The following is a 72,089-nucleotide window of genomic DNA, read 5'->3' on the forward strand; positions in this document are numbered from 1 at the left end:
AGCAAGTTGAGTCCAGTTTGTGCGATTTAGTGACTTAGTCAGAAAATTAATAAGTAAGTAAATGAATGAATGAATGAATGAATGAAGATGGAACGCAGCTCAGTCGTCCAAAATCAACATCTGGCAATCAAAGATGACGTTCTTGCTACATTCTCACATGGCAGAAAATGGAAGGGCAAGACAGTAGGAACCTACTCCTGAAAGCCCTTTCTAGGGCAATTAATCCATTTATATAAGGACAGAGCCCTCACAATCTAAACACTTATCAGAAGGCCCTAACTCTCAAAACTATTGCATTGAAGATTAGGCTCCAAATATGAATTTTGTGGAATGCTTTTTCAGACTATAGCAGAAGCAAACTTGAATCCACAGTTTTCTTTTTTTTTCTTTTTATTGAGTTTATTGGTACAATCTAGGTATACAATACAGTTACATTCATTATTGGGATCCTGTACCCTTACATGATAGGTCTTGATTCTCATTTATACCCCTTGTCCCTGCCCTCCCTTCATTCCCCACTCCCCTCCCCATTTACAAACACTTTATTTCCATTTTTTCATTTTCTCATAGTTTTTCCTCTCCTTTATTATCTTTCCCCCACCCTTCCCCCTTCCCCTACACCTTTAGCCCTTTACTTTCTATTTCACATTATTAATTTTCTCATTAGGATCTTATGTACTATTATAGTTTTTCACACCAGATGAACTATTCAGTATTTCAGTTAAAGAAATCTCTGTATGAACATTAAAAATAGGGAATCCTAAAATAAAACTAAAAAGGAAAGTAAAAGAGAAAAGGCAGTGATGTAAAATTAAAATAATCCTTAATTCTGAAGATGAAAATGGTCCCTGAACATATTTAAATTGCTTCTTGCTCTTGTAGTCTTATTTAATTGTTTTTTTCATTATTTAGAGAATACTTTATTAGCTTCTGTAATCAAAACCCATGTAGATATGACCTTACATATTTAATACAGTGTGTTACCCCTGTACAAATGAAAAAAAATTAATATTTCTAGACCAATATGGCTGTTAATTTCTGTACAATGCCAACTCAACACAGTAAATTGGGATAACTTTTTCCAAAGTTGACAGCACACTTAAAGTTTCCAAAAATTCAAATTATATATATGTATATATATATATTTATATAAAAAGACCAATAATAGCAGTATGTTATGCATCAATAGCAGCAACAGCTTTTCCAGGTTCTGCAGTCATCTGAACAAAATTATAGACATTCAGCACACTCCATAAAAAAAAAAAACAAAAAAAAATGAAGAAAAGAATAATACCCAGAAAATAGCAAAGTTCTGTTGCTGTTGTGGTACCTGGCACCATTTTTTTTTATTAACATCTTAATCATTGTCTGGGAAGAGAACATTCTAGAGTAACATCATTAAAAATAGCTCTGATAAAGCACGGATACTACTATGCATCATAAAGCAAGTACAAGATATTTTACATTCACAGAGGTATGATACAGTACTGTCCTACATCTATAATACTAGAATCAGTTTTGGTTTGAAATTTACTTTGTCTGCAAATAAGATTGCTACCCCTGCTTTTTTCTGGGCTCCTGTCTCCTGGAGAATCGTTTTCCAACCTTTCACTTTCAGTCTATGGGCTTCTTTGTGTGTTTCTTGTATACAACATATTGTTGGATTTAGCTTCTTATTCCATTCTGCCAGTCTATTTCTCTTGATTGGTGAGTTGAGGCCATTGACATTGATGGTTATAACTGATATGTACTGACTTATTATTGTCATGTTATTGGCCTTTTGTTGACTCTTTTTACTTTTTCACCTTCTCCTTTTAGTTTCTTGCCTTGCCTATTTCATTTGCTCTGTTGGGCCTCATGGTGTTGTTACCTTCATTGTCTTTTTCTAGGAAATTCTTCAGAATTGCTTGTAGTTCTGTTTTGGTGTTCATGAAGTTTCTCAGGTGTTCTTTGTTGTGGAAATATCTTATTTCCCCATCCATTTTGAAAGGGAGTTTTGCTGGATACATCAGTCTAGGTTGGAGGTTGTTCTCTTTTAGTACTTGAAATATCTCACTCCAGGCTCTCCTTGCTCTAAGGGTTTTGTGTTGAAAAGTCTGCTGTGATTCTGATGGGCTTTCCTTTGCATGTGATTTGTTTCTTTTTTTCTAACTACTTGTAGTATTTTCTTCTGTTGGGTTTCTGGGATCATGATTATTATATGTCTAGATGTAGATTTTTTTTTTATTGTGGCTAGTTGGGATCCTATATGCCTCACTTACCTGAATGTCAAATTCTTCCCTTCTGTTAGGGAAGTTTTCTGTCATTAATTCTGTGAACAGCTTTTTAAAGTCATTTGTATTTTCTCCTGCTACTTCATGGATTCCTATCAGTCTTATGTTATTCTTCTTTGCATCATCTAGGAGTTGTTGGATTGATTTCTCATCATCCCCTACTGTTTTTAAGAGACCTTTCTTTTCATGGTCATTGACTGCAATCTTATTTTCAATATCTGAGATTCTACCTTTGCATTCTTTTATTCTGTTGCATACACTTTCAATGGAATGTTTAATCTCCTGGATATCTGTTTGAATCTGTTTTATGGATTCCATTTCTTTCCTACGTTGGGTGTTTATTGTTTCCATTTCTTTCTTATGCTGGGCCTTCATGGCTTCTATCGTGGTCCTGAGCTCATCTATTTTTTGTCAGTTTCTGTTCTCTAGTCTTGAATCACGACTTTCATTTTGCTCACCATCTCTAAGGTTATCTGGGAAATTAATTCTGTTTTGAATTTTTCTAGAGCCTGATTGATCTGTTTTGTTACTTCCTGTGCTTTGAGTTCAGGGTGTCCTGCTGGTTCACTGTTGGCCTTTTCATCCTCATTTTCCCTACTATTTGCCATTGGTGAACTGGAAGTCTCTCTTTGTGTCTTGCTTAAGTGTTTTCTCATTTTTATTTTTGTTGTTGGGTTGTCCTTGGTTTAATCTCTGGGTTATCACCCAAATCTTCCTGGTATAGTTGCCCCCTAGCTTCTGGGTCTCTAATGACCCACAGACATTCTTCATAACATCAGAGAAAACAGCTCATCAAATCAACCACAATCCTTTATCCCAACTGATACAATCAGCAACACAATATGATCAAGCACAACTTGGAAACTGACCACCTGTGGTAGTGACTAGTCTATCACCCTTAAACCATTTGAATTAAATTGAAATCAAGAAGCAGTCCAAAACATGTCTGCAGTGAACAAACTTTTCAATATAGTATATTTGCCATTTAGGATGGGGGCTCAGACACAGCTAGGATGCAAGACCCCTGATCTCAGTTAGCTGATGGCTGAACCCCATGAGGCAGACTGACCTCAGGCTGCAAGGCCCACATTGAGTTCCCCAGCCTTCTGAATGGTTGAACTCCACACCGTTCTACTACAGGTTTCCCACCGCCTTTCTTTAAAGATGTTCAAAGTTGGGAACTCAGAAAAATACCCTTTATGACCACCTCTGCCTCTGCAGAGTGGGTCCAAAGACTGGCACAATCAGGAGGTCTGAGAGTGTGTATGCAGGGGGGGGTAGGGGAGTTGTGGAGTTTCAGGGGCTCCCTTCCTGGCTGGAGTGATGGAGGCTCCTGGCAGGAGAGGGCGTGGCTATCCTTCCCTCGGTGGATGGGGCCCATGCCCACAGTTTTCTTTTTACTTAATGTAGCTCAGCAGACTTTTCTTACCAGTACAGAAAGAAGTTCCTCATTCCCTCTGATTGCTGCTTAGCGTCCCATTGCTTACAAATACCATAATTAATTTAGCTGTTTCTGAGTTGAAGTTCATTTGGGTGGTTTTCTATTACTTTTAATTACAAATGATGCTACCCTGATAATTTTGTAAATCTGTTTCTTGCACATCACAGAAAATGTCAAAGTGTTTTTCATGTAGGTTGATTCGGTGTATGACAGCTCTTATTTTATCACATTCTTGCATATTATCAAAATGATTTGAGTCTGTCTGCCAATTAGATAGTTTTGTAAAAATGTATTTGGATGTTTTAATGTGAATTTTGTGACTAACAATAGAGTATATTTTCAGATAGTTGTCAACCTTGGTGAGCTGTCTTTTTATGTCCTTTGTTCATTTTAAATTGGATTGTTAGTCTTTTTATTAAAGAAACTTTAAAAAATTCCTTTCCTTTGTGTCAGTTTATGAGTTCTCTTTATTTTTAAACTTAATTTTATTGGTACTTTTTATATACCTTTTTTGTTACATTCACCATAGCGAATTTGTACAGTGTAGGGAAATTGTACCTTCCTTCCCCCCCATTATTCTCCCCTCCTGCCAACCTTCTCCTCCTTATTTACAAAAGCTTTGTTTCCATTTTTTCTTCTATTCTCCTTTTTCCCTTCCTTCCTTTTCCCTCCCATCCCTTGCTCCCCTTTCCATTTGAACATTTTCTTCTACTTTCCAAAATATGTTAAGAAAACTAATCATTATATAACTGTTTAAAATATTATTTTCCTCATTTTTGTGTTTGCCTTTTCACTTTTTTAAATCACACTTTTAAAATATTTTCTATTTTTTTGTCAAAACAATGCATGAAGTTATTAGAAAAGTCAAAGAACTACAAGGCTAACTATAAAGTAGCGGTCTTTCATCTAACACTACTCTCCAAGTTCCTGCCTCCAAGAAGCATCTGTTTTTATCTCTTTTATCTATTTCTCTAGCACTTAGCCTCCACATCTATTTCTAAATAATACTATTTTTTTGTTTTATCAATTTTAGACATTTTCTTTTGATTTTTCCCATGGATATTGAAGATTTAGCATTAATGTTTTTTTCTTCCTCCCAACATGTATAGCTACACCTTCTATTGATTCTCTCTCTCCCCCGCTTCCCTCCCCACTCCCTCTCACTGCCAAAAAATGTATGCATACTTCAGGAAAAAAAAATAGCATGATGTTTTTGCATCATGGTGTTATTCTCATATTGGGGACTCTAGAGAATGTTGTATATCTCAGAAAACATGCTAGAGAAGATATCAAGAATACATGTGCAGCAATCTGAGTGGATCAAGGTTACCCAAGCAGCAGTTTGCTGTACTAGGTGTCTAGAAGCTGATGGCCACCACTTTGAGCATCTCTTGTAATTATAGAAGTTAAAGGTAAGATGTCTCAATAAATTTAGCATTAAAATATTTATACAAGTTTTTCTTTTCCTGGAGAATACGTTTTTTGTCAGATTCTATATATAGAGAGTAAAACCTTTGTTTCTTCCTAGTCCAAAGCACTTGTGTGTCAAAGCAGAGAGAAAGAGATGTGGAGAGAGAGAGACGGATTGAAATAATCAGTTAAGATCATGAGATGTTTGGCATGGCATACTATTCATATTATAAGACATGAATTGTTTATCAAATTAAAATTTCATAGAAATATTTGCTTGTCTTGTGAAACACTTGAAGATCAAGTTATCCCAATATTTGGTGTGGTTAATATGCAGTGTTTTTATTATTCTAATATTATTTGTAAGTAAGACAAATGATTGTCTGTGATTAGATTTCCATTTCTGTCAATTCTTTGTTTTCCCTGGAGTTAAGAATAGCCTCAGGCTTTTTTTTGGGGGGGTACTGGGAATTGAACTCAGGTCCTTGTGCTTGTGAGGCAGGCAATAGAACCACTGAGCTAAATCCCCGGCCCAGCCTCAGGTTTTTGTCTTGTGGTACTTGGGATTGAAGCCAAGGTCACTCTACCACGGAGCTACATTTCCACCCTTTAAAAAATTTTTTTTTGCCAGGGATTTAGCTCAGTAGTTCTGGTGCCTGCTTGGCAAGTGCAAGGACCAGAGTTTGATCCCTGGTACCAGAAAATAAAATTTTTTTTTCAAATTTTGAGATAGGGTTTCACTAAATTTCCAAGGCTGGCCTTGAGGCCTTAGGTTTTTGTAGTTATAAAGCAGTTGGATATTTTTAATTCAATATGTTTCAATCTAGTGTACATCTTTTACTGGTACTTTTCAAGGTCTCAAACAAATTACAGAATCACTTTCACTATAATCAAGCATATAGGATAAGTCATTTTTTTCTTTAAAACATTATTTGGGAGCCCTTTATGCTCTCATCATAGCATTCCTGTTTAAGTCCTACCTCAGCCCAAGGGGACTTTACTCTGTCTGGTGTTCTTGAACCAATAAGCCCACTGAGCATAATTCACAGTTTTTGGTGGTGTCAGATATGCACAATTAGTTTTCTGGATGATAGAGAGGTAAAAATCTGAGATTTTAGTTGTTCCTTCTATGGGCATTTAGTAGATCCTTCTATTTTTAGTCACCCCTCCCAACTTTTAGGGCATTTAGTGCTTTAAACTGCAGGTTTCTGAGGGTAAATTAGATTGCTTTTCATTATCATATCCCTGTGTGACATCTGAATTTCCATTTTCTTATTCTGTTCAGTTACCACTCATAAAACCACTTTTCATTTTTTCCATCATCATCTGCTATTGTATTCTCTCTCTCTCTCTCTCTCTCTCTCTCTGCTTTTGTGGACTTATGCTACCTTTATTCTTTTGTCAAAAATGTTGAAATATGTAACAAAATATTATTGGGTAGTCTTTTGGCTCCACCCATTCAGGTTATCTCTGCCTTTGTAAAGGACTGTTTTCCAACTCTGAGGAAACAAAAGTTTACTTGTAGAACTGGTAAGTTATGGCTTGTAGCTATGCAAATGATTACTGACCATGGCAATGTAAGCAGGCTTTTTTTTCAGTAATGAGTGTAAATCTTTGCAGCTCTTCATTTGAATCAATTGTTTCAATGTGCTGGTTTCCTCAATAATTAATGAGTTAATTAAAAACTTTGGAAAGTATTCACTCTATATTTATGTGAAATTACGATTTTTGCCTTTAAAAGTTATCTCTTAACCATTTTGAAGCTCCTATGACTTATACAATAGATTGACCTGATAGAGCCAGATAAACTCTATACCCAGGGTGCACATCATGAGCAGCTCAAGCAGATTCTTTCTCCTTGGATTCTAGAGTTGAATCTGGAATGGTGATGGAACTCACCAACTCATTTTCTCTGGGTTTTTACCCCTCCTAATTAACTCTATTTTGTTTTTGGTTTAGGTTCATTTTCAGCCAATACATTATTCCTCCTTGGAAATTGCAATGAGTGAGAATATGGCAATGTGATCTGATCATGTAGCTAAATGATGTATATCTACAGTATGCTCTGTTGAACTAGAGATCACAGAGACTGTGGTTTTAAATTTTTTTGTTTTGTTTATTTGCTTATGTGTTCATCTTTTAAACACAAGTTAGTTAAAATTTTCATGCCTACTAGGAAGAATATCTTTGAAATCTGAAATGGAAAAATTTTTTGTTTTGCTTATATTTTTTGGGGTCATTCAACTTGTGGTTGGAATTGTAGAGTTGAAGCTATGGGTTCTTTACCTACAATTGTAAAGACCATTATCTCGCAGGATATGAGTAGATATTTCTATTTCTGGAGGGCACAAGTGGATTAGATTACAATGTATTTTAAATGAAAAAGCTCTTTCTAATTGGTTTATACAATAAATAAATGCCTGTATTAAATTCCCAATATACAGATTAATTAAATTTCTGATTCTTTAATGTGCTGAAAATTATTCCTTGTAAGCTAATTCAAATCTTTTAAGTCTGAAGTCACACAACTGAAATAAATGTTTGGCAAACAAGACCAATTGACTAACTCAGGGTTAGCAAAAACAAATTTATCTTTTTTCTAACTTACCACTATTAAATATAATACAAGCAAACAGTTTATTTTACTCAGTATGTTTTTGTCAACTTTTTTTGCTAATCAGGCAATGCTTACAATTATGAAAAATGAAAATGAGTGGGAAAGAGGGCTGCAAACTCAAAAGTGCAAGCAGGTTTATTGCTAAACCTGAGAGGGAACTCTCTGTGCAAGCAGAATGGAGGTGTTGTCTCTTACAGGCACCTACATGTGATATACATGATATATCTTAGTTCTTATTTTTTCCCATTCCCCTTCCCTCCCATCAACCCTTCCACCTCTCCCTATTTACATAAGCTTTGTTTCTGTTTTTTTTCCATCTTTTTCATCGCCCCCCTTTCCCTTTGAACATTTTCTTTCTATTTCACAATATCTATTATACATTTTAGTCCTCATTTACACTTTCATTTTCTCACATCAGAGAAACAATGCAGTATTTCCATGTGTGTTCTATTTGTTTGACTGAGGATTATGGCCTCAAAGTGCAGCTATTTATTTATAAAAGATTCTAGTTTACTTTTCTTTATGGATGAGTAGTACTCCTTTTTTTTTCGGTACCAGAGATCGAACTTGGGCCTTTGTGCTTGCTAGGCAGGCGGCAGAACCACTGAGCCAAATTCCTGGCTCTAGTACTCCATTTTATAAAAACAAAACAACCCAAAACATCTTTATCCAATCACCAGTTGATGGGAATTTGGGCTGTTTTCAAGCTTAGCTATTAGAAACTCCACTGCTATAAACATGAGTGTGCATATATTGCTGTGGTATAGTGTTTTTAATTCTTTTGGGAACATACCCAAAAGGGGAATAGCTGGGTCAAATGGAACCCATAATCCTAGTTTTTTGAGGAATCTCCACACTGATTTCTATAGTGGTTGTACCAGTCTACACTCCCACCAACAGTGGAGAAGCATTCTTTTTTCCCCAAAGCCCGGCAAGCATTTGTTATTAGTTGATTCATGATAGCAGCCATTCTTTCTGGAGTGAGATGGAATCTCAGTGTTGTTTTCCTTTGCAACTCTGAGATAGTCAGTGGTGTTGGACATTGTTTCATATGTTTATTTGCTGTTTCTTCTTCTTTGTCTGAAAACATATCTGTTCATTTCAGAAGCCCATTTTTGACTGGGTCTTTAAATTTAGAAGGTCTGATCTTTTAGCATTCTTTATATATTTTAGATAGTAATCTTTTGTCTGAGGAACAGCTGGTAAAATTTGTTTTTCCACATTGTGGGTTGTCTCTTCATGCTATTGGTGGTTTCTCTTGCTGTGCAGAAGCTTTTTAGTAAGAAGATATCCCAGTTGTTGATTATTACTGCAACTCCCTGTGCAAGTGGGATTTTGTTCATAAAAATCTTTTCCTACACTGATATCTTCAAGAGTTCTAACTAACCTGTCTTCCAGCAGGTTTAGTGTTTCTGTTTTAATATTTAGATCGTTAATCCATTTTTTTTTTTTTTTTTTTTTTTTTTTTTTTTTTTTTTTTTTTTTTTTTTTTTTTTTTTTTTTTTGGTACCAGGGATCAAAGTTTGGTCCTTGTGCTTGCAAGGCGGGTGGCAAAACCACTGAACTAAATCCCTGGCCTGATCCATTTTGATTTTAGTTTAGTGCACAGTAAAAGATCTGGGCCTAGTTTTAATCTTTGGAAAGTTGAGACCTAGTTTCTCCAGCACCATTCATTAAAGAGGCTATCTTTACCCCAGAGAGGGTGTTTGGCTTGTTTGTCAAAGATGAGGTGGCTGAGTGTGTCTGGAGTTGTTTCTGCATCTTCTAATCTATTCCACTGATCCTCAGGCTTGTTTCTTTGCCAGTACCTTCTTTCGGTTCTTTTTTATTTTTCAGTTTTTTTATTTCTGTAGCTTTGTAATATAGTTTCAAGTTGGGGATTGTGATACCTCCTGTTTTACCTTTGTTGCCTAGAATTGCTTTTGCTATTTTAGGTTTCTTCTTGTTCCAAATGAATTTTTGAATTGTTTTCTCTAGTTCTGTGAAATATGCTGTTGGAATTTCAATTGTGTTGAATACAGTAGTTTTGGAGATATGGCCATTTTCACTATATTGGTTCTTCTTAACCAAGAACAAGAGAAATGTTTGCATTTTCTGATATCCTCTGATCTCATTTTTAAGAGTGCCATAGTTTTCAAAGTAGAGGTCTCTTCCTTTGTTAGACTAATTCCTCAGTATTTCATTTTTTGGGGTGCTATTGTTGTTTCCTCAATTCCTCTCTCAGTGAGTCTGTTACTCATATACAGGGAGGCTATTGATTTTAGAGTGTGGACCTTGTGTCCAGCTACTCCACTGAATTTGGTTATTAAGTCTAGAAGTCTTTTGGTGGCATTTTTGGGGTCTTCTATTTAGAGTATCATGTCATCCTTAAATAATGTAAATTTAACTTCTTCATTTCCTATCTTTATTCCTTTTGTTTAATTGCTGTGGCTAATGTTTTGAACAGGAGTGGAGATACTGGACATCCTTGTCTTGTTCCGAATTTTATTGTGAAATATCTCAGTTTTTGACCACTTAGTATGTTACTGGCTGTTGGTTTTTCATAGATGGCTTTTATCAGGTTGAGATAAAGACCATCTATTCCAAATTTCTGTAGGTTTATTTTTTTGAATCATGAATGGTCATTGGATCTTGTCAAATGCTTTTTCTGCATCTATTGAGATATTCACGTTTTTTTGTTCTCAATTCTGTTAAAATAGTGTACTACATTTATCAATTTGCATATGTTGAACTATTCTTGCATGCCTGGGATGAATCCCACTTGGTCAAGGTGTTTGATCTTTTTGAGATCTTCTGCATTCTGTTTGCCAGTATCTTATTGAGGATTTTTGGGAGGATTATTGAGGATTGAGGGAGATTAGCCTGTAGTTCTCTTTGTGGGTTGTGTCTTTCTCTGCTTTTGGAATCAAGGTAATGCTTGCTTCCAGGAGTGAATTGGGAAATATTTCTTCCCTTTCAATTTCATTAAAGAGTTTGATAAGTAGTGGCATTAGATTTTCTCTAAACTTCTTGTAGAATTCAGCAGTGAAGGCATCAGGACCTCAGCTGTTCATTGTTAGTAAGTTTTTAATTGCATTTTCAATTTCATTGATTGATATTAGGTTGTTTAAAATTTTTGTATCTTCTCAGTTCAACTTTGGTAATTGATATGTATTTAGGAATCTGTCCATTTCTTCTGTGTTTTCCATCATACCAAAGTATAGGTTTTCAAAGTAGGTATTGATGATCCTCTGGATTTCTGCTGGGTCTGTTGTAATTTCACTCTTTTCATTCCCAATTGCATGGATTTGAGCCTTTTCTTTCATTTTTTTCTTGACAAGGTTGGCTAAGGATTTGTCAATTTTACTTATTCTTTTGAAGAACCAACTCTGATTTGTTGATTTTTTTGTAGCATTCTCTCAAACTCCATTGCATTGATTTATGCTATGATCTTTATACTCTCCTCCCTTGTAGGAGCTTTAGGTTTGTTTTGCTCTTCTTTTTCTAGAAGTTTGAGGTTCAGTATTAGGTTGCTCACTTGAGCTTGCTCTGTTTTCCTAATGTGGGCTTTCACTGCTGTGAATTTCCCTCACAGGACTGCTTTCATTGTGACCCATAAATTCTGGTATGTTGACATAAACCAAGGATCTCCAGATTGAGCAGGGTCCAGCCCTTGACCTGTCCTTCAGCTGCCATGTCGGGAGACCTGGGGAAGCCTGAAGAGCCCGAAAAGGAACAAAATACTCCCCGACCATGTACTGTATTTAGTGAAAATCAACTGGCAGTATTGATGGATGCCTTTGAGAAGAACACTCATCCAGACACCGATGCTATATATGAATTGGTGTCAAAACTAAATCTTGAGGGAGTGGTGATACAGAAATGGTTTAAGAACCAGCAAATGAAACAGAATAAAATCAGGATAGAAGTGCAAAAGATGCATCACTTTGAACAGCCACACAGCATGTTTTGGAAAAGAAGGAGGTCCCACTACCAAATCCTGTGCCAAATGCCTCAACAGTTGCTGCAACATCATATGACAACAACCATGATCCCCAGGAGCCCTCTGAGAGCCACATCACCAGAAGACATGGAGCCCCGTGTGGAGGTCAGCAGTGGACAGTCAGTATGATGACATCTAGGGTATATGTCTGCCAGATTGGGATGTTCCTTAGGCTGGCACTCTGGTGACATAAGAACTGTATGCCTTGCCTGGGGAAGATGATTCCAGCAGCTTAAACATTTATACCCGCCCCTCTCAAAGTTCCTTCGGTGAGGTAGTGAGCTTGGCACTGATGTGCATGGTGACTTGACACCCACAGTTTTGGACACCAGTCCCCATTTTCAAGCACAGTTGCTGAAGCAGGACTTTAAAGACAAATAAGTGGTTCTCAGCCTTGGATGGTTTCCTCCTCCCAAGTGAACCCCTCTTCCCTGTGACTGTAATTTCTCATTCTCAAACAGATAAAATTGGCAACTATGTTCCCTAAACAAAGTTTATCAAACTCTATTTTATAAGACACTGTCATCTTTGAGACAAAATTACAAAACTATCTGCCCTTGTCCTGTTCTGGTAGATCACTTGCTATGTAACTAGAAAAAACATCCCCTTCTGCCTCGCAAGAGCAAGGTCCTGAGTTTAATCCTTGATAGGAAAAAAAAAAAACCACATAAACAAAAAACCCCCCAAAATCACTCCCTTCCTCAAAATGTATAAAGGCTGGAGCTTCTCTTTTTTCATCACTCTTCCTGTGGACAGGAGTCTGTTGAGCCCGTGTACACCTTCAACCTGAAATAAAGTCCTCCTGTCTGAAAAAAAATGTTCTGGTATGTTGTATTTGCATTATCATTTAATTGTAGAGACTGTCTAATATCTTTAATTTCCTCTATGATCCATTGGTTGTTTAGAAGTTTGTTATTCAATTTCCATGTGTTTATGAATTTTTTTGCTATTGATCTTCAATTTCATTGTGCTATGGTCTGTCAATAAGCAAGGGATAATTTCAGTTCCTTTGCATTTGTTTAAGCATGGTCTATGAGCTACTGTGTGGTCTATTTTGGAGAACCAACCCATGTGCAGCTGAGAAGAATGTGTGTTCTGATTTTGTGAGGTGACACACTCTGTCGACATCTGTTAAGCCCCTTTGTTCAGAAGTTTGGTTCTGTTCTAGTATTTTGTTGTTTATTTTTTGTCTTGTTGATCTGTCTGTTTGTAACAGTGGGATATTAAGGTACCCCACTACTATTTTATTAATGCTTATTTGATTATTCTTGTCCATTAATATTTATTTTATATAGTTGTGTGCACTAGTATTTGGTACATATATATTTATGATTGTCATTTCTTCCTCTTGGATTGTTCACTTTACAAGGATGTCATGACCTCCTTTGTCTATCTTAATTAGTTTTGGTTTGAATTCCACTTTGTCTGTACATAGGATAGCTACTCCTGCTTTTTTCCAGGTCCATGTCAAATGAAGTATTGTTTTCCATCCTTTGGCTTTCAGTCTATGAATTTTTCTTTCTGAATTGTGTTTCTTGTATGTAGCATATTGTTGGACCTTGCTTCTTGATCCATTCTGTCAGTCTAGTTCTTTTGATTGGTGAATTGACATCATTAACATTGAAACTATGCAAGGTTTCATAGCATAACCTGCTGAAGGTTAGAGCCACCTTTCCCCCATAGCAAGCCCAGATTCCAGTAGAAGGTGCTGATCTTAACCACTTACCAACCACTGTAGTACACTGTGTCTTTATTACAGTGACTCTGTGCTGTTCTGGTGGGCTTCAGTTTTCAAAAACAAACCTTGTAGCAGACCTCTTCCTGCTGCTCACTACTGCACCATCTTATCAAGCTCATAACATTGGCCTTTCTGGACCTGGGTGTCTCTGTGGATCCTGGCAAAGCCTTTGCAGACAGTTATGGCAGGCTGAAGTCTCACAGGGATCAGAGGCTATTTTAATAGTGGTTTTTGGTGGGCATTTGAGGAGGTGGGTGGGAGAAATGGCAAGCTTGTGGGCTGCTGATGTATCCTTTCTGACCTACCACATATCCTCAGGGGACCATTGGTGTGTCCTCTATGATCTAAATGAAATGAAGCCCATGCTTCCCTAAGGTGGTAGGTGGGCCCATTTAAACTGGCAGTATCCCTGTCAAGGCTCTGTCAGGAAATTTATGTTCAACTAATCTAAACAATTATTCTGATAACTTTTTATTCCAACAGTAATTATATTTTGTAGTATTTCAGCTTGAAGATTGTTTCCAAAATTTTTAGGTAACTAAAATCTTGACTTGATATTAAATTAAATTATTTAGGGGTGGCCAGTGGATATGTAGGTGCTTTACAAGTAGATTAGAATACAGACACACTGATCATTAAACATAAATTTACTTACTTTTAGATGCCACAGGAGAAGCTGTAGCAATGATTCAAGCTAATGAAAGTCCTCATTTTTACACACAGGGATACATGTGACATTAAGAAGCTGTATTACAGCTTTGTTTATCTACTAAAATGCTCCGTCCAACATAAAGTTTTAAATTATTCATTCAATTTTCTCTGTGAAATAAAACCTAGTTACTTCAGTTAAAAGCTATAAAGATCATGTGTGCTTGCAAGTGCCGTGGGAATAATTGTGACAGGGAAACACATATACTTTTCCACAAACAAGTTCTTGGGGCATTTTTGTTCTTCAGACACTTCACACTTACTAAGGACTTCAAAGAACTTTTGTTTATGTCTTTACAAATATTCATGTTTACTGCATTAAAATCCAAAACTCATAAATACTTAATATAATTGTTTACTCAAGGATCGCAATAATGAATGTACAACATACTATCTTAAATATTAATATATCATGAAATTCACTTTTAACTTGTGCTCCCCTCACCAAGATCTGTATTAGAATTAAAGTTCTACCAGATATAAAATAGCATCATAAGGGGCAACGTTTGAAAAGCGTATTTTACTTGCTCTGGTTTATAATATTAAGTTTGAAAAGCATAATATCACAAACTGCCAAAGTTGTTAACATTTTTGCAAAGTTTACTCAGTCCAGATGAGCTTGCTCCGTCTAAATGAGCTTCTCCCTTTCCTTGCTAATTAACATTTTCACCACAGTGTGGATGTTTAGTGCTCTCTGAGGTGACTAAGCTTCCTAACTTGCCTGTGGCTGAGGGATTTCTTGGATTGAAATTTTTGGGGCTAAAACCAGGATAGTCCTAGGGAAACTAGGATAGTTTGATACCCTCCTTACTTTCTGTGTAATCTGCCTAGGAGCTAAGACTCTGTGAATGACCTGAATAATTTTATATTTTGTATGCTAACTTAATGTCCTTAATTATGAAAAAGGAGAAAGAAAAGAAAGAAACAGAAAGGGAGAAAGAACAGAGAAGAGAAAGTAGGGAAGAAGAGGAGGAGGACGAACATTCCTCATTTATGAAAGTGTTAAGGTTCTTTTCAGTCTCCTTAGTCTGTATTTATTTTCAAGTGTTGTATTATTGCTTTGTTTCAATAATCAACTAAACACCATTTCTCAGGCACCCATTACCTATTGCAATCAAATGTCCAAATCTGCAGCAACACTTTTTATTTTTACCTTCCTGGAAAATCACAAAGATTTGTTCTTCAACCTATGAAAAGGATGCTGGAGGCAGGTGTCGTGGCATATGCCTGTAATTCTAGCACACTGGGAGTCTGAGGGAGGAGACTTAAAAGTCTGGAGAGAGAGACAGATGCTGGAAACAATGAAGTTTGGTGAGTTGCATGGGAAGAGCTGTGAAATCAGAAGAAATGTTGTTTTGCTAGGTTAGATTTGTACAGCTGAGATGCTATTAATATAAAATTTTCAGAAACTTTATACTATATAGGAAGTCCCTGCAGATTGGCCAGTGTTTCACTTTGTGCTTGTTTTAATTTTAAAGAAAACACTGATTGAAGTTCTTTGAAAATGATTCTTTTGAATTTTCTTGAGTCTTAGTTGCATTTTTGGCTGATTATATAGAATACAAATATTTTTTAGTTATTGTTTAAATCTTAATTGACCACGGACTCTTTTCTCTTTTTTTAAAAAAAGTTTGAGTCAACTAATATTCATGGGATCTCAATGCATATCAGACTTACTCATAAAATTTTATAAAAATAGTGATGTCTAAGCCTTATTCCAGATGTACTAAGTAGCTTTTTTTTATATTCTTGGTATATTGTGTACATGCTGTATGCAAGAATTATTATGTTATAACTCAAAAAATTTCCACTGTAAAATATATTCATTCAAATTCACTGACTTCATAGAAAGCAGACTTGCTCATCATGTAACATGCACTTTTGGGGGGGGCAAATTGTTTATAATCTTTGTTTTGGATATCACCAGGAAACCAACCTTGTCAGTGTCAGTTGCACTATTCTTATGTACTTGCATCAATTCTTTTACATTTGAGAATTTTTAATAATAAATTAACCATAGCCCTGAAATTTATGAATACGTTTTGTTTAACACCAAAGTTTGCTGAAGTCTCATCCATGAGCTACAGACCAGAGTTCATACCTTCCACAAAGGACAATCTTAGAGCCTTGTATAAACATTAACCTTTCAAATACTGGCCTTTTAGAACCTTTACTCTGGGGTAGTGGTATCTACTATACAAAAACATAAGCAACTTTCAGATCACAGTAGTGGACTGAATCAGAATTTCCAGAATTTTTGTGATTGAGAAACAATGGCTTCATGAGACAACTGTCCATGTGTACAATCATATCATGTACAAAGAATGAAAAATTTGCCCCCTTATTTCCAGTTGTTATACTCTTAATGTTTTTGATAATCCAACAGCAATGGCTATTCCTTCCAGAAAAGTATAAATAATAACAATAACAGTGGACCTTCTTGCTTTGCTGTGATTTCTCTAGAAATCCTTTTAATGTTTTGCCAGTAAGACTAGTCAGTTTTTAGTCTCATCATGTTAAGATATTTAGACATCCATATGAATTTTACTAAGCTTGTATTTTAAAATCACATATATTTTTAGCGAGATTAGAGGTTCAACATCATATGATTTTCTTCTTTGACTTAGTAATGCACATTGACACTTCCTTAGATTCCAGAAATTTACATCACTGTTCATGGTGCATTTAAAAAATATACTTCTGGATTATATTTGATTATTTTTGTTTGGAATATTTTAATGTATATTTATGAATAAGCCTTTACTATATTGGTTTATATTATGGCTTGTATTTAAATGTCCCCCAAAGCCTCATGGGAATTAAGTGGGGTTATTACAGAGGTGGCTGAATCTAGAATGTATGATTTATGGCACAATGTTAGGCCCAAGGGAACTAGGATTAAGAGTGCAAGTGTTTACCCTCCCTAAATAGACTGAATAAAATGAAAGGGACAGGAAGACACTGTTAAGGTCCCTTGTTGCCTTTGCTGTCTTCTGCCACCATGAACTGTTGCCCCTCTTCCATGTGCCACTCTGCCTTGGAGCCAACCAATTATGGACTGAAACTTCTACAAACTGTGAGCTAAATAAACACTTTTCCCTCTAACTCAGGGTGTTGAATATTTTGTCTCAGCAATGAGAGAAAAGTAACTAACACAGTTTGTAAAATGAAATTGGAAACCTTTCTTCTTTTTCTCTCTTTTACAGATTATTTTGCAGAAGAAGTATTTAACTTGAGGCTGTATAGTAATTATTTACCTAGGAAAAATCATAATCAACCCTAAATCTATTAGACTAAGACAATTCAGAAAGTTTGCCAGATATAAGAATGATCTATAAAAGTTAATAGCGTTACTTTATGCTATCCATACTTTTTGGAAAATATAATTTACAAAAAGAAGCGCTTATTCACAAAGGCAAAAAAAATCAACCTTGTTCTTTTTAGTTGCTGAGTGATAGTCCATTGTATGGATATATCATAGTGCATTCAACCTTTCACTTGTTGATGGACATTTAGATTGTTTTTAGTTTTGGGTTATTACAAATAAAATGGCTATGAACATTCATGCACAAGTTTATGCATAAATATAAGGTTTCACTTTTCAGAAAAATGTCTAGATTTCTGATTGCTGGGTTGTATGATATGTTTAATATTTTAAGAAATGTCCAGACTCAGTTCCAGAAAGGGCCTGTTATTTTATATTCCCACCTGCAATGTAGGAGTAATCTAAAATCTCCATTTTTTACAAGCATTTAGTATTATCAGTATTTTAAATTTCAGCCCTTCTAATAAGTATATAGTACTATGACAGTGTTTTTAATTTCATTTTTTCCAGTGGCTGATGATATTAAACATCTTTTAATGTTGTCATTTGCAATCCTACTTTCCCTGGGGAACTCTCCACTTGTCTTTTGACTATTTTCAACTTGGATTATTGTTTTCCTCCTTTTGACTTTAGTCATTTATTTTAGATATGAGTTCTTTTTTAGATATGTAAATACATACTTTTTCGTTTAGCAAATTTTAATCATTATGCTAGCTAAGATTTTTTTTTCCCAGTCCTGGGGATTGAACCCAGCGCCTCACACTTGCCAGGTAAGTGCTCTACCACTGGACTACATTCCTAATTTTCCATTTAAGTATTGATTTACTGCTTGATCTACACGTTTTTTAAAGATAGATGATGGACCACAAAAACAATGCTATTTTTTAATGATATAATATGAGGCAGGAAAAGTTACACAGGGCTGGTGGAAACTCATCTTACTTTGGGGGAACCTTAGCTGAGTCTTGAAAGATAGGTAGGGCTTGGGGGGAAAAGTTTGTGGTTGATTACAGGAAACTTGAAGGCTATTAATTGGGAGCTATAAAATAGAGGAAGTTCCAAAGTGCAAAATAGCAGAGACTTTTCTTAAGACGTCTTCAGATATATTCTTTGTTTGTTTGTTTTTTGTTTTTTTGAGACAGGGTCTCACTATGTAGTTGAGAGACTGACCTGGAACTCACTATGTAGCCCAGGCTGGTCTCTAACTCACAGCGATTCTCCTGCCTCAGCCTCCCGAGTGCTGGGATTACAGGCGTGCGCCACCACACCCGGCTAGATATATTCTTAATATCCAATTGTGTGATGAAGTCCCCACTTCATCTGAAGGACAGCACCCCATCACAGGTTGCCTCGTCTGTGGGCCAAAGGTCCCCACCTATTACTGCGTGGCACAAAGATTTCTTAACATGATCTGGAGTCTTCCTAGAATGATCATAAATGACAGCATGGACAAAGTTGAGCTGATAACCATGGTGTGTGATGTTCAGGCTATTAATTAACTTATGTGCACAGTGCAGTGGCCAGTAACTTAAAGCACCCAGGATGAAACAAGGAGGAAGAGAAGAACAGCGTGCAGCAAAGTCCTCCTCAATTGGGGGAAGTCTGGCAGGAGTCACATGGCTTCGAAAGGGGTCAGTGGTAAAGAAGCTCCTGGGAGGGTAACCTGACTCAACCCTGCCTGGCTAATATCCCGGCAGCACCAAGCCTATGTAAATAGAGTGGAACTAATCAAAAGGGAGTCTGTCAAGGAAGGCTTCCTGAAGAAGACACTTTTTGCACAAATTCAAAGAGTTTATTGGGAACAAAAGGACAGGTCATTTTTTCACAGGGCAACAGTAAGGAAATTAGCACAGTGCAGGAACTACCATAGCATCCTCACTTCAGCAGAGAAGCCTGGGTCAAACAGATGTATTCAGGAGCTTCAGGGAAGGACTGTGAGGGGGGAAAACATCAAACTGTGGAGGGTAGATGCTGTGTGGCAGGAGTTGAAGTGTCACAGTGGGCTCAGAAATTTTCTCAAACTCCTTCCCCAACCATTCATCCCAATGTCTGAGAGCTCAAGGAGGGTCTAAAGTCATCTGTGGAGCAAGGCATTGTTCTTCTTCCCCTTCAAAATGGTAAGCCCCACTCTCATCCTATAATGGACAAGCACCATGTGCTTTACCTGGGGTTGCATACTTGTGCTTGTTGGAAATTCCTCCCTTTCCTACCTCTGCAAAGCCTTCCTAGCTTGCAAGGGTCTTCCACATTCTTGCACCCACACTGTTCATGTACTCACTTAGTTCAGGAGGCCAAAAGTAAAAAATCCAGGTCTGGGCAGGGTTGACCCTTCTGGAAGTCAGAGGGAGACTCTTCTTAGTCATTGCTTCTCTCCTAGCTCCTTGTGGTTGGCAGCAGACTTGCAAATATGTCACTCCAATTTTTACCTCCGTTTCAAGCTACTTTCTTCTGTTTGTGTCCTTTTCCGTCTCCTCTAAGAACAGTCTTGTTACATCTAGGACTCACTCTTATCCAGTATGACCTCATCTCAATCCCACCTTAGTCACGCTTCCATTGGGTTTTAAATAATTCAACGAATAGGAAAACCATCTTTATTCTTCCCCTGATTCATGGCTTCTCTCTTATTTAAGAGAACAAAGTGAAGTTTGTTTGTTCTTTCTTCCACTTGTGCTAGAATAGCCCCTTTTTCCATCTCCTTGGCACCCAGACTGAAATGTAGCCTTGTTGAAAGGGCACACAGTTTCTGGAGTCACAGACATCCAGGTGCGAATCCCAGTGCTGCCTCTCCAATCGTCCATAAAGCCCTACAGAGTGGACCATAAATCTTGCCACTGATACGGCATATACATAAGGACCACAAGACTTGGTATAAAACTCCCTCGTGATTTCCGTGAAGATATTGTTTGCCCACACGCAGGCCACTCTGACTGTGTATCCAGGAGTTCTTGTATCAGTTATTGCTGTGTAACAAAGTTTCCTAAGACAGTACTTTGCAACGTGAATGATCTCATAGTTCTATTGGTGAGCAATTTGAAAGTAGCTCAGCTGAACTGGCAGATCTGCTTTTTAAAAACTAGTGCACATCAGTCATAGAGAATGATGAGATTCATTTTGGTATAGTGCTACATGCATATAACATATTTTGATCATTTTTATCACCATGACCTCCTCTTCCTCCTGGTCCTCTTTCTTATCTCCAAAAGTCTACCTTTGGCTTGCGGATCTGCTTTGAAGGTTACTCAGAGTCTGCTGGGGAGAGGCCTCAGTTGCTCTCACAGAGGACTTTTTGGGACTGCCAAGCGTCCTGAAGACCTGGCCCTGCTGATCAAGTGTTCAAAGGAGAGAGCAAGAAGGAAGCTGTGTCCTCTCATGACCTCACCTCAGAAGTCACACACATCGTATCTGCCACCAGTGCATATTCAAGGGGGTTTAGGTTTCACCTTTTGAAGGTGACTAATTTGCCAAAATATTTAAAAATCACCATAGCTTCCATCTCCACAGTATTCATCTACTTAGATCTTCTGCTATTCTACTGTCCCTTCAGCCCCTAACCTCCACCCCAGGGTCCATGCCACAGTGGTGTGTACATGCACATCAGTGGGAGTGGGTGCTGAATTAGCTCGTGGAGTCCGAGGCAGAGCTGGAGGGGGCCTTTAGGTCTTTCCACTTTTAAAACGTGTCTTTAAGAGAACTCTTTCTGGCTAACACTGTGACTACTTCTTATTGTAAAACCTCAGTGCTCACAAAAATTACTTTTTCTTAAACCATTCCCAATAGAAGATGAATGAGGAAAACTAAAAGCGGGGGAGGATGAAGGTATCAGGGGTAGAAGACACACAATTTTGACCTTTTTTGCATAATTTTAAGCAACTTGACTAACTCTTCAGACTTTCCTCATCATCGGGGTGGGGATAATAACATTTATCTTACATGATTGTTATAATAGGATGATTTTACTTGTAAGCAACAAAACCCCAACTCATATTTAGTTAAAGAAAAATAAGGGATCTTATTGGCTTAAAGTAAAAAGCTCAGGATTAGGAATGGCTCTGAGAAAGGTCAGATCCTGATGCCCAAGTGTTGAAGCACCTCTTCACCCTTTTGCTCTACTTTTCTCCATGTAGGCTTCTTTTAAGTAAGGCTCTCTGTACTGGTTCAGAACAACAAAGCTAACTCTACCCTTTTAGCATATTCAAGTGACAAAGGACATTTTGCCCAAGTATTTTAGACTAACAATTCAGATTACTTGTCCCAGGTCCAAGAAACTTGAGTTTGATTTGCCAGGTCTGTTTTATGTGCCCTACCCTGAAGCTGTTTAGGAGCAAAAGAGGTCAGTCCTGTCTGAATGGCATGGACTAAGTGTTATTAACAGAAGGAAGGAGAACAGATGTAGAACAAGCAAATTGTCAGTTGTCCACTTCCCAGCTGGTAAAGAATGAAGGAGAGAAAAGATATAAACTGCCTGGCACTGGATTCTTCTCCTTTCCTCTCCCTCTCTCTCTCTCTCTCCATATTTGATCATCCTTAAGTCCTTTGGATTTTCCTTTAGCATTGTTGCATGAAATTCCCCTTCCTCTCCCTCATACTGCCTTGCTGTGGTGACTCACAGCTCTACCTCATTCATACATTTTCCAGTATCCTTGTGGCTATGAAGGTCCACATGGATGATTTATGGCAGAAAAATCCAGCTCAGGTGGGAAGTAGAGCTAGCTCACTAGGCTGGAGTGGAGATGCATGACAGCCATAGTACTAGGACCCATGGTTTCTAGTGCAGCTCTGGAGACCAGAACATCTGTGATTTGAGGGTGACCAGATGGCTAGAGTGCACTATGGCCTCTCAGCCTCCACATCAAAGCTGCCCCCCGCCCATCTCTCCACAGGACGAGGAGAAACAATGGCTTTATATTCTTTCGTCTACAATAGAAAGTTCCTGGCTCACCCTGCAGACCAGGTCTACAAGGGTATTCACAGTGAAGCCAAGTGGAATTCGATTTTGTGAGCCTCACTTTTTAATTTTAAATCATATTTACTTTAACTTGTTTTTTTAAAAAGTTTTTATCATGGAACCTTTCAAACATTTACACATGCAGATGGGATGATTGAGTGGCTTCCATGGACCCATGACCCAGGGTCCGCATTCATCAGTTTCATGGCTGGTTTTGTTTTGCCCCCATTCCCACCATTCTTTTCCTTTTATCTTAAAACAAATCCCACGTGTTGTACCTTTTATCTATCATTATTTTAGTGTATGTCTCTAAAAAACGAGTCTTAAACTACTTGGTCATACTGTCATTATCACACCTAAATATTTAGCAGTATTTCCAGTAACAGCAAATACCCAGTTTACAAATTTCCCTAATTAGTTTTTATATTTTTGTTTGCTTTATTTTATTTTTATAGTTCATTTATTTGAATTAGGATTCAGTAAGGGCTATATAATACAATTAGTTGATATGTCTCCTGAGTCTCTTTTAGACTCCAATAGCATCATCTTTGTATGTGTTTTTGGTTCTGCAATTTATTTGTTGAAGAAACTCAGTTGTTTGTGCTGCAGGACTTCTCCTGTGATTTACCATAGGGATCTCCGTAATGTCCTTTTCCATGTCCCTGTGTCTCTGTATTTTCTGGAAATCTGTTGCTATATCCAAAATCTAGGTCAGGTTCAGAGTTGATTTCTTACAAGACTACCCATCAGTGATGTTGTGTGGGGGGCGAAAGCATCACTGGGTCCATGTCTATGTAGTGATGGTAACAGCCACAACCGTCATTGCCTCAAACCACTAATCATTAGGAGTTAGTAGATTTTTCTAACTATACAAAGAATATATTGTTGCCCTAAAATAACTTAAATCATACGACATAACATAAAGGGAAAAGGAAAGGTCAAGAATTATGCTTTTTTTTTCTTTATACTATTCACAGTTAACCACTTTTTACAATTTTTTCTGTATTTACAGTAGTTTTAAAATATAGTTACTTCTGGAAGGTGAGTGAAGTTGTACTCCAGATGTGGTGGCATAAACACACAACTTGCCTATTTATGCATAGAATGAATCTATTATATGTGTGAAACTCATAAAGTAAAAAGTAGAATTACATAAACATGTTGAATATAGTATTTTACTTATATGAACTCAGTAGAAAACAGTAGCAATATAAGACAACTAAGGAAACCTTGAGAAGTACATGATTAATTACCAAATGAATGATTATTTTTAGAAAAGATTATTTTAGCTAAGAGTGACAAAACCCCACTGGCTGAAAACCCAGAAGAGAACTGTGATAGAAGACTACAGGAATAACTCTTGTAGTCTTCAGGTCGGAAGTGTCACTTGTTATGACAAAAGACTGTCATGTTCAAAATCTAAAAAGCAACCAAGAACCCTGGCAGCTGCCTTCCCAGTATTCTCTCTTCCCACTTGTGTCATTTTTACCTCTGCAGAAATGTTTTCTGTGACTTTGTAAAATCTAAAAAGCAACCAAGAACCCTGGCAGCTGCCTTCCCAGTATTCTCTCTTCCCACTTGTTTCTGTGACTTTCCTTACGCAGGGCACAAAATGCACCCTTACCTCTCCCTTCCCCCACCCTCAGGCTCTGGGTCTCCAGAGACTGATCAGCATCTCTGAGTCCCAGTTCCAGGTTTCCAGGAGAGATCATCTGATTGGCCCTCTTGAGCCATTTCTACATCTCTCCTTGTCCAATTAGGATGGGTGATGGGCTAAGCTGGAAAGTGGCAGCAGCTTTCTTTCCCCCCTCACTACATGTATGAAGGGGTTATCGCAGATAAGAAAGGGAGGTTATGAGATGGGCAGATACTATGCATAAGGTGTGATATCCAGGGTTCTTAACTGTGAACAGAACCCACTGTAGCTTATGTGGAATAGAAATTCATTACAAAATATTGTAATTTCTGCAAATCTCTAGAGGCAAGCTTGAAAGGCAACACGAGAGAGTAATATACCATCTATGCAGAAGTACTACTCAGTGTCCCCTGTCAGTTTAGTGTTCATGACACCGAATACCAGAAACCAGAAGTTCTGCCATATTGCCCTACCAAAGCCGATTTTTCCGTGGCCACACAATCCACCTTCCTGGCATGGTTCTCTCCCCAAATCTCTTTACTGGGGTGCATTGGATTGAAGACATTTTGTGTTCATGCCTGGAGTATGATTGCAAGTTGGCTGGGGAAGGGAATTCTTCCTCCTATTAATACCTTGAAGAAATGGAATTCCTGAGGAAGGGAATTTCCTGGACACGAGGGAATTGTTTACAAGATCGTGGAGAGCCATAAATGTGATCAACATGCACTAGGCATGTCAAAGACAGTGGTAAGACTGAGAATTAAGGGGAAAGTGTTGGGGAGAGATCGGTTAATGTGCACAAAATTACAGTTGGAGAAGTAAGTTCTAGTGTTCTGTTTAATTTACCTGTTTAAGAACAGTGGCATTGAAGTTAATAGAGAGATAGCAGTAACAATAGATAGTAGTAGTAACAATAGTTTAGTACTTATTTCAAAATACCTAACAGAACTGACTTTGAATGTTCTTTTTTTTTCAGCTTTAATTGAGTTTATTGGTACATTTTAGAGATACAGTACAGTTACATTCATTGTTGGGATCTTGTACCTTTATATGACAAGTCTTGATTCTCATTTTTTCCCCCTACCTCTGCCCTCCCTTCACCTCCTCCTCCCCTCCCCATCTACAAACACTTTATTTTCATCTTTTCATTCTCTCACATTTTTTTCTTTTCCCTTTTTACTCTTCCCCTACCCATCCCACCTTCCTTACACCTTTAGCTCCTTTCTTCCCGTTTCTAAATGTTAGTAATCTTACTAGAATCTTATGCATTGTTGCAGATTATTCACACCAGGGAAATTATTCGGTATTTACACATGTGTGACATATTTGAAAAAATGTTCCACATCACTGGTCATTTGAGAGATGCAGATGAATGTTCTTAACAATAAGAAACAATAAAAATTTGAGGGTGATGGACATGATAACTACTTGATTTGATCATCACATATTATCATCATATGTTGAAATATCACACTAGCTCATAAATATGTATAATTGTTATATATCGGTTTTGAAGAAAGACTAAGAGCAGGTGGTAGGATTTCAAAAAGTATCCTCCAATAAGTTGTGCGGTGTTGGGGGAGAGGAACTATCTGTCTCAGACTTCACATCATGAAGGGCTTTTCAGCTTTTGATATTATCTCCAAATGAAGTTAAACGAAGAGAGACAGTAATGGGACAGGGTGAAGTTCATCCTCCACCTTTCATTTTGTGCACTGTGAACGGGCCACACTGCCTCGGGTACCCCATACATTCGTACAAGTCATAGGTATTATAATTATCCTGGAACTCACACTACTTAATTATATTACACTGTATTTTGGGTGCTATCTAATTTGATATATTGTAATCATTTAAAGTTACAATTTTTATAATTTTGACCTAGAGTTTCTTTAGGGATTCTCACAAAGAAGAAAGAGCTAGGATCATGCTTGAGAGGCTCAGAGCTTAAAGAAGAGCTCTTGACGGCTACTCATGGGGACTCCAAATTGGTTTCTGAAGGACTGGTAGGGTTTGTTGTGATCTATGGTGTGGCATGGGAAATGTCATCATTGATAAGTGTCTTTCTCAGAGAAAATCAATTTCTTTTTTTTTAACAAAGGGACATCCTTCACTCTTCTTGTTTTGAATCCTATGAGAGAAAAACTCATTCCTGTGATACAGGTGATTAACAGGTTCTCTCCACCTCTGTAGATTGGCTCTCCCACAGGTCTCCCAGCTCAGTGGTAGGTGAGAAGGTGAAAAAGCCCTTGGGAATGCAAGGTTATGGAAGACTGAGATCTATAGGTGATGGTGGGAAGGCATGGGGGATTGCTCCCTTCAGTGTTGGCATGAATAAGGGACATTGCGGAGAGTTGAGCAGAATTTAATTGCAATGCAGTGTTGAGCTGTTTAATTTGCACCCATCAACAGAACTAAGAGACAACCCACAATTTGGGAAAAAATGTTTACTAGCTGCTTCTCAGACAAAGGACTATTATCTAGAATATATAAAGAAATAAAAAAAATCAGTCCCCCCCAAATACAAAGACCTGATTCAAAAATGGGCATCTGAAATGAACAGACATTTCTCAGACAAAGAAGTAAAAGCGGCAAGTAAATATATGAAAAAATGTTCCACATCACTGGTCATTGGAGACATGCAGATGAAAACAACACTGAGATTCCACCTCACCCCAGAAAGCATGGCAATCAAGAAATCAACCAATAACAAATGTTGACGGAGTTGTGGGGAGAAAGGAACGCTTCTCCATTGTTGGTGGGAGTGCAGACTGGTGCAACCACTATGGAAATCAATATGGAGATACCTCAAAGAGCTGGAACTAGAGGCTCCATTTGACCTAGCCATCCCTCTGCTGGGTATCTTTCCAAAAGAATTAAAGGAATCATATCACAGTGATATATGCGCACCTATGTTTATAGCAGCACAGTTTGTAATAGCTAAACCTTGGAAATGGCCCAATTGCCCATCAGTTGGAAACTGGATAAAGAAGATATGTTTTTTCTATAAAATGGAATACTACTCAGCCATAAACAATGAGAAATAAGAGTCATTTATAGGAAAATGGATACATATTGAAGATATACTCCTAAGTGAAATAAATAAATCCCACATGTATAAATACCAAATAGTTTCTCTGGTGTGACAAACTATAATGTTACATAAGATCCTAATGATATAATTGACAATGTGAAACAGGAAGTAGGGGAAATGGGAAGGGTAGGGGAAAGGAAATAAGGCAAAAGGAAAAAAAATGAGAAAATGAAAAAATGGAAATGAAGTATTTGTAAATAGGAAGGGAGGAGGGGGTGAAGGGAGGGCAGGGACAAGGGGAAAAAATGAGAACCAAGACCTGTCACGTAAAGGTACAAGATCCCAATGATACATGTAACTGTACTGTATACCTAAAGTGTACCAATAAACTCAATGAAAAAAAAAAAAGAATAGTAAGGGCAGGGGATTTAGCTCAAAGGTGCCCCACCTGCCTTGCAAGCACAAGGTCCTGAGTTCTATCTGTGGTTTAAAAAAAAATAATGTTTTAGTTAACTGAGACAGATATAAATTAGGACTTTTGGGGCAGTCCTTGGCGTTTACCTTACCGGAGTACTCTTATAGGAAGGTTTGGAAGCTGCCTAGAAAACGACATTTAAGGATTGTGGGTTAGTGCCTGAGGTCTGTCTGATTACCATCCCTGTGATTGTAGGTCACTAGGCCTGAGCATCAGGAACTCCATGGTCTCAGTTAGCATTACCGTGTGTGGCAGAGAACTTGCACTTGAGTTTATACCCCCAAGACACTCAGAGAGGCCCTGCCCTTGCCCCTCCTTCTGCTGCTGAGGTAGAGTTGGGGCTTTTTGCTCTCCTGACCCACCTTTTCTGACCTCTACTTCCAGGCTTGCCCTGAATGGCAGCTCCTCCTTTTCTCACACTTCGTGGGCCAAAAGTTATCATGCTGATTGTACACTTGAAGTGCTCTTGGTTACGTTTTCTTTGTTTAATCCACATATAAACTGGCTTGATGTATGTTAAGTACTGTTCAAATCTCTTTGTGAAAATATCTATCATCTATCCATCGACTATCTATCATCTGTTCAAAGTTGCTTACATGTTACTAGAGGCGTTTAATTCTCAAAAACCTCTATGAGAAATTGTTAACCTGGGCTGACAGATGAATAAAATGAGGAATAGGGAGGATGCTTGAGTGCTTTAACCTCGCAGAGCCAGAAGTGACAGAGCTGGGGTCTGAACCCAGATCACGGGGCTACAGAGCATTGTTGCTCAATCACTATCCCAGCAGGGGTCTGCTGCTGCCCCGAGTGCAGCCTCTCTGCCTCCTGCTGAGTTGCTGCACACTGGCTGTCCTCTTTTCTGAAAGTCTGAAGTTACATGTTGTAAATGTGTTATGTATTTGAAATATGTGACTCTCAGTTCCAAAGACGTCCAAATCCCAAACTTCCAGGAACTTGAGATGAGACGACGCCATGCCCACAGCCCTGCAGTGCCGGGTTGGTGCCACCTCCATCAGTCCTTAGGGCAGGCAGCACACCATCTTCGCCATGCTTTGGAAATTTGGTGGGCGATTCCAGTCTCAGCACCCAGTCGTGTTACCAGGCACTGTCAGATTTGAAAATCCTTTTTGCGTCCCGTGACAATGACATCCAAGTGCTGGGGAAGCGTCGGCGCCTGCAGCATTGCTCTAAAAATGGAGCTGACATCAATGGCTTCGCACTGGAGGTGAGAGGCACTGAAGTGCCACAGTGAAGGCTGAACAGTTAGCATATGCACACTGTTGCTCATTTAGCAGCAAGCCCTTTGCAAAATATTGGAGAAAGTACTGTGAAAATGAAAAGCAGCATTAAAGCCAAAGCCTGTTGCTGTGGCTATAGGTTTGCACACTGTAAGAAACATTCCTCCCGGTTTACATGTATTTCTTTGTGAAGATGAAGAGAACTTTGAATTAAATGTGACTGCTCTCTGCTAAGCTCCTGATCTCTCTATCTCTCCCTCTCTCCCTCTCCTGCTGAGAGGATGGCTGCCAGATTAATTCTGCTCAAAGGCTGATCAGGTGACTGCCTTGCTCAAAACCTCCTGGGGCTCCCCACTGCCCATTAAAATTGGTCCCAGTATTCAACCTGTCTGATCAGAATAAGGCTGTCTTCCCACAGGATTCCTGACTTTTGAGGGTGGGACACCAGGCCTACCAGGTATGCATACTCATGCCATCAGGACCATCCCCTGAAGTCTGTCATCAGGACTTAAACTGTGGGGTGAGGCATTTGTGCATTTGGAGGGAAGGTCTGACAGGGAAATTGAGTCACCACATCTCACCGTTCCCTGGGTCTACTACTTGGAGTGGAAGTCTGGGATTTTGACATTTTTTGAAATAAGGGTTGTAAGATTTCAATGTGCTCTTAGTGTGGTGTGCTCTAGGTACCTTGGTTCATAAGCTTAATTTGCTTTACGATTTTGGGGAAGATGGCTACATTTGTGTTTGTGTGGGGAAGATGGCCATGGTTGTGTTGGTCACTTGATACACAGTTCACAGACAGAAGCAAAATTTGCCAAACACTTCTGTCTGTGAACCAAATTATTTAATAATGTACCTCAAATTAATTGTATAATACCTCAGTTCCTCATTTAGCAAAATTTTGCTTCTGTTCATGAACTCCATGTCAGGTGACAAACACAACAGAGGCCATCTTCCCTGCACAAACGTGACTGCAGCCTTCTTCCCCAGAATCATGGAAATGAATTAAGTTCATAAACCGAGGCACCACTGTGATGTCATAATATATTCATATCATATAACTTCCAACTTTGAAAAAGAGGATTCATACATGCAATAACTCAGGCAGCAGGTGCGGAGGCTGAGCCCCAGGCAGGACCAAACTTGAGATAGAGAGGGAACTTGAGTTGCTCCACACATTCCCAGGTGGTGCTAGATCAGTGTCTGGCACACAGTAGGCCTCCACTAACTCTCTGCCAGTGAACGAACGGTCTTTATAAAGCTGTGGGAGACCACAGCTGCAAAAGTGAGGGGGTTCAGGACCTTAGCCAAACCCAGATTTTCATTTCTGGGTATAGGCTAGACAAAGAAAAAAGAAAAAAGTTATCTGAGACAGAGTTTCTCCATCTTACCACTATTGACACCTTGGACTGGACTGTTTTTGTGGGGGACAGTCCTTGACACTGTAGGATGTTCAGCAGCATCCCCGGATTCTAAACAGTACTTGCCAGTAGCACTTCCCCCACCCAAGTCATGAAGCCAATGTCTCCACAGTGCTCAGCAGCCCTGGAGTGAGGTTGGGGGCTGAATCACCTCTAGCTGAGAACCACTGGTCTAGAGAAGTCATTCTCAACTTGTCACATATTAGAATCTGCTGTGGGGAAAAAATAATGATGTCTCTTATTTTGAGACATTCAGATGGAACTGGTTCTGGGGCACAGGGAATTCTGAAGCTCCACAGGTGGTTCTAACATGTAGCCAGGTTGAGAACCATCAGTCTGGTGCCTGGAAGTCTAGAGGTTCCATAAACATTCCAGGCTTCCCATCCCACCGGTCTTAGTTGCTTTCTTCTTCCTGGGACAAAATATCCACACCTAAAACTTAAGGAAGAGAGATTTATTTTGGCTCACAGTTTTTAGAGGATTCAGTTCATGGTCAGCCAGCTCCAAGGTAGGAAGGCCATGGTGGGAGAGTCTAGCAGAGGAAAGCTGCTCACATTATGCCAACCAGGGGACAGATAAGAAGGGAGGAGAGATACACATTTCCAGGTCGTAGCCCCAGTGGTCCAGCTCTTCCGACTGGGCTCCACTTTCTAAGGGCACATTCAGCCAAGAGAACATCAGTGGGTTAGCACCTTCAGGATCCAGTCACTTTCCAAAAGCCCCACCTTTGAACACATGAGGCTTTCATGAGGCATTCTAGATCTAAACCATATAGGCACCTGTGTAGGAGGTGAGGCAAGTTATCATTGTGTCTTTCTGGCTAGAGAAGCAAGCTCCAGATGGGTGTGATATTGCTCCGTGAGTGAAGTTGGGATTTGAACTCAGCTCCTGTGAATCCTATCTAGGTACTACTTTTAAAGATTAGAACACAGCCAGGCCGATTATTAGGTCTTCCTTGGGAGTCTTCCCTTTTCTGATTGTTTTCCATTTTCCCATGTTTCTTTATTCCAAGGCACAGCTAGCAGTCATTTACACTTTAGTGTGAACAGAAAACTGCTCTCCTTGTTCTATCTAGAACAATGGAGAGAAAGGCTTCACATCAGCCTGTAGAAGGGGTCATGATGGTCTTGGGATGAAGTAATGTGTTTTCGACATGTTGGAAATCAAATCCAATAGGTAATTGGTTTTGATTAAGGGTCATTTCATTATAGCTTTGTGCCAAAAATCCTGTCCAACTCCATTTCACTCACAAATGATGGTGGAGCATCTCCTTGTGTGTGGCACAGTTATGAAGCCATTCTCTGTTGCCCAGACCTCCTTATCTCGGCTCCCAGTCTCAGGAAGCAGGTGTCTTCACCTGATTCTGTGGCATGCACTACACTTTGGCACTGTAATGTGCCAATTTGGCCTTTTGGACATGTAATGTGAAAGGTACGTAGTATATAGATGACTGAATATCAGTACCTATGCACCCCAGAGCCTCATCTGTGCCCCTGCAGAAAGACATGCCACGAGCAACCTAGGGATTAAATCTGCAGGTGGTGGCATCAGGAAAAGATGGCCTCAGAGGTACTGGAGAACGAAGTGGAGTGTGAAACTTCTGCAAAATAGATGTCTTGTACAGAGATTACCTTTATTGGGACGGCTTCATTTTAAGAAAAGGGAAAAGAGGCAAAGGCAAAGAGAGACTCTGCTAACGGATGATGGGCATGGCTAGACATTTCTGCCCCACGCTGTGCAGAGGGGATACTGGCCCAGGTCTATGTTACTTGTTCCTCCACATCAAGGTCATCTGCCTGGGCCTCAGTGCACCTTCTTGAACACTTGCTTGCAGACGACACCCTGTACTCTCATCTCCTGAAACAAAAACAGATGTGGTTGTTGCCCAGTGCATTGTCATACTCAAGGTTCAGAGCACCTTAAGGCAAGAACTTTGAAAATAGTGGCTGCTATTTTTCCCCATGAATTGAACTAATTATTTCCTCGAGAGTCAGTTGAATGGGATCAGCAGAGATCAGAATCTCTGCATCCTGAAGACAGAGCTGGCTAGGGGCACAGATATGGCTCAGAGCTGGCCAGTAAGACCCCTTGATACCCTTTTTCCCTTCACCACCCTCAAGAGGCTGAAAAGCTTTAGGAACTGAGCCCAGAGACACGGCTCAATAGGTTGTTGCAGAACAAAGCTGTGAAGTGCACACTGGAGGCACCTGCAAGTTTGGAAATGCTTGCATCCCATACTACACCAGTTATATCAGCATCCCAGTCAGTGGAGCTGTGTCGTTACTACCATTAACTCCTCCCAGGAATGCACTGAAGAGAGCCTGTGCCTTGTCCTCAGACCAGCACCTGTTCAGCCCCTGCTGACTGTGGCCAGGAAGCAAGGACAGCTGTATTGCCATGTTTTGTGAGGTTTTTTTTTTTTTTCTTTTTGTAAAGGAATCTGGAAATCTGGATGTTTGTGTGACATTTCCTAATTTTTAAATTGTTGGTTGAAGAACTTTAAAGTCTTTTTAGGGCTAAATAAACTATACCTGCAGCTCTTAGACTGCAACTTCTGGCATAGAGCCACAGAACTATTGAGCTGAGAGAATAATACAGGTCATTTCACCTAAGCTGTTTGCTCTGCAGTTGGGGAAGCAAAAACCCAGGAGGAGACCAGCTTAAGGTTGGGCCTTACCACGGAGGCTCCCTGCCATTGAAGGAAATAACACCCTTGCATCTCTCCTCAGAGATCTTTGCAGAACTTCTGTGAGACAGGATGTTGTTATGCAGAGGAGACTGAGGAAGGGACGGGAACTTCCAAAGGGCACCCAGTGTAAAGCCTGTGATTAGAACCCAGATTGCCCGAACTAGGTGCCTTGCACAGCTGAAGTAGTTGAGGAGTTCCCAGGAAAAGAGGAATTGTAGAAGGTGTCTCCTCTGGGGACATGTGCTACCTTAGCTTGCCAGGAGCTAATAGCTCTGCTCTGGATCTGTGTGTGCTTTTCCAAGACAGCAGATAGAATGGACATGACTTTTACCTTGAGTTTCCAGGGTGGAGGACAGGGTGAATGGGTAAGGCAGGCTTTTCTTCGCTCAACCCTAGGCTGGGATCATGTCTTAGAGAAGCCTAGGGAGGTCTCCCCAGCTCTGGCCAGCCACAATTTGTTAATAATGCACATAATATATCATTTGGGAGCAAAAGTTGATTCTCTCACTTTCTAAGTATTCAATGTGGGAGTGCAATCTAGCCTTCAAGGACCTATATCCTCAACAGCAAAACAGGGATACATTCCTATTTTAAGTCACTATAATGAGAATGCAAAAAGGGTTCCACTGCTGATGCTTAGTAAGGGCACCTTCTCATCTTTGCCCTCTGATTGGTCAAGGAATTTGTCTAGATCAGTGGTGGCGAACCTATGGCACTCATGCCACAGCAGGCTGTTTGTATCACTGAAAGCTCTAAAAGGTTTGCCATCACATGGCCGAAAGCACATGGCATGATTCTGAAAGTCACTCACACATCTTCTCCAGGCCCTTGGAAGAGAATCTTCAGCGCAAAACCAAGGCCCAGCCATTGTATCTTTTCCCAAGTCCATCGGGACCTCCACAGTGACAAAGGTCTCTGGGGGCACAGTCTGGCCCCATTAAGAACCTACCAGGTGCAGCTCGTCACCCTCGATCCACTGGGTCCAGCCGCGCCCCTCCTTCTCACCCTTCTGCACACACTGGAGCTTGTCACCATCCCAGCTCACCGTGGTCTGCCAAGCAACAAACACAGTGTTTGGTTCTGGGAAAAGCAGCCCTGAGGACTGGGGTAGGGGAGCCCGCCAACCTTGATAATCCACTCATGTAAATTTTACTATAGAAAATTTGCAGCTCAATATTCCCTGCCCACCACAGGCTTTTATTAAAGGGTGCAAGTCAGTTTTTAAAATTTATGAAAACCTTCATAAATCTCATTTGGAAGGGGAATTAGGAGCAAACACATTGCTGGGTGGGGCTGTCATTGCAAAGGTTGAGAATGGGACTGGGAGGTGGAGGGGCTTCTGAGTGACAGCAGAGGCCAGGTGTGGCTGGTGTGGGTGGGGACTGTTCTGGATCTTGCTGGTGAGGAGCAGACTTCTCAAGAACTCTGCGGTCCCCAAACATTTCATTGTTTTAACCTTTGCTAGGTCTTGAGACATCAAAAGATCCCATCCGTGCTCTCAAGGAGTTCTTCACCTCACAGGGAACCAGCCATATGTACAAATGGCAGTTGATAGCCACCTGCCTGCTCTATCAGGCCTTCTCTGTGCCACGTCTAAGTCTTTGAGACTATCTAGCTGGGGCATGGATTAGCAACTCCTTTTTACAGATAAGATTAAGGGTCTTTGGTACTCAGGACACAGGTCAACAACAATCTGATGTTCTCCTCTCCACTGTGCTGCACTTCTTCTCTAAGGACCCTGTATTATCAGTTTCTAGCCAGATACTGTTCTAAAGGAGGGGTAAGGAGGCCCTGGAGGAGATGCTTTCAGAGGGCCATCATGAGATGGAGGCAGAGATGGGACAGTACCGAGTATGCATATGTAGGAACTCACACAGTGGGGAAAGAGGTGTGAAACCCGACTGTCCTGCCTGGGTTTGGCAGAGCACAAAGGAGCCCTGCCTGACTCCCCTCACATCCCACACCCACTTTTGAACCCTCCCATCTTCCCTGAGCATGATGTGTCCTGCCCGGTGCTGAGCATGCCAAAGGGAAAACAGATAAGAGTCCTTGGAAGATTTTATAGTTTCCTTGGAGCAAAACATCCTCGAACTAGAATATGGAGCTCACAGTAGTGTGTGAATTCAGAGAAGAGACAACCCTACCTCCCAGTATGGCCATGACTGCCTGGTCTTGCTTGGACCCATGTCTCAGAGCTGGGTACATAGGATGCGCAGTGGGCATCTCTTATGTTTGTACTGACTACCTCCTTTTGAATAGCCTTTCCTGTGCACTCACTCTTACTCATTATAAGACCTACCTCCCCACCGCAGTGGGCAGAACTGTTTGCCTTTGCTCACTGTGTGGCTCAGAGAAGTCTATCCCTTTTCTGGACCTCCACAAGCCCATCTGCCCATATGAGACCAGTAACTCAGAAGACTTGGCTTTAGATAGCTAAGGTTCTAGGAATCCTGTGCTACCTGCCATGCTTAGCTAAGATCAAGACAGTCAGGAAAAGCTTGATAAGGACTTGGGCGAGGAGAAAACTAGGGAAGGAGTGTGGAGTGGACAGGACCACTCCCTTCTGGAGGACTACCTTTTCTTTTCTCAAGGTCCACCCTATTCGCCCATCAGCTTCCCTTCTGGGCTTGTTGATCGCTGTTGCCCTCTGCTGTTGGGATAAAGTTTGTGCTGATGCAAGTGCAAGTGAGGCAAGTGGAGCCTGTCTGACCTGTGTGCCGGGAGTTTATCCCAGAGGGAGACAGGACACTCAGGACTTAGGATTTGGCTTCTCGCCCTGGTCTAGATGCTTACTCAAAGTTCATGTCATCCAGAGAAGGTCCCACCTCCATCAGAATTCAGTGTGGTCAATGTCTGATGAGACTGTCATGGGTGAAGACTACTATTGATCTTATGCCACAGATATGACAAGGAGCCCAGTCACTGGATGCATTATGTGTGTCAGGCCCATGACGGAAAGTGGAGACCAAGAGATCTGTACTCAACTTCATGGAGCTCCTAAGAATACTTGGTGTTCTCAGCAACTGATTTTCTCTTTGTGTGTTTATCCAGAAATCTACTCTGCATGAGAAGGGCTTCTGACTCTATTAGAGCATAAGAGAGAATTGCTTGGGCCGGGGATTTAGCTCAGCGGTTTGGTGGCCTGCCTTGCAAGTGCAAAGACCCGAGTTCAATCCCCCGTACAAAAAAAAAAAAAAAAAAAAAAAAAAAAGAGAGAGAGAGAGAGAGAATTACTTGTTCTTAGCTCTGATAGACACATTTTTGCCTTTTTCAGAAATGTTACAAGACTATATTTATACTCTCCATACTTGAAAACAGAGGAAATGGCCAAAAAAGAAAATAGTAATAAAATGAGTGGACAATCTTCTTTCTTCAGAGATACCCACTCTAACATTTTGGTATATTTTTATCCAGTCCTTTGCATCAATATATGCATATGTTTCTGTTTTTACAAAATCAAGATTGCATCATTTATGGTTTTATAGCCTCATCTCTTCATTTATTCAAAGCAATTTTCTATTTCAAAGAATATTCTCCATAAGAATTATTTTAATTGTTATGTATATTCAGGAGGTGGTTACATAATTTGTAAGGTATAGTTTAAAATGAAAATGAGGGACTCTCATTCAAAAATGATTAAGATTTTAAAGACAGCAGTAGCAAAGCAGTTAAGTAGGTGAGAAACCCTTCTGAAGGACTGTATTGGTCACACACCCATGAAACTGGCCTGGTGGTATTTTATTATACATGCATACCATTATTAGCTGACTACTTATTCTGGGACACTTGGGTAATTTATAATTCTGTGCTGCTCTAAATAAGACTTCCTTGAAGACAGCTCTGAACACATTGTTTCCTATAGAATATATGTTCAGGTAAGAAATTGTTGCATCAGGGAATGTGCATATTTTTAAAGCTTTTGTTATGTATCTTGGTCACAAGCAGGCTCACACCTGTTCACCCTCTAACATGAGTGTCAAAAAAGACTGTGAAACAGAAGTTCATAAATGGTAAACCACATCTTTATTCCTGGGCTACTGTGTCACCCTTTCCAGACTGGTTGTCATATTTTAACAGTATATAAACAACACTAACACCTTAGTCCAAAAGAACGACCAGCAACAGGAATAATGGACAGGGGTCAGGAAGCAGAAGTCTATTTGGGTGCAGAGAAAACTTTCTGGGAGCTCTATAAACTGGATCCCTTCAAGAAAAAGCTCTCTTCCACCTGATATCATATAAGTTTCCAAGGAAGCCCTTTACCACCCCCCATCCCCTCTTGACTCTGATCCTTGATGAGTTGGACATGCAGAGACAATTATACTTGTCTGTATTGGACGTAGAGGTGTGGAGGAACTCAGGTCATGTAACTTTTTCAAGAGTCAGCAGGAGAGGAGGTATTATTGATCTTGTGAAGTTCTGGAGAAAGCCTAATCAAAGTTTCAGGATGAGGAAGAAAATAAAGAAAGTGACAGTGAAAAGGAAACTACAAAGGAGGAGTACTGCAACTACAAGGAGTAGTACTGCAAGAGATACTAGGCCAACAGAAAGATGAAAGAGACCTGAAAAGGAGCAAGAGTTGGGCACATTAAAGAAAAAGAATCCACTGGATTTGTGGAAAGAAGACTTGGTTGCTTTTACTGAAAGATTACAGGTCACTGAAGCCAAAGAAAAACAAGATGTACAAGTAGGACTTCCTGGGAAAGGAGAGCAAAAGGGGAAAAAACACAGACAGTTGACTTTTTGCCTTCTCAACAAGGAAAAAGTCATTCCTTGAGTGACCACAGAGATGAAAGCAGAGGCAGAGAATTGAGTGAAAATACTGAGGGGAACCTGGGGAGAACAATGTGGAAATGGAAGGCCTAAACAAAGACTAGAGAAGAAACTGAATAAGACAGCCATGTACCAAGGGAAAGAAGCAAACTACAGTGCCACTTAAACCTATCTAAGAAGGAAAGAAGGGAAATCTCTGGTGTGAGTCAGAATCAGATATGATTAGTACTGAAAGTAATTTTAATGCTCCTCCATGAGAAAGAGCCATGGAGAGATGCAGCAAAAACAAAACTCAAAATGGATTTGGATTCAGATGAAGATTTCTCAGACGGTGATGGAGAAACTGAGGATGAAGATTTTGTCCCATCAGATGCTAGTCCACCTAAGGCTAAAACTCACCCAAAAGATACTAAGAAAAAAAGCAAAACCATAGAAAAGTACCATCTCAGTAACTGACCTATAGGTGATGATGCTAAACATAGTGAACCATTTTCTTTAAGCCCTTTTGCTGATGTCTCAGCCGACACTAAAATTACAAAGTAACCTACTGAAAAAGGCACGACAGGAAAAAAGATGGCAGCAAAAAGTCAGTCTTCTGCCTCCACTACTGGAACCAAAAAACGAGAAGCACCAAAAACAGATCCTCGAATTTGGATATCTTTCAAAAGCCTGACCCTGCCAAAACCAAGAACTGACACAAAAGGAAACACCTACCTCTGATGATTCTGACTCTAATATTGAGAAAATCACTTCTAAAGGAGCTATAAGCAAGCAATTCAAGGTGGAGAGCAATGACTTCTGTCCGGACCTAGACTCATCTGTGGCTTCTCAGGCCAAATCCAGATGGGCAACGAAACCTAGAAAGTGCCCAAGGAGTCAGGTGAAGACAATCTGTTTCTAACTGTGGTGGTTAATTTACAGAATGATCTTACAGAGCCCAAGACTTGTTATCAAGTGACCTGAAAGTTTTCGTTTCTTTCCTCTGAGTTCAGTTTGGGAAGGTATTTCTGAAACAGGATTATGAGAAGAAAGTGAGAGGAGGCCAAGCGGCCATATACAGAAGACTGCTTCATTTCGTGGGCTTGGTTATCTCCCCTGTTCTGTCTTTGTTTTGTGTCTATTTTCTTTGATCTTTCAAATGTGACGTTAAACTCTTCCGGACTTGAGCAAGTTATGCCGTCACCTCAGCATGAAACAGTTTATTAACTATGCTAAATTAAACTGGAGCACTTTGATTTAAAAGTGCCACTCTGCCTCCTTTCCTATTTTCACTAAATATGGAGATAGAGCAAGACTAGTTCTACTTTATCTTAATTTTACAGATAATATTCCCTCGGATAGAACTTGGACGTTCTAGTAGGTATAATGTCTGCTCAGCCTTTTTATATGCTGAATTTTTTGTTTCAGCAATGAAAAATTGCTCATCTCCTTTTAAATTCATCAGAGGCTAAAGAAAACCACCTTGGCTATGGCTATATGACTTCAACACAATTGGCAGGATGGAGGAAATTACACCAATTATTTGACCATCTCAACTCTTCTCCTGTTCCCGCAGCTGCCCTTGAGTCAGAATCTCCCAAGAGCAGATTTCAAGGGTGAAAGGGGTCTCGAGCCCCCTTTGGGTGCCCCTTACCCAATTATACCACTCACGCACCGAGAGGTCCGGCAGGAGATTTTTATTGTAGGGAGGTGAGCAGGAGGCGGAGGGCAGAGAGCGAGAGAGCGAGAAGAGGAAGTACTGGGATACTTATAGGGCGGGCAACGGAAGATCCTTCCTTGGGAGGAGCGGTCTTTGTTATCCTATCGCAAGCCGGGTTGTCTTTTGAATTTCGCGTCTTGGAGAGGCTCTAGTTTTCGCGCTTTACAATTTCGGCGGGAGAAAGGACTCAGAGTCGGGAAAGAACCCGGAAGTAAGATATAATGGGGGCGGTTATATTTTAACATGTGCGATCTCCTAACAAAGGGAGCATGGGTTGCTGAGGAGTGGGGTCAGTATTTATTCAGACTTTGTGTTAATGCCACGTTCAGCAGAAGCCATACGATCTATTTTTGGATGTCTATAGACTTTCAACCCTTTTTTCAAGACCTTCCTGCATTGTTAAGTGTTACTTGAATGATATTTTTATAAATAGTTAGTATATCTTTCTAGATAGCTAAATTCCAGAAATTTTAGACTTTAACAAAATGTTGTAAACATTACCCCCCGCCCCCCAAGAAGGAAAACAAGAGAAAGAGTCACCCAGCAAATGAGGGGAGCAATTTGGGCTGGATGATGAGCCTAGCATGACTCAGTGCTTTCTCATTTCCTGTCAGGGCAGGGCACCTGGCAGGCACCCAGTAGATACCTGCTAGTCCTGGGGCTTGCAGAAAAAAAATGTGAGCATTGTGCTAAGGCTCTGAGCGATCTCCTGCAGTGCATTCACTGCTGGGTGTGGCTGCTGGGAGTCAGAAAGGAATCGTAAAGAGCTCAGCACAGAGAAGTGGCAGACTGTCACAGCCCAGCGTGAAGATGTGTGATCAGAAACACAGGGCTGGGGTGCCCAGGAGGGTGCCTGTTCTCACAGGAGTTTTAAGAAGTGGGATGGGGGATTCCAGGCAAAGTGGATAAGGACTCACTGGGGTGGGAGCAGTGAAGAAGTGACAAGCAAGGCTGCAGAAGCCTATCTGGGAGCCAAAAAGGGAGGGATGGAGCTGTTACATTGAGGCCACAATGTCAGACTGAAAAATTTGTTCTGCATTCCTCTCTTTGCCCCACAGGACTGATTTTTTTCTGAATGGAACTATCAGGGAGGCCTCTTGTCAGATGGGCCAGGGAATCTGCTGGGCTGTCCTCTGGGTTAAAAAGGCCAGGAAGCTCAATTGCCCTTTACACTGTAATCCTTGTTCCTCCCTCCCTGCTCATCCACCTGTATGAGGTCGATACGGTAAAGAACATGTTCCTTAGTGTAGACAGAGCTGGGTCTACTCTTTGTGGTTGTGTGAAATGACTTTGGGTAACTGGATTAACCTCTCTGTGCATAGTGTCCTCAACTGCAAAAGAGGGCTAAATGATGCCTGCTGGGGCAGACCATCCCATGCGTGGCCATCTGAAATCACATGATGTTCATGCCCTTGGCTTGGATTGGCCACATGACACTGGCAAGCAGGGTGCAAGCAACGCCTTCCTGAGCACTTGTTCCCGGGGAGCCCTGCCGTCTGAAGCCCAGCTGCCATGCTTGAAACAGTCTAAGCTCTTCTGCTGCAGAGCAGGCCTCGAAGCATGAGAGGCAGAGGCTCCTTGGAAGAGAGCTGAGGCACCCTGCTACACGCTCAGCTGGGCACAGCCATATGGAGCTGAAGAACAGCCTGACAGAACCACATCAGGAGGAAATAGGGTGGGTGTTTAAAGCTAGTAAGTTTGGGAGTGCTTTTTTACATGGTAATAGATTAAATACCTACTTCACCAGGTTGTCCTGAGGATTAGATGAAAGCTACATAAACGTATAGGTCTGGCATATAGAAGGTAGTAGCTATGAGGCCAGAGCTTAGACAATGATGAGGTTTGCTTGTTGAGGATGAACAATAGCTAAAGTCTTTTTTAAGAGTCAAGGACTGGCAAAGCATTTAGTGATGGACATGCTATTTATCATTTATCAAAAATTTTTGGAGCTCCTCCTCCTCCTTCCAGGATATTTGGATTTAAGAGACTTTCAGCTGCTGGCTGCACCCATACCTGGGGACTTTGTGATGATTGCCTGCTCTCAATATTAACTTTTAGCCTAAGCAGACCCTTTACATGGAGCCTCCTTAATGATTGCTGTGATACCTCAGCAAGGCGGCTTAGTTCTATGACTTTGTTACCCATGTTTACTTTTAGAGGGACTTTTCAAGCTTTGTATCCTGTGGGAATAAACCAGATATTTCCCCCAAAGTCAGATTTCACCTAAGCGAACTTGTGGTATAGCTTAATAGTAAAATGTATGTGTTTAGCATACCTGAGGCTCTGGATTCAATCCCTAGCACCATCCAAAAAAAAAAAAAAAAAAAAAAAAAGAAAGAAAGAAAGAAAGAAAGAAAATAGAAAAAAATGCATATTTACTCTAAGAACAGAAAAGAAGGGTAGAGGGTCAGATCACTTAAAAATGAATGTAAGAGTAAGGGAAATAAATGTTGGAAGGATGAGTAACAAAGATAACTCATTTTCTTGTGAAACAAAAGTAAGTTCTTAAAACCATCTTATCCTCTCCAAGACTCATGCACTTATTCTATGACCCTCCTATGATGTCAGAAGCCAGCCACATTTGCCATGCCAGGAATGGGACCAGGATTCAGCCTTAACTGGAATGCCTGATCTCAAAGGTTTTTTAAGGGGTCATTCCATTTAGTTTCCTAAATTGATCCAATCAATCAGGGCCTACCGGGAGCATTTGAGGCAGGAGCACATTCCTAATGCTTCTTAAGTCACAGGCAGAGGCAGATGCTTGTCTGGGTGGGGTGCACATGAACTGCTACTGCTCCAACCGCCACCTTGGGCTCTGAGATCCTGAAAATGAAATCTAGACAGATCCAAGGGCAGAGAAGAGCACAGCCACCTTCAACTCAACTCCCCAGCAGATATCCTGACTTCATCGACTATGCAAAAGTATAAATGGGCTGGAGCCCAGGGTGGCTGCTTATAAGCAAGGCTGGTCTAACTAATAGTCCCCATCACTGTGGCTGTGTCAGCAGCTTTCTGAGAGACGTGTGCCCACAGATGAACGAGAACAGCTGTGCACCACTATGACAAGGGGCTGTCACTCCAAAAGCCATTACCCAGCTCTTCTGACCACTTAGAAATCCCAGCTGGGACTGCTACATGGGCCATTGACTCCCACAGGCAGCTAGCTGAGTGGCTGTATCCTGGGGATGTCACAAGGCTCACATGCCCCATTCCAGTGTCTAGTACTAGTAGTGACTAAACGGAACCACCTCTCTGCAGTGCTCCGGCATGACCTGAAAACAGTGGGACTCAACTAGGCTTTCAGGAAATGTATGACATTTATTAAAGTTCTCACCTACTCTCAGACTCTCCAAAGAGCAGTAGGTGATTGATTACTCCTGTCCCTCCATACTTCTCCACTCATCCCCGTCAGGCCCTCTCTGGTCATAGAACCACCTCTGGAGGGTGGGGCTGAATCTGTGATCTCTGGTTCTAGACTCAGGTTACAAGAAGTGAAACCTTGTCTCATGGCAAGGGTGTCTATGAGGCGAGAGCCAGGACAGGCTCAACTCTGCTTCCAAAGCCCATGCTCTTTAGATATGGGGGTAAATTTTACAAACCACACAGTGAGCGGACACTCTCTGTGCATATATCTGTGAATTTCTAAAAGATGCAAATTGGCCTTGTCTCCTACGGTTTGATTCTCACATGCAATTCTCCCTTTGAGAATATGCATGCACCGGGAGCAATTACAGTATTAGCACAGCTTCTGACGCTTGTGTTGAGCGAATGACTGAGTGGGAAGGGCAGGGAAGGCTACAGAAAACGGCCAAGTGCCAGGTCCACGCTGGCTGCTTTCCACAATGTTCCACTCCATCTTCAAGCTTTAGGGTTGATAAAAATGAGACTTTTGTAATCTAGGGACTAGGGGCTGAGCCATAACTGAAGCCAGTTTTCTTTGGCTGAGAAATCCACAAGCTTTCTGTGAGGCCAGGCTGGGTAAGTGCTAGGTGATCATTCTGATCATTTCCAGTGTTGGTGGAGCGGGGGTTGCAATGATCTAAAATCAGCACATTTAGGGGAAAAGCTAACTCGCTATAAAACATATTAAAACTAAATTAATGAGGCTTTAAAATGTAAATGAGTATTTAGAGACTTAAAAGATGTTAAAAGCAAGTACTAAGAACCAGTACAGCCACAAGGCCTTTGTGGGCATGAAAGAATGGAATTTTACTGTGAAGAAGTTAACAGTAAACGACAACACAATTCTTAGGACAGACAAAAGAAAAAAATGTTTGGATTAATAATCTTGACACATGTTTCCTCCTAAACATTTCAGAAAGTACCCAGAATCGAACTAAACCATCAGAGTGCTCAGAGCCCCACAGAGGCCAAGCTTCTAGATGAGACATGGAAAGACAGGCTGGAGAAGGTCACAGGCCTACTAGCCCTCAGCCTCGCGGGGCAGAGTATTAAGCTAGGTCTGGATCATACTAAGTTGACTCCTTCCTACCTCCTGGAGCAAATATACTTCTCCAATTTACAAATGTGGCGACTGAGGACTGAGGTCATTCAGCCACGGAGCAGGCAGATGAAATTTGACTCTAGGGCCTGTGTTCTTTGCTACCGTGCTTTGCAATTCCCTGATCTGACCCCTTAAATGATCAGCAGACTTTTGCAGCGTGGTTCTGTGCAAGGAGGCCATTCAGCAATCGGGAACGCCATGCCTCCTGCATACCAGGTGCCAGAGACAGGGAGGTAAGGTGAACATACTGCTTTCAACGCCTACTGTAGAAGAAGGCGAGCAGACAGAATTCTAGCAGAAGAGTAAGTTCTGGTAGTCAACAGGTGCTGAGGAAATGGGAGTGAGAAGTTGCCTCATCAACTTTTGAGGTGGGGGCAGAGGTCCAGCAGGAAAGCTTCCCGGAGGAGGTGTGGTTAGGAGTAATGCTAGAACTGAGGCCAGAATAAAGTTAAGAAGTAGAAAAAAAAAAAAAAAAAAAAAAAAAAAAAAGAAGAAGAAGAAGAAAAACAAGCAGATTTTAGGGAAAGAAAACAGCACAGACAGATGTGGGAAGGGTGAAAGAAGTATAAATAGGTCTTGCCGGCTGCACCCTCTTGACAAAACTTTTTCAAGAAGCCAAACCCTACCCCTCCAATACCACACTGTGCTTCTTTCTCACCGAATTTCTCTGAGGTCCAGCTGCCCATCTTGGAGACATGGGACATTCCAATGCTCGCTTTTCTGGCCCCTGCTGCTTGGGCCCAGTGCAGAAATCAGCCTGTTGTCAGTTCCACTAGCACAGGGTGGTGTGTATGGGGGTGAAGGTGGGGGAATATGTGGAGGTACGGGTGGGAGGATGAGGGAAGAGGAATAGGGAGATGTCCTGCCAGAGAATGCTAAGGGACCCTTTTCCTTTCCATGGGAGTTTCTGGCTTCTAGTTTTTCTTTCAATGTAAATACAAATTAAGAGTTCCTGGAAGATAAGAAGTGCTATCTCAGTAACCAAGGAAGAATGAGCAGGTCAGAAACTCTTGATCAAGAGAGAGCACCTTGGTGTCTTGGATTTTACTCACTGTAGGATACCAGCCAGTACCACAGAATTTGGGGCAGAGCAAATACTCACTACCACTAGCTGAATGAATGAATGATGAAAACCACTCTAGGAGCACGCTGATAATTTTTCAGGCAATGAACAGCCTCCCACCCCTTTTTAAAGACAAAATACCACAGGCAGTGAGGCTGCTTAGCCTTCTAGAGAAGGATTTGTCATTGTAGTAATGTGGCCACAGGTCTCTGAGAGCTTAGCCATCCTACACAGGGACATACAGCTAGGAAGAGTCTGAGGCATAAACCCTTTTCTGCCTGACTGAGCCCACAGCCTGACCAGTGTTCCCATGCAATCGTTTTGCATCCTGGATACCGAGGCTATTGAATAACACCTGGCAGGCCACACACCTGGTTCTGGCCGAGCCATGGAACAAAGGTTCACCTGCCCAGCTGAGCACTGGGGAAGCACCAAGGATAATCTTGGAGAAAAGCAGGCCTGAGCTCCAACCCATCTAGACCTATTTCTGGTTGGGTGACTCTGAGCAATTTACCCTACTTCTCAGAGCCTCTATTTCCTCATCTGCAAAACGGAGCTGAGCCACAGCCAGCAGATGAAATGGCTGCAAAGATTTGTCTCAATGCAGGATGCAAACCAGGTCCCCAGTGCTCTGGGTCTCTACCCACCAGTTCTCTGTGGGAGTGATGAGGCACACGGCTTTCATGCCTCTGCCCTTGGAAGCTTGCTAGCTCTTCTCTGGATGCTCATGTGTCCCTTCACACATATGATCACTCCTAGAATTTGTCCTCTGAGGTGTGTGAAGAGATTATAATAGTTCGTCTCGATGGAGCAGTTATCCGTGGGCTTCCCCACACGTTCATCATTTCATCCTCACCATGAAGTAGGCATCTCCTGCTTTACAATCATCCCCATCTCACAGACTAGTAGAGGCGCAGAGAGATGCAGTAGCTTTCATAAGGACACCCAGTTTGCAAGGGGCAGAAATGAAATTCCAAGAAGCGCTGGTTCCAGAGCTGACCAACCATCGCTCAGTTGGCCTACCAGGCTTCTCCTCAGATGGAGCAGGGCTGCAGACAAAAAGGAACATTCAGGAGGGCCAGACACAGCTGCCGCTCTTGAATTTGAGGTTATCAGGCAGCAATGAGGCCTCCGTTATTGGGAGGGGCAGGACACACAGCAGGCTTTGTGCCCCTGATGTTGGCAATTCCATCCCTCACCACCATTACTTCATCAGGGGACACTGCATTTTTAGATTTCCTAGCCTGATGGAGAAATCATTGCAGAGCTGTAACTCCTTACCATAACAGTGGTCATTTCTCTCTTTGCTAAGAATCTGGAATCAGACTGGCTGGATTCAAATCCTAGCCCCACCAGCTACCTGATCTGTCATTTTCTTCATCTTTAACATAAGAACTTGGGAACCTTCATGACAGAACTGTCGTGAAAATGAAAAGAATTCATGCACAGAAAGTGCTCAGAAGAATTTCTCACAATCCCCACAAACACTAGCTATTATTAAACTGGATTAAGGGGATCTCACAGTCATATGGTCGATGTCAACCTTTTACATTGTTCAGCTATTTTCAGTTAGCACTCATTTAACACAGTGGATCCTGGTGTGCACTGTGTGAGCCCCTGCTGTCCAGAGACTCAGATACATTGACAGGGATCACAGCTCTCTGAAGAGCCTCTCCTGTAGAGAGGGACCTCGAGGCAAAAGGCAAGAGTGGTCCAGGAAAGGGGAATACAGAATCCACAGAGCAGTCAAGCCTGGTCTGGGTCTCCACCAGTGAGTAGTTATCATCCCAGGCAAGGGGATTATCCCAGAGAAGTGAGCAGAGATGCACAGAGGATGACAAATGAAGGCGTTCATAAATGGTGGCATGAGGTCCGGGGGGTGGGTGTGAAGGTATAGGGTAGGGAACGGGCCTAGAGCGGCAGGCAGGGCCATGTCCTGAAGAGCTCAAGGGTTATCTAGCTTTTATGTGTCAGCAGGAAGACACAGCATGATTGGATTCCTGTTTTTGTACGTGAAGGATGGGCCTCAGTGTTGAGGATGGTAGAAGGGAGATGAACAGAAAGATTCTGCGGTAATTAAATGAAATAACCCATGAAAAGTGCTGAGATTGGCACATAGTAAGCACCAGAAATGCTAATTGTTATTATCATTATTATTATTAAGGGCACAGCAGTGGGGATGGGGAAAAGGGGAAAGAGATGTTAAGAAGGAGAATTCATGAAATGTGTTGACTAATTGCCCATAAACACGTTTCTTTTCCCTTTAAAATGATCATTTCTATGTCTACATAGTGCTCTATGGAATTAAAAAGCCCCACTCTTTAACTACCCATGATTATCTGGCATTTAGAAATGCTAACAACAGACAGCCTGTACTATAAAGCACACAAAGTTAGGGATAGAGATCTCTGGAATCAAACCTGAGGAGCTGGCTATTCAGTATGGTAACCCCAAGCAGGAATTGGTCCCCACTCTGTAAACTGGGAAGGTCACAACTCCTGTTTGGGACTGGAGGGTTAGACAGATTGGTGGCCTCATGGTCCCCTCAGAGGGTGGTTGTGCTGAGGAGTGCTGAAGATTATTATCACTGCGATGCACAAGGATACCTTTGTACAAATGGTTTTTTTCTTGTTTCTTTTGAATGATTTTCCTGGAATATAGTCTCATAATGGGATCTCTGAGTCAGAGAGCAGAATGATTTTCTGACTCATTGCACATTGGCAGATAGGATTTTTTTTCCCATCACTTTCTGAGTGCAGGGCTAGTACTCCTATAAGACTGGCAAAGAGTTTTTGGAGCCTAGGTTCTCTGCCATCCCTGTTTTCACTTCTATCTTGTTACAGTTCTCCCCCAGAGCATTCCACTGCTTTTCTTAGACCCTCAGATAGGAAGGGGAAAGGAAGAGAGAGAGGAAGGGAAGAAAGGAAAGAAGAAAGATGTAGTACTATTTCTGTACCCCAGGTGGCACTCTAAGGTGTCTGCATATAAAAGGAAACACCCAGAGACACCGGAATATTTAACCAGTATAAATGCACTCTAATGGTGGGATCTCAAAGTATGACAGACACCTAGGGTCCCTCCAAAAAGGAGCAGAATGTGGGATATCCGTGTATGCTTGTGAGCGCTACCATAGCTCAGTCTATACAACACAGAAAGCTATAAAAATAATTCCTACAGAGGGAAGCAATAGTGAATAAAACATAGTCCTTACAATCAGAGAAATTTTTAGTCAATTCCAATTCAGGAATACCCAAGCTCAACTGAAATGTCTGCAACAGGACTTCAGCTGCTGGGGCTGGTTTCAGGATGTTCGACTATAGGCGGGTGGGCTGAATAAGGAAAGGCATAAACTCCTTCAAGCCCCTTTTTTCTTCCAACAAAGGGGACCTTCCCAGTGGTAATCAGTAAACGTTAAATGCCAGGAGTGTTTTCTGCCTGCCTATCTCTTCTGGTTCCAACGGCATGGAGCCAGGGTCCAGGAAGGTCTCAGGCTGGAATGGAAGGCCTCAGGCTGGGAGGTCAAACCAGCACAAGGCAGCCTTCTACACTGAGTTCCAGGCCACAGAGTGGTTTCTCCATTGTTTATATCCATCTGTTTGGGTCCATGGTTGGAGGTGAAATCTTGGGCTGCCCCAACATTTTCAGATTTTTCCCACGGGATCCCGTCTTTCCCCTTCCAGCCCACATAACAACCTTCCATGCTGGGCCAGGGAGGTGAGGTGTCTCCACTCTAGTGACACAGGACAGGTTCAGACACTATTGCGGCTCCTCTCCCACTCCCACAGAGTCCTACACAAGATTAGTCAGAAACAAAACAGCTCCATCCTGATGGGCCTTTAAGGGTTAGCCAAAGAATCCTTTCAAGTCCACTGAGCTCTCCCTGTGTGCCAGTCACATTTAGCAAACACATGGCACCTTGAACTTTCCCAAGGATCTGGAACCAGCAGGCTCTTGTGGAACACGCCACACTTCAGTAAGATGTGAAGCTTGTGTCCATTCCCTAAGAAGATGGGTGGGCCTTTGTGAATCAGGCCTGACCCCCAGCCTCTGGCACTACTGGGAGGCAGTGAAACTTTTAGGAGGTTATACGTAGTTGGAAGTCTTCAGGTCATATGAGGATGAGCTTTTGAAGGGATCATTGGACTTTAGCCTCACCCTCTTTCAGCCTGGGATGAGGAGAACAGACTTTCTCTGCCAGGGGATTCTGTCATGGAGAACTGCCATGCAACAGGGCCAATTGACCATGGACCAAAACCTGTGAAACTGTGAGCCAAAATAAACCTTCCCTCTTTTAAAGTGATTGCCACAGGAATTGTGTTATAGTAATGGAAACCTGACTGACAGTGACTTCACAGGCTAGGCACCTCATAAAAATCATCAATCACACTGCCTTACTTTCTTAAGTCACTTATTCTTGGAACCTAAGTTGCCAGGTGATGGAGAAGCCCTAGCAGCTAGCAGAGGGCAAGCCACCTGTAGAGAGAATCTCCCAGCTCTTAGCTGCCTGGCATGGAGCAGGGATAAGACGTTTTCTCTGTGAGCTGTTCATACTGCAGATTTGTGAACAACATAACTGTTATCTCTAGGCATTAGATTTCAGAGTGATTTGCTACCTACAAAGCAATAACAAAACAGAAATAGGCATGGTGGCCACAGGATTGCAAGTTTGAGCCCCATCTGGGCAATTTAGTGAAACCCTGTCTCAAAGTTAATAACTAACTAACTAAATAACAAAAAGGCTGGGGATGTAGCTCAGTGTGAAGACCCTGGGTTCAATCTTTGCTATTGCTAAAACCAAACCAAACCAAAAACTGAACTCTTCGCCACATTTAACTGTCACAAAAATTCCAGTAGGTGGACATTGGCTTCTCTTCATAACTGAGAACACAAGAACTCAGAGGGGAAAAAGGTGCTGGTGAAAAGGGATTCAAATCCAGGTGCTACTCAAACCCAGAGCTCCCAAACTGCTCTGTCACACCATACCTCTTCAGCCCCACACACCACTGCACCAATCACTTTATCCACAGTCGCAAAACATTGCAGGCTGCTGCGAGACTGGTGTCCACAGGCAGCCCTCTCCCATCCCCAGTACCTCTCCACTTTCACCCACCCTGTTCCTACCCTCTAGCTTCATTCCTGGGAGAAAGTGCTTCATCCCCTCATAGCTCCTGGGTACTTCCAACCCCAGCAAGGACTACTACATGGAGTTATGATGAGAACACCCCAGGAACCTGGGCACAAGCCAGCTCCTTTCTCATTTTTCTTTCTTAGGGTTATGCAAAGTATTGTCTTTGAATCAACAACGTCAGCATCATCTGATACTATGTTAGAAAGAGAAGTACTCAGCAGCCCTGCCCCAGACCTTCTGAAGTAGACACGCTGAGGGTAGCACATGCTTAGGCATGTGAGAACTACTGTCCTAATTATTTCTGTGGTAAACCCATCTCTGGAGTCGGATGCTTTCAGATACAAGAGTCAAGAAACCAGTTCAAAGAGCTTAAGGTACAAAAAAGGGAATGTACTGGCTTAAATACATGGAATCCTAGAATGGAATTAGCAGTAACAACATTTCCCTTGTGCCCCACCCTTCCTAGCCTCATTTGTTTTCCTTCTATTGAATTTCTCTATGCAGCTATGGAAGGCAGAGTGAGGGGACTGGTCTCAGAGAGCCCAAGCTTACATCACATCCATTTATCAATCTACAATGAGATAGAACTCACCACTCTCCCAAGGAAAGACTGTGATTAGTCCAGCTTGAGTCACAAGTGACAGGCCACGGACCCTGTGCTCACCCTGGCAGAGGTGCTTATACCAGAACTGGTACACTGTAACATGCAGGCCCACCAGGACCACAAGGTGAGCAGGGTAAATTCCCACCCAAAAAAGGAGATGCTTCTCTAGGTGGAGGAGAGGGCAGGGAAGCAATGTCAGTCAAAAATCAAATAGCTATAATTCAGTAACACCTGAGCACCATAGGTGAGTACACCTTGTTCCTTGTTCTGAGGTATTGGAAGGGGTCCTGGTCCCAATCCAAACACAGTATGGTGACTTCACAAAGCACTGTCCTCTGTGCTATCTCTATAATCCTCAGAATTTGCCCCATGAGACAGGCAGAGCAGCAAGCAGGATGGCCAGGTTGCAGATGTGAAAACAGAGGCAATTTGTCTCCGAAGGTTAAGGTCACCCTGGCAGTTAGGTAATCAAGGAGATTTAGGACCAGCAGTGCTGACTTGAACACCAGCATTCCTCTCCTCATCCCAAGCCTGTCCACATGTCTGTGCTCACCTCCAATCAGAGGTGGAGCTGAGGTACTGGCCCTCAGCAGATGCCTGGGGAGACATCGTGGCAGAAAGCTTTATAATTATACTAGTTAGAATCCTCCTTCAGGGGCCAGCTAGGTGGGCTTGGGCTAAGAAGGTACCTTACCTCTCTGAGACTTAGATTTTATCTGTGAAATGGGTCTGATGAAACTTGCAGAACAACCTTTGCTGTGCGGGACCAAAGGAAAAAGTACTAAACTCACTTTCTGCAAGCCTCGTAAAGATGTACCACGTGTCATTTTCTTTTGTTCCTGCTTAACAAATACCAAAACACAACAAACTAGTGTGATTTCTGAAAGCTATTCTGTGAATTTTATTTGGTTGCTTTAATTCTTCCTTTTGTAATCCTCAAAAGCATGCTGCTGACACCAATTTCAAAGGTTGGAGAACTTGAGCTAAGACATGAAAGAGACCCTGTGTTCCCGTCCTGGAAAGGACCCAGCTGAATGTCGGTGCCTGCTCTGGGCAGGAGCGACTCTCAGAAAATTTCATAACCCAACAGCATCCTCAGCTCTGCAACTTAGGGAGTTAATTTTGCCATTGGCATTGTGTTTTTTAACATCAGAAGCAAAAGATCTCTTTAATGGGTCAAGAAAAAGATCAGAAAGCTGGCAAGAGTTTAAACCAAAGTGTAAAAGTGGCTTGGTGGATTGTGTGTTACCATATATAATTAGATAGCTGGCTAGATGGACGGAGGGAAGAAAGGGAAGGAAGCACAAACTATTTAAAAAAGGTTTAGAAAAAACTCTGTGTCACATGGAAAGACACCTAAGAAATATAATTGAATGAATAGATTATACATCATATTAACCTTATATTATAATATAATTGAACGTGCACAAATGTGGATTCTTTTCTTCTTTCCTTTCCACCTCTGACAACCCCCTCCTTCCTTTTAGCTTTTGGCAGAGATATGGACCAGTTGGTCAATCACTAGATAGCTTATGTACATGAGGAGGGCTTCTGGGTAGATTCACCAGAAACTGCACTGGTGACAATCTCTGGGGAGTGGGAACTGGCCAAGTGGGGGATGGTGTCCTTTCCTTTTCAGTCTGTACTCTTGGGGCCGCGGATTTAGTTCAGTGGTTCTGCCACCTGCCTCACAAGCACAAGGACCCAAATTTGATCCCCGGTACCCCCCCAACCCACAAAACAATAACAACAACAAAAAAAAACTCAGTCTGTACTCTTGGGCTATTTGAATTTTTTTCTTTTTCAATTAAAAACAAAGAAAGCAACAGTGGCCAAGGGCTGGGAGTGGGAGGCGGGCCCCATGGAGGGGTCATCCTGAGTTCAAAGCTGGATATGAAGGCGTAGCTACAGCCGGGCACATGGGGAGAGGGGCCAGGCCCAAGTGAACAAAGCAGCCCCTTCCAGGGAAATCCTGACCTGGTGTCCATTGTGGAATGACAAATGGCCCTTCCGCCACCATAATGCAGAGCCACGCTCACAGTTATGATTCCTGCCCGAGGCTCTGTCTTTTTCTACAAAAGCTGCTCACTCTGGGGAGAGCTGAGGACAAAGAACCAAATGATTCTGAGGGACTGTCTTGCCCAGGAAAGGGAAATATTTGCAGGCGAAGATCACCTTCCTGTCTCACAGTCCCCCAGACCAAAGTCCGATGTGCCTTATTTGAAGAATGATACTGGCTTTCCCTGGGCCTGACAATGCATTTTAATGGACAAAGGCTGCAGGAGGCGGTAGAGAAGAGCCCAGTGCGTATTCGACTAAGCCCAGGCTTTACCCATGTCCAACAAAGACATGGCCATTGCTGTTCATAGGTCCTGTAGGGTCTGACAGACCAGACTGGAAAATTGAGCTGACGGATCCAGGGCAACACAGTTCTGAGTCTTCCTGCACCCTCTCACTGGTGAAAGACCACACAGATAGTTTTTCAGGTTTCTGGTAATGGACATTCGCCGGGGCCAGATGAGGGACAAAATTGGCCAGTAGCCCAGGGTCCTCTATGCCTAATTTTGTAGTTTTCCCCCTTTTCATACAGGTGCAGGCTACAAAGCAGTAATTACTGCTTTACTACAAAGCAGTGATTCTCAAGGATTAGTTGCTCCCACACTACCCCCTCTATCCCAGAACTTCTGGAACAGGAGGTCAGAGCTCTGAATTTGTTTCTAAGCAGTTCCCTATGCTGCTGCTGCCTTCTCACTTTTACCCATGCTCCGAAGGAACACACAGAGCAAACAATGACAAATGGCACTTGATCCTTGACTCCAGATAACTACGTGGGTGAGGACTGTGATAGGCTGGAGAATGTCCACCTACAGGGAGGAGTTAGGACAGTGTCTCAGGGGTCCATACAACATAGGAACAGATGGGTGTGTGGTGTTTTAGTTCTTTTGATTTCTTTTTTGGGGGAGAGGGACTAAAAAAACAGCCAGAAATATGGATTTTTCTGTGAAATCTTATCTTTGGCCATCATTGGCAAATGCCTTTTAAAAATTTTAAAACATTGTGCAAGCCAAACAAAATACATATGCAGGCCAGATTCCACCCTCTGGCTGCTGCACTAGAATACAGAGAAGATTCCCATGGAAAAGAGACAGGAGCAGAGATCTCTGAGCCAGAGGGCCTCTGGGCCCTTTTTGGGGTAGGGATGGGCTGGAGGATGTCAGCCTGACCATATCTCACTAGCAGAGACCCCCCTATCCCTTCCTCCCACCCATCATGGTCACACCTAGGCCCATATCTAGGCCTCATTGCTTCCCCCACCCCACATTTTGAGATTTTTTTTTGAGGGGTACCAGGGATCAAACTCGGAACCTTGCACATACATGCGAGGCAGGTGGTGGAACCACTGAGCCAAACCCTGGGCCCACCCCGCTGTTTACACTCCAGCCACACTCAAATCTTGCAGAGTGTACTTCTGAACCTCCTTTCAACCAGGCCTTTTCTGACCTCTGGGCTTTAGCGTGCATAGTTTGCTCTGAAATTCTTTTATTCCCTTTTCCAATCTGCCGTAGTTCTCACTTGTCCTTCAAGGGCCTCTTCAGCTGTCACCTCCTTGGGACCCTCCATTACCACTGCTTACAGCTCTGTGAATCTGGAGCCCCCTTGTGCTCCACTAGGCTGCAAAGGCCCTAAGATGTTTCCACCTCCTCCACTGACCTGGGTATCCAGGAGGCCCTGTGTTTCCAGGCTGAGCTCAGCCAGTGTTATTCCACACCAGTGGAATAACATTTACCAGATAATGTTTTCTTGGCCTTGGTTTTTCTCTTGTCTTCTTTCTGTTTGCCTGCCTGCTTCCTGTTTTCCTCCAAGCCTCAACTCAGACTTACTGACCTTCAAGACCAAGGCAGGCTGCTTCTTTGCCTGGTAACTCTACAGTTTGACGGCTTCCCCCAACTACCTCTGTATCTCTCCATGAGGGCACAAGTATCTCACTGACACAGGGGCTGCAAAGACAGAGGAAGCACTATGAAATGCTTGTAGGACCCAAAGAAGAGGAACTGAACTAAACAATGGATAAATGTTCCAAGGTGAGGATGTAAGGTCTGTAAGATGCTGTGCATAGTCCTAGCCGCTGTTCCTGGCTGGTACGTCCTGAACATGTAGGGCACAAGGTATTGTGCTCGAAGTAATTTTTGACAATCACTTCTCTCAGGACATTTGGTGGTTCCCAGAAACCTCAGCCAAGGTGGCCTCTTGGCACCCAGGTCTACTGTGCAAGCACCATGATTCAACTATCCCATACCCACCCCAGCCTTCCTCCTCATGGTGGTCCTAAGCCATATGCTATCCAGCAGGCAGTGCAGAGAGAAGGGCTTCTCTGAACTTCAGGGGCCAAGGCAAGGTGGAACAGAGAAGGCATGGGCTTTCCCACCTCTCAGCAGGCAACAACAGGGTGAGTGAATGGCCATCTTCTTGGGAATGGCCTCCCTGAATCCTGGAACAGCCAAGGGAACCAAGAGACCCAGCCTAGTTTCATCAAGTTTGTCCCAGGCTACTTTGCTCACCTACCATGCTAAGATCAGAAATGAAGGTGGCCATTAATACTTGTTTTGTGTACAGAGTCCTCTCCTTCATTTTCTTTTTGCTTACCAGTTAAGGGCTACCTCTTTCAGAAAACTGCAATCCCCTCTTCTGAGTGGTCATAATCTCTCCAGCCCTGACCCCATCCCTTTCTTTGTCAGCCCTGAGCACACCACTGTCACTGTTTGTGTGTTTCCACCACAAAGACTGCGGTATGCACGGTGGCTAACTCATATCCTCTGCTACTCAGGGAACCTCTGTAAGGTCACACAGTGAGAAATCCTCTTTATGAAGCAGGATTGGAAAGTGTGCTGTGAATAGAAGCTGAATTAATGTGAAATCTGAACAGCACCTGGCACATGGAAAGCATTCACTAGTATTAGGAGATGGTCAACAAATGCTTCTGCGGTTACGGGATGAAGGAAGGAAAAAAGGAATGAAGTAATGGACCAAGTATAAGATAGCACATTCAGAGAGTTTCAGTGACCCTAAACAGATATTTGATGTATTCTGTTAGTGCCCAAAAGAAAGCTGGGGAATGAGGATTGTCCTCCTGGGACAAAGTCCCTTGTGGACAGAGAGCAGGTCAGGCAGGGAAGAAAGGCGGAGCCTATCTGAAGGCTTCCTCTCCCACTGATTAAGAGGCCTTGAGACTTTGAAAGGCACAATGTAACACGCCATTTCCCTCCAGGGTTTTTCTCATCAGTGGCTGCTCCAAGGACATTCTTTGCTGACCCCTTCCCCTTTCCATCATTCCAAACAGTACTCAGATAGCAGTCCTGACTGCCTTCCCTTCTGATGAATAAACAAGGTGGGGAACAGTTGTCCAGGTTAGGGGTCTTTATCCTCAGACAGAGCACATCAGCCACTATCCTCAGGTGCTCAGCTCTCTCCTTTTTGTAAAGACAGGGGCCCTGGGAGAGCACTCTTGCACGTTTCTTCGCTTCTCTGAGCCTCAGTCACCAAATAGCAGTTCTTTCTAAGCCCTCTCTCACTAGTCTATCGAGTACAATGACCGGCCCGGGGCAGGGTGAGCAGTAGACCCACCAGAAAGACCCTTGGCAAATGGAGGGCCGAATGGTAAACAAGACAGCTTCCAGGCTGAACATAAATCAGCTCTGGACCCAAGACTGACAAGGAGACTGAAAGTACCCTGACCTCTCAGCACTCCAGGACGTTGACCGAAGCCTGGGGTTGACCTTCCGGAGTTTGCTGTGGTGGCACTAATTGGGGTCTCCTGGTCACCAGCTTCCCACACTTGGGGAATGAATGGCTCAGACCCCCCTCCAACCCCCACCCCTTGCTGCTTCCTCTGCCTGGGCAGTGGGGACACTGACCTCCCATGTAGGTGCTGGTCAAAAGGTCCACAGGAAGTGGCCAGTGGGCCACAGCAGAGACCAAGCTGGCCCTGCTCTCTAGAGCTCACACTTCAGAGTGGTTCCCTGTATTTCTTCTTTCTTCCCTTCTATGGAAAGCCAGGGGAAAATAGAGCCCATTTTCTTGTCTGGAATTCCTGCCTATCCCTCAACTGCACTACTCTGGACGTGTCAGCGTCATCTTACTAAGACTGTTTATCTGTAAAATGGGCAAACTCCGTTCTGTCTCAAAGGCTACACACAGTGCAAACTGCAACCTGCACGAGGGTCCCTTCTGGTCCGCTCCCCGACTGCTGCTGCCCGTCCTGGGACTGGGAGTGGGAAGGTCCGCAATCCCTTGGGACACAGGGGCCCTGGCTCTACTCCCAACCAGCCCAGTCCTAGGTGGGTCGTATCCCCCGTATCCACGGCCGCAAATCCTCACCATGCACTTGCGGTCATCTATGCCCGTGAGATCCTCCTCAAACTCTTTCCCAACCTCGAAGTTCATGATGTAGTTCCTGAAAGTGCTCAGGGTGCGGATGATCATATGGTCACCATCCTGCTCTATCTCTTTGTCTGGCTTCAGCAAGTTGGCGATTTTGCGCAAGGCCACATTGACATCTATGAGGTGCACGAAGAGAGGAAAACTCAGAGAACCGTTCCCAAAGGAGTGAAGTCCCAGGAGCGGAGCGGTCGCGCCCAGGAACACAGTTGGGATTTTCCGCTTGCTTTGAGATGTCTCTGGGACCAGCCTATCTGTACTTTTTTTTTTTCCCCCCCTTTTGGCAACAAAGTTTTCTGCCCTCATGCTAACCCCTCAGTAAGAACAAAAACTAGCAACTCAAGCCCAGCTTTGCTAATTACATTATCCACGTTCAGCGCCAAGTAGCAGACACTTGCCACCAATTAAGCCTAACAACCCGGATCCCCCAGCTCGAAGCCCGCTGGTCGCCCTCCCTGGCGCGGGGGTGCCTGGGTGTGTGGGGGGACTGTGGGAGGCGGCTCAGGAGGATCCTGCGGAGGGCTCCGGGCAGGGCCCGGCGACCCCCGGATAGCGGAGGGCAGCGCTTACCCAGCGCCCGGAGGTACTCCTCGAAATTCTCGTTGCTGTGCATCTTCCAGTACCCGGTGAAATCCACTGGCATTTTGGGGAGCGACTGGGGACTGGCGGCCACGCAGCGGGAGGGAGCGGCTCTTAGCTGGGCGCCGGCAGCGGCTGTAGACGCGATCGCACTGTTGGGCGGCCCGGAAATGCTCGCCCTTGGGGGACAGGAGGCTCCTTGGGGCTGCTACTACAGTTGGATACCAAGAGCTCACAAAGCCCGAAGGAGGATCCATTATGGCAGTCGCTGGGGGCTGGAGGGCAGGTTTGGCCCTAGCCGAGGGCCACTTTCGCTTCAGACTAGCAGTTCACTTCCCGAGAAAGGAAAAGGAGATGGTGGGAGGTGGGGGTTGCTTTACTGGCCCTAACTCTTGGGCTTCTGAGGGACTCCTTCAAAGATTGTGAACTTCTCACATTCGGAGGCCACTTGAGGACTGGAAATCTGTCCCCTCTGGTCTGCTGGGCTGATAGAGAAAGAGGCCACTTTTCGGGCCTTTGTCTAAAGCTCCGTGGGCGGGCAGTGCTGCACAGGAGGCCAGGCGGGCGGCGGGGTTGGGGGGGGGATGCTGGGCTGTTCAACCTGGGGAAAACTGGGGGTCACTTGCCACATCGATTTGGAGAAAGTGAAAGCAAAGTTGTTGTTATTTGAAGACAACTATTAAAAGCCCTCTAGGAGATTCTGATGCAGGATCAAGTTTGAGACCCACTGCCTATGCTAGTATAAGCAATTAATTATTGCTTATTTTTGTCTCCCTGCTCACTTCCTGGCAGCGCAGTCCTTCTCAGTGTTTTGCGTCTTGCTTTGTACACTTAATGTAGTCTGAGGTCCTTCCCTGTTTCTGCCCTTGGAAAGCAGCCCCACTGTTTTGATGGCAAGCCATTGTTTATCCAGCCTGGCCCTTGTTGGGAGACATTTCTGCTGCTTCTGAGCCTTCGGTATTAAAAGCAGTACTGTGCAAATGTCTTTGATCCTGTCTCATATGTCACCTGTATAGGTCTGTCATAGTGCTTTAAAACGGCTCTTTGCCTCCAACGAGATGACATAATCATAGTGGTTGACTTTTTGACCCTCTATTAAAGACTAAATATCTCTTTTAAAATTGCTTTTAGCACAAATCACAGCCTAGGTGACACTAGGTACATTTTCTTTCCTTCTGGCAGCACTGCCATGCCTTCCCCACCCCCAGGGCTCTGGTTAGTCCCTGCAGTGCATTTAGATGATTTAGGGAAAGACTCCCCTTCCTCAGGGAGAGGCAGTTTCCTCCCAGGGAGTGATTGGGATCTCAGCTCCTCTCCTCTCCCTTGCTCCACACCAGAGATTCTGAACCTTAGCGTTATTGGGGTTTGGGACCAGACACCTCTTCATTATGGGCACAGGAGTAGGGCTGTTTTATGTCTTGTGGAAGCATCCCTGCTTCTATTTATTATTAAGTCCCAGGGGCATCCAGAGATGACTCAGGCATTCCCAAGTTTGGGCCCTGGTGGGACGACAAAATTGCCCTGGCTGGGTGTCACAGCTGTACCCCTGAGGGCCCCTGTTATCCTCTTGTCCTTCCTTGGGCTCTGAGGTGGTCAGGCTGTTGTTCACACAGACACAGGCTCTGTGCCGCTCCCTAGCCAGCCCAGAGTTCATCTTAGCTGAGAGGCCAATCCCAGCCTATCCCAGCCCTCCCCGAAAGGTACAAGGAGACACATGTGTGGTTCATTCAGAGGCACAATGGGGCCTGATCTTGCCTGAATTGCCTAAAATTCATAAACAGGGATGGCCACTGCCTTTCTTTGCCATGTTATTCTGAGTTGTGGGAATGGAAGATGGGGCAAAGGTTTAAACGTGAACTGGCCATTCGTTGGCCACCCCCTGACTAGTCTGAAGATTTCTTTCTTCCCTGTGGCACCATCCAGCTCAGCTACCTGGATTTTTCACCCCTCCAACCTTCTCCCTTTGCTGAGTTTTGAGATGGTTTGTGCCCAAGCCAATGTGGTAAGGGCCAAGTCAGTTCTGGTCCCCTGCTGTGCCTGGAGTGGCCCTTTCATGCTCTGGCCAGAGGACTGATCCTTTCCCCAGCTCTCCAGGCCTCCTCTGCCCACACAAACAACTAAGACCTGGCCATTTCTGTGGACATTCCTGATCTGACCTCTGTCTTCTGAGCTGGCTGCCTGAGGTCATAGCACACAATTCCACTGCCTTTACTTAGTATCTGCTTGTGTCTTTGTCTACATTCCTAAAGAGGTTAATGTATACCTTCCTGTTTTAGTTGCTTTCTCATACTCATTCATGATCTAGTCATTCCCCAAAGCCCAGACCTATGAGTTCATGAGGCTGTAGGGGGACATGTAGATACAAGTAGTAACACTGCCCTCTGAGTGTCCTGTCAGAGGGCTGTCCCAGGTATGGCCCCTTGCTGACTATATCTTTTGCAGCCAGGAGTAGGTTGCACATATTGGTTTTGTAGGCAGACAGATGCTGCCTATGTCACTGTCTTGCTGAGTGATCTTAGACAAGTTAATTAGCCTCTTTGTGTTACTGTCAATTATGGGCCTGGAGATGGGTTCCCAGATTCTTGTGTATGACAAAGAATTGGATATAGCACACAGCAAGGAAACAGTGGTGAAAGTACACTTGGAGTAAGTGCCTGCAAAAGGAAAATGGCACTGGCTCTGAGGGTGTACAGTGCAGGGCTTTAAATGTCCCACCTGCTTTAGGGCACCTCCCATGGGGTGGGGATCTCTGGAGCATGGCTGACAGCATGGTTGACAGGGTGTCTACTGCATCTACTACACATGTCCTTTTCCATAATTTGCTCTGTTCTAATTTTATGTATAAGATGCAGTTCATATGCATGTACCTTCAATAAGCACCAGGAAAGAAAGGTTGCTGTAAGTCACACAGGGATGACTAGTGTCTCTGAGCCTTGGTCTGAATATTTGTCATTTTCCTGGGTGGGCTGGGATCTTTGTTTTTCATATCTCTACTGCCCTGTGGTAAGCCCTGAAGCGGGGTTGAGACTTGGTCCAGGGGCATTGTCCAGGTTCAGGTGAGTGGAGGGGAGAGGTTTGTAGTACCTAGCGGGGTTGAGACTTGGTCCAGGGGCATTGTCCAGGTTCAGGTGAGTGGAGGGGAGAGGTTTGTAGTACCTAGTGGCGCTGTCTATATTATTTGTTACTCAGTTCCCACATCTATAGAATGGAGATGCTAAGTACTTTCCTCTCAGGGTGGTGGGACATAATGGCGATAAAAACATAAGGTGTGTGGCACAGAGGTCCCTGCAGACCCACTGACATTTGAGCCAGAGAAGGCTTAGAAGTGAGGGAAAAGGCAGAAAGGCAAGAGAAGGACGCTGCTGATCTGTGCCCCTTTCTGGGACCTTAAGATCAATCCAGGAGGAGTGGCTATGCTCTGTGGAAGCTTGGGCATCGTGGTGGTTCCTTCCTCTGCCACCTCCCTCCTGCTTACTCTAGTTCATTAACCAGAGAGCACTTCCTGGAACTGCTTTCTGTCCATGGTGATATTACTTGGGATGTACAAAGCAAAGGAACAGCAACTTGGAAGAGTATGTAGAGGAGAGGGTTTGTGTGTGCTGGCAATCCTGAGGGATCCTGGGAGCAGGATGCAGCTGGTTCTTTAGGACTGCCAAGATCAGAGCGGTGAGGAAGAGGAGGAGACAGTACAGGAAGAGACAAGGTGTGCAAAGGAATGTAGAGGGAAGGAAGGGACACACTTGTTAGAGAGAGGGCTCAGGCCTTCCCACTGGGGACTGAGAATTCGCCGTTTCATTCCTTAGCTGATCAGTTAACTCCATGGGAATGTGAGAGCTCAGGGAAGCTCTTTCAGGAAATGATTCCTCTATCCCTCACTTGCTGGTTTTGGAGCTGGACAGTCCTCTGCCCATGTTACTGGCAGACCAAGCCCTTAGTGCAGGGTCCCTAGGTGCTGGAGCTGTAGAGCATCCCAAGGGCCACAGAGTGGGAGCAGAGACCCCGAGACTCTGTCCTTCCTCAGAAAATTCTCCTCTCAGGAAGCTGGGGTAGGGGAGGGTGTCCTAGCCCCATCCTTCCCTCTTTGCCAGATCTCACACCCCAGGATGCCCACTTCCTGCAAGGGACAAGGGATAGTGGCCAGGTCCCTCTGCTTCAGGCTTATGAAGAAAGCTGCCCTCGTGGATTGCACTGGCTCTGACATTGCATCTCCACTTCTCTTCTCCAGGTCTTAGCTTACTTTGAAGACGTAAAATCTCTTTTCTGGTGTGTGGATCTGTCCCTGGGGTTACACTCCAATCTCTCAGCTGTCCCCAGGCCTTCTGAGAGGTTAATGGCTGAAAGGATGAGCAAGCCCAGTGTGCTGCTTTCCTATGTCCACTGTGTTGGGGAGGGAGAGAGATTGTCAAGAGGCCACAGAGGCTGAAGGGCACTGAGGTTTACTAAAGACACTCTGTTTTGATGGATCCATGAATATTCAAACATGCAAATGACATACCACATCTACAAGTCCCAAATCTTAAACCCTCATTTGGGGGTGGCCTGGTGATTTATTTCTGTGCAGAAAATGGCTCTGCAGAGTGAGTCATCTATCTCCTATCTGACCCTTCCATCCCATTACTTGATAATTGTTTCCATAGATTATGACTTACATTGCAAGGGAAGGGATGGATTCTTTTCCTCTTTGTCTCTCCTTTTCTTTCCCTCACACTCTCCACTTCTCCCCCCTCTTTCTTTCTTCTTTTTTTCTTTCTTTATCTCTTTTTTGTCTCTATTTCCCTTACCCTCCTCCTCCTCTTTCTATCTCTTTCTCTCCTTTCTTAACTATAATGCTATGGTAAAATTTAAATCTATACAAACAGAAAGAATAGAATATTGAACCATTATGGTTTCATTCCTAATTTTCAACAGTTATCAAGCCACGGCCAACCTTATTTCATCTATCTTCCCACCTAACCACTCCCTAACTTCCAAATTATTTTGGGCCAAATATAAGAAAACATCATTTCAAGAAATATCTCTTAAAGGCAAGGACTCATACTTTTATGCTTAAAACAATCTTATAGTTCAGGAGGTCAGAAGTCTGAGATGGCCTCATGGGCTAAAATCAAAGTATTGGTAGAATTGCCTTCCCTTTTGAGGCTTTAGAAGAGAATCCAGTTCTTGTAATTTCCAGTTTCTATCTTTTCACTTGCTTTTCCACTGTTGCGGATCAAACCTAGGGCTTCAGGTTTGCTGGGCAAGCATTTTACCATTGAGCCACACCTGCAGCCCAAAAATATGCAACAGTATTTCTGCTTCAATTTCTAGATGCTGGCTGCATTCTATCGTTCATGACTACATCATTCTGACCATTGCTTTCTCCTTCACTTCTCCTTCCCTTGCTCTTTGGCTAGTTTTTTTTTTTTTTTTTCCTGGTATCAGGAATTGAACTCAGGACTTTGCTCTTGCCAGGCAGGTGTGGTGCCACTAAACTACATCCCAGCCCTTCTTTTGCTAGTTTTAAATTACATTGTATGTTTACATGGTGCTCACCCAGATAATTCAGGATAATCTCCATCTAAAAATCTTTAATTTAATAACATCAGAGAAGTCCCTTTTGCCATAAAAGGTAACTGTGCTATCATCTTTCTGTCATTTAAACAAAATACCCAAGACAATTAACTTACAAAGAGAAAAGGTTGATTTTGGCTCATGGTTTTGGGGATTCTATGATCATGCAGACCCCTTGATTTGAGACTCTAGAGGGCAGAATAGTTGGCAATGGGGAGGAGCACATGGTAGAGCAAAGTCAGAAAGCACAAGGAATGAGGAAGGGGCTGGAGCCTCACAGTCTCCTTCAAGGGTGCACCCAATGAAATAAGGCTGTCCTATGTGCCCCACCTTCTAAAGGTTCCACCACCTCCCAATAACCCCTTCCCTGGAACGGAGCCTTTACACATGGACCTTTATGGGGTCCAAACCAAAGTAACACATTTGCAGGTCTTGAGATTAGGATATGGTCATCTTTTAGAGGCCACAATTTTACCTATTATTACCAATGAATAAGAGAAATTTCATTCTAGTTCCAAAAATATGTCAGTTAATATAATAAGCAAGACTGTAACGTGGTCTCCCAATTTTTTGTCTCTAAATTTAAGACTCTTCCACTGGAAGCATGCACGAATATTTTTTTCTGTGTTGTATTTGTGTTACCAAGAAAGCTGGGCTTTTTAATATAATTCTTCCTGAACAGCCAAAGGCTCATCCCCACAACATCAGTAGGTGTGTGCAGATACCAGTGAGAAGATGGTGTGGACCAGAGCAGCACAGATGCAGGCAGGTCCAGCCAGGGCCTTGGGTCTACCCAGGGTCTAGAGGCCAATGGCCTCTGGGGCCCACAGACCCAGTCAAAAACCCACCTGGAAAAGAGAGGCCCACACCGATACCATTTGTAGGTGTGCACAGATCCCAGTGAGAAGTCAGTGTGGGCCAGAGCAGTGTGACTACAGGCAGGTAGAGCGAGAGCCCAGCCCTGACACCAGTCTTGCAGGCACACAGACCCCAGCCAAAGACCCACCTGGAAAAGAGCTGCACAGGTACACAAGCAACAGCCAGAGGCCTGCCCCAATAACATTGGTGCAGACCTTAGCCAGAAACCCATCCAAACACCAGCAACTGGGGTGCACAAGCCCCAGCTAAAGGCCCTCACAGACAACAGTTATGTAGGAGGGCAGGCCCTAGGCAGAGGCATGCTTACATAACATCCCAAGTGTGCATAGGACCCAGTCAGAATGCCACCCAGACAACAGGGCAGTGCAGGGATACAGAAGGCCAACACTCTGAACCTGGGAATTGGTGCAGTGGGGAGCAGTAGAGAAAAGGCTGCTTAGTAGCTTGCTGAGAACTAGAGACAACTGGGTGAGCAAAATGTTGTCTCAACAAAGGTGCAGCAGACTGCATCTGTTGAAATGAGAAGACATGCAAACAAGTCTCAAAATTAGACTTCCAGATCACCTAAGGCAACCCCAAAGGGCAATGAGATGGAAAAATCTGATACCCAACCACCTGGACTCCCTGAACTGTCAACAAAAAAGGATCTGGAGGGCTGGAGATTTAGCTCAATGGTGCTGTCCACCTCGTAAGCTCAAGGTTCTGAGTTCAATCCTCAGTACAAAACAACAACAACCAAAAAAAAGGATCTGGAAAAAAATAAAATGAAGAATTTCTCAGATAACAACAGAGATTGTGTGCATAGTGCAAGACATGATTAATCTAGAGACACAGATAAAAATAGAGCTGAGGAACATGATGGAATCCCAACATAGGAAACAAATGAAATCCATAAAGCAGATGCAAACATATTTTGAGGAGATTAAAAACTCCATTAAACATATATGCAGCAGAATGAGCTGATGTGAGGTCAAAATGTCAGATATAGAAAACAGGATTATAATCAGTGACTAGGAAAAGAAAAAATTTTTAAAAATAGTAAGGGACCACGAGAAATCAATCCAGCAATTGTTAGATGATGCGAAGAAGAATACCATAAGACTGATTGGAGTCAATGAAGAAACAGGAGAGAAAGTAAATGACATAAAAAAGCTGTTCGTAGAAATAAAGGCAGAAAACATCCCAAGCCAGGGGAAATAATTTGAAATACAGATAAGTGAGGCATATAGGATGCCAACTAACCATGATAAAAAAAAAATCCACATCTAGGCATATAATAATTAAGATTCCAAAATTGCAACAAAAGAACAAAATTCCTTTTTTTTTTTTTTTTTAACCAAAGGTCAAACTCAGGACCTTGTGCTTGGGAAGCAGGTGGCAGTACCACTGAGCTAAATCCCCAGCCCATAGAAGAACAAAATTCTACAAGCAGTTAGAGAAAATAAACAAATCACACACAAAGGAAAGCCCATCAGAATTACAGCAGACTTTAAGAATTATAGCAGACTTCTCAACATAAACCCTCAAGTCAAGAAGAGCCTGGAATTAAATATTTCAAGCCCTAAAAGAAAACAACCTTCAACCCAGATTGATGTACCCTTTTCAAAATTGATGGAGAAATAATATACTTTCATGACACAGAATACCTGAGGAACTTTATGAATATCAAACCAGCACTCCAAAAAATTTTAAACAATATCCTAGGAAACGACAAGGAGGATCACAACCCCAGGAAGTGTAGCAGAATGAATCCATGAGACATAACAAGAAATTAAATGAAAAGTTGTAGAATCCAACAAAAAGGAAAAGTCATGGCAAGGATAAGTCAATACATATGAATTATAACCATCAGGGCTGGGGATTTAGCTCAGTGGTTCAGTGGCCTGCCTCACAAGCGCAGGAACCCAAGTTCCATCCAGTACCACAAAAAAAAAAAAAAAAAATAAAAGAATTATAACCATCAATATCAATGATCTCAATTCACTCAATCTGGGCCTTGCACCCTAGGTCAGTCTGCATCATGGGTTTCTGCCATCAGCTAGCTGAGATCAGGGGACTTGGTTCTGCACATGGCAGCACATGTTGTATATTATGACAGCAGAGACATAGTCTGAAAGAGGCCCTTCAATTCATTTTTTTCTTTCTTCTCCTCATTGAACTCTGCAAATTCTTTCTTTTTTCTGTCCTCTTTCTCCAACTCAGTCTCTTGCTCCACCATATTATCCCTCATCTCCCTTTCTATTTCTGCTCCTGCCCTAACTCAGATTTCTTCTTTTATCACTTTTCTTTTTTCTTTATGTTCTTTTCTTCTGTCATTTTTCCTCACTCAAGTGTCAATAGTTTCAAAGGAACGTGAGCCCCTATGACTGTTAAGTGGTTATATTCTTGTCCTTATTCTTGCACTCTGTCTTTCCCTTTTGAATTTAACAGTTTCCTAAAGATTATATGGTGATTCTATGTCCTCTGGCTTCACATGAAACCTTCTCCAATTCTTTTTCTTATGTACTCCTGTCATCCTAAATCTGTTGAAGCCCCCATCCTAAATGCTAAAGATGCTATATTGAAGAATATATTCACTGCAAACATATTTTGGGCTCCTTCTTGATTTTAATTTAATTCACATGGTTTAAAGCTTATAGATTAATCACTACCATGAATGATTAATTTGTAAGTTGTGCTTGATCCTATTGTGTTGCTGAATGTATCAATTGGGTTAGAGGATTGTGATTGATTTAATGAGTAGTCTTCTCTGATATTAAGAAAATGAGAATGGCTATGAGACATTAGAGACTCAAAAGCTAAAGCATAACTATATCAGGAAGATTTAAGTAATAGCCCAAAAATTAAACCAAGGGCAACCCAAAAACAAAAATAAAAATGAGAAAACACTTGAGCAAGACACAAAGACAGACTTCCAGTTCACCAAAGGCAAACTCTAGGGCAAATGAGGATGAAAAGACTGATAGTGAACCACCAGGAAACCCTGATCTCATAGTACAGGAAGTAACAAAACAGATCAGGTTCTAGAAAAATTCAAAGTAGAAATAATTTCCCAGATAACCATAGAGATGGTGAGCAAAATGGAAGTCATGATTCGATACTCTAGAACAGAAACTGACAAAAAATAGATGAGCTCAGGACCACAATAGAAGCCATGAAGGCCCAACATAAGAAAGAAATGGAAACAATGAATGCCCAACAAAGAAAAGAAATGGAATCCATAAAACAGATTCAAGCAGATATCCAGTATATTAAAAACTCTGTGGAAAGTGTTTGCCATAGAATAAAAGAATGTGAAGATAGAATCTCAGATATAGAAGATAGGATTGCACCCAGTGACCATGAAAAGAGAGGTCTCTTAAAATCAGTAATGGATCATGAGAAATTGATCCAACAACTCCGAGACGATGCAAAGAAGAAAAACATAAGACTGATAGGAATCCATGAAATAGCAGGAGAAAACAAATGTCTTAAAAAAAACTGTTCACAGAATTAATGACAGAAAACTTCCCAAATAGAGGGGAAGAATTTGACATACAGATAAGTGAGGCATACAGAACTCCAACTAGCCACAATAAAAAAACAAAACAAAACAAACAAAAAACCTACACCTAGACATATAATAATCAAGAAATCAGAAACCCAAAAGAAGAACAAAATACTACAAGCAGTAAGAGAAAAGAAATAAATCACATGCAAAGGAAAGCCCATCAGAATCACAGCAGACTTTTCAACACAAACCCTCAGGTCAAGGAGAGCCTGGAGTGAGGTATTTCAAGTCCTAAAAGAAAACAATCTCCAACCTAGACTGATGTATTCTGCAAAACTGTCTTTCAAAATGGATGAGGAAATAAGATACTTTCATGACAAAGAACACCTGAGAAACTTCATGAATACCAAACCAGCACTACAAGCAATTCTAAACAATATCCTAAAAAAGACAACGCCATGAGTCCCAGAAGAGCAAATGAAATAGGCAAGGCAAGAAACTAAAAGGAGAGGGGGAAAATTAAAGAGTCAACAAAAGGACAATAACATGACAATAATCAGTCAGTACATATCAGTTATAACCTTCAATGTCAATGGCCTACATTCACCCATCAAGAGAAATAGACTGGCAGAATGGATCAAGAAGCAAAATCCAACAATATGTTGTATATAAGAAACACACCTAGTGCAAAAAGAAGTTCATAGACTGAAAGTGAAAGGATGGAAAACAATTCTCCACATGACAGGAGCCCAGAAAAAAGCAGGGGTAGCAATCTTATTCCCAGACAAAGTAAATTTCAAATCAAAACTGATTAACAGAGACAAAGAAGGCTATTACATCCTTGTAAAGGGGACAATTCAAGAGGAAGAGATGACAATCATAAACATATATGCACCAAATATTAATGCCTCAACTACATAAAACAAATATTAAGTAATATTAAAAACCAAATAAGCACTAATACAATTATAGCATGGGATCTAAATACCCCATTATCACAAGTAGACAGATCATCTAGGCAAAAATCAATAATTAAATACTAGAACTGAACTAAGCTTTTGAACATATGGACTTAATAGATGTCTATAGAGTGTTCCACCCCACAAAATCAGAATATACATGTTTTTCAGCTGCACATGTGTCATTCTCCAACATAGACTGCATACTAACTCATAGAACAGGTTTGAATAAATGCAAAGGAACTGAAGTTATCCCCTGTATATTATCAGATCAATAGCATAAGAAACTGTAAGAACTTACAAACACATGGAAACTGAACAACACCCTCCTGAACAGTCAATGAGTCACAGAGGAAATTAAAGAAGAACTTAGACATTTTTTACAAATAAATTATAATGCCAGTACAATATACAGGAATCTATGGGACACAATGAAAGCAGTTATATGGGGAAAATTCATAGGACTGAGTGCCCACCCTAGGAAAACAGAGTGAGTTCAAATAAATAACATAATGATGAATCTTAGACTCCTAGAAAAACAAGAGCAAGAAAAACCCAAATCTCAAACAAGAGAGGAAATTATAAAGATTAGAGCAGAAATCAGTGCAATGGAAACTAAGAAAATGATACAAAAAATAAATGAATTGAAGAGTTAGTTTTTTGAAAGAATAAATAAAATTCATAAACCCTTAGCTAACCTTATCAAAAAAAGGAAAGAAAAGGCTCAGATTCATGCAATTGGAAATGAAAAAGGTGAAGTCACAACAGATCCAACAGAAACCCAGAGGATAGTCAATATCTACTTTGAGAACCTGTATTCCAATAAAATGGAAAACACAGAAGAAATGGACAGATTTGTAGATACTTATGAATTACCAATGTTGAATGAAGAAGATAAAAACATTTTAAATACCCCAATTACAATCAGTGATATTGAAAAAGTAATTAAAAGTTTATTAACAAAGAAAATCCCAGGTCCTATGGATTTAGTGTTGAATTTTACAAGACATTTAGAGAAGAACTACTGCAATTACTCTTTAAACTTTTCAATGAAATTGAAAGGGAAGCAATACTTCCAAATTCATTGCTGGAAGCAAGTATCACTTTGATTCCCAAACCAGGGAAAGACCCAACTAAAAAAGAAAACTGCAGGCTAATCTCCTTAATGAATATAGATGCAAAAAATCCTTAGTAAGATACTAGCAAACAGAATACAGAGGATCATCAAGAAGATCATACATCCTGACCAAGTCAGATTTATACCAGGGATGCAAGGATGGTTCAACATACATAAGTCAATAAATGCAATACACTATATTAACAGAGTCAAGGATAAAAACCATATGATCCTCTTGATAGATGCAGAAAAAGCATTTGACAAAATTCAACACCCACTCATGATAATAAACCCTGCAAAAAATTGGAATAGATGGTCTATAGCTCAATTTAATAAAGGCTATTTATGAAAAACCAACAGCCAACATCATATTAAATGGCCAAAAACTGAAAACCTTCACATTAAAATCAGGAACAAGACAAGGATGCCAACTATCACCACTCCTCTTTGATATGGTTCTGGAAACAGCCACAGAAATTAGACAAGATAAATAAATTAAAGCAATAAAGATAGGAAAGGAAGAAGTTAAACTGTAACTATTTGCTGATGATACATTGAAGACCCAAAAAATTCTCCCAAAAGATTTCTAGACTTAACTGACACTTTTAGCAGAGTAGCTGGATACAAGGTCAACACCCCAAAATCAATAGCCTTCTTGTACACAAATAACAGACTCACTGAGAGAGAAATTAGGCAAATAATTCCTTTAACAGTAGCATCCATAAAAATGAACTATCTTGGAATCAATCTAAGAAAAGAAGAAAAAGACCTCTATACTAAAAACTACAGCACTCTGAAAATAAGAGATAGAAGAGGATATAAGAAAATGGAAAGGTATCCTCTGCTCCTGGGTAGGAAGAATCAACATAGTGAAAATGGCCATAGTACCAAAACTGCTACACAGATTCAATGCAATGCCAATTGAAATTCCAACACTATATTTCACAGAACTAGAAAAAAGAATCCAAAAATTCATTTGGAACCATAAGAGACCTAAAATAGCAAAAGCCATCCTAGGCAACAGAGACATGGCAGCAAGTATAACAATTCCCAATTTGAATGTATACTACAAAGCCACTGTGATAAAAACAGCATGGTACTGGCAAAGAAACAGACCTGAGAATCAATAGAACAGACAGGAAGACCCAAAAACAACTCCAGATGTACTCAGCTACCTTCTCTTTGATAAAGGAGCTGACCATCCTCACTGGAGGCAAGATAGTCTCTTTAATAAATGGTGTTGGAAAAACTGGATCTCAACCTGCCAAAGATTAAAGCTAGACCCTTATCTTTCACCATGCACTAAATTAAAATCCAAGTGGATTAAAGATCTAAATATTAAAAGAGAAACACTAAACTTGCTGGAAGATAAGTTAGGCAGAACTCTTGAAGACATTGGAATAGGAAAAACTTTATGAACAAATCCTCAGTATCATGGGAACTAGCAGAAAGAATCAACAACTGGGATCTCATCTTATTAAAAAGCTTCTGCACCGCAAAAGAAACCATCAACAGAACTAAGAGACAACCCACAAATCAGCCCCCCCAAATATAAGGACCTGATTAAAAAATGGTCATCTGAAATCAACAGACATTTCTCAGACAAAGAAGTAAAAGCAGCAAGTAAATATGTGAGAAAATGTTCCACATCACTGGTCATTGGAGACATGCAGATGAAAACAACACTGAGATTCCACCTCACCCCAGAAAGAATGGCTGCTATCAAGAAATCAACCAATAACAAATATTGGCGGGGTTGTGGGGAGCAAGGAACCCTTCTCCATTGTTGGTGGGAGTGCAGACTAGTGCAACCACTATGGAAATCAATATGGAGATATCTCAAAGAGCTGGGACTAGAGGCTCCATTTGACCCAGCCATCCCTCTGCTGGGTATCTTTCCAAAAGAATTAAAAGAATCATACTAGAGTGATATATGCACACCTATGTTTATAGCAGCACAGTCTGTAATAGCCAAAACTTGGAAATGGCCCATTTGCTCATCAGTTGGAAACTGGATAAAGATGATGTGTTTTTTTCTATAAAATGGAATACTACTCAGCCATAAAGAATGAGAAATTAGAGTCATTCATAGGAAAATGGATACATATTGAGGATATACTCCTAAGTGACAAAAATAAGTCACACGTGTTAAGTACTGAATAGTTTCTCTGGTGTGAAAAACTATAATAGTACATAAGATCCTAATGAGATAATTGACAATGTGAAATAGGAAGAAAAGGGATAAATGTGTAGAGAAAGTGGGAAGGGTAGGGGAAAGGAATAAGGGAAAATTAAAAACTATGAGAAAATGAAAAAAATGAAAGTAAAGTGTTTGTAAATGTAGAGGGGCGAGGGGGTGAAGGGATGGCAGGGACAA

The 72,089-nt window shown here is 42.0% G+C and overlaps 1 protein-coding gene across 1 annotated transcript; it reads right to left on the bottom strand.

The window, feature by feature from the left end:
- Positions 1 to 30,713: 30,713 nt before the first annotated feature.
- Rbp1 (retinol binding protein 1) lies at positions 30,714 to 57,981 on the bottom strand. Its single transcript, XM_010608216.3, is given in 5 exon segments — positions 30,714 to 32,100; positions 33,882 to 33,983; positions 57,079 to 57,257; positions 57,709 to 57,823; positions 57,825 to 57,981. Coding segments are annotated over 5 exon segments (600 nt in total). The 5' UTR covers positions 57,975 to 57,981; the 3' UTR covers positions 30,714 to 32,046.
- Positions 57,982 to 72,089: the final 14,108 nt, after the last annotated feature.

The sequence above is a fragment of the Fukomys damarensis genome, unplaced genomic scaffold (genome assembly GCF_012274545.1).
Source record: "Fukomys damarensis isolate Sample0158 unplaced genomic scaffold, DMR_v1.0_HiC HiC_scaffold_37, whole genome shotgun sequence".
Classification (NCBI taxonomy): domain Eukaryota; kingdom Metazoa; phylum Chordata; class Mammalia; order Rodentia; family Bathyergidae; genus Fukomys; species Fukomys damarensis.